The sequence below is a fragment of the Zingiber officinale genome, chromosome 9A, assembly GCF_018446385.1.
Source record: "Zingiber officinale cultivar Zhangliang chromosome 9A, Zo_v1.1, whole genome shotgun sequence".
NCBI classification, from domain to species: Eukaryota; Viridiplantae; Streptophyta; class Magnoliopsida; order Zingiberales; family Zingiberaceae; genus Zingiber; species Zingiber officinale.
In genome coordinates this window covers 60,229,820-60,301,908 of record NC_056002.1, presented here as the reverse complement: position 1 = coordinate 60,301,908, position 72,089 = coordinate 60,229,820, and the positions used below count along the sequence as shown (strand labels likewise).

General features: G+C 35.8%; 2 protein-coding genes across 4 annotated transcripts; one reads left to right on the top strand and one right to left on the bottom strand.

Annotated features, from left to right (window-relative positions):
* Window positions 1–37,223: 37,223 nt before the first annotated feature.
* Window positions 37,224–53,036, top strand: LOC122020270. Of its 2 annotated transcripts, none has more exons than XM_042578134.1 (10): window positions 37,224–37,368; window positions 38,004–39,535; window positions 39,661–39,798; window positions 49,442–49,513; window positions 51,249–51,290; window positions 51,423–51,512; window positions 51,579–51,680; window positions 51,767–51,859; window positions 51,968–52,044; window positions 52,118–53,036. In XM_042578134.1, the coding sequence occupies exons 2-10, from the start codon at window positions 38,183–38,185 to the stop codon at window positions 52,767–52,769; spliced, it is 2,619 nt and encodes an 872-aa protein (XP_042434068.1). In that variant the 5' UTR covers window positions 37,224–37,368; window positions 38,004–38,182; the 3' UTR covers window positions 52,770–53,036. The 2 variants fall into 2 exon arrangements, with proteins under 2 accessions (XP_042434068.1, XP_042434067.1); XM_042578133.1 differs by having other exon boundaries at window positions 37,225–37,368; window positions 51,579–51,686.
* A 613-nt stretch (window positions 53,037–53,649) lies between these two features.
* LOC122018756 (protein NPGR2-like) lies at window positions 53,650–68,404 on the bottom strand. 2 transcript variants are annotated; one of them, XM_042576168.1, is made up of 8 exons: window positions 68,135–68,404; window positions 67,981–68,038; window positions 67,128–67,422; window positions 65,351–65,600; window positions 62,451–63,667; window positions 60,213–60,363; window positions 57,955–58,295; window positions 53,650–54,184 (listed from the first exon to the last, which is right to left on the bottom strand). In XM_042576168.1, the coding sequence occupies exons 3-7, from the start codon at window positions 67,359–67,361 to the stop codon at window positions 57,979–57,981; spliced, it is 2,169 nt and encodes a 722-aa protein (XP_042432102.1). In that variant the 5' UTR covers window positions 67,362–67,422; window positions 67,981–68,038; window positions 68,135–68,404; the 3' UTR covers window positions 53,650–54,184; window positions 57,955–57,978. The 2 variants fall into 2 exon arrangements, with proteins under 2 accessions (XP_042432102.1, XP_042432101.1); XM_042576167.1 differs by lacking the exon at window positions 67,981–68,038.
* Between the last annotated feature and the right edge of the window lie 3,685 nt (window positions 68,405–72,089).

Genomic DNA, 72,089 nt, shown 5'->3' with positions numbered 1-72,089 from the left:
TTGTAAGATAGCATATAATCTCCAGTGCCTCTAAGGTACTTCGATATATGCTTTACTGCAGTCCACTGTCCTTGTCCAGAGTTATTTTGATATCTGCCAACTATGCCCTTAGCAAAACAGATTTCTTATCTCGTGCATAGCATTCATTAGGCTTCCGACAGCCGAAGCATAAAGAACTGCCTTTATTTCCTTTATCTCCTTTGATGTCTACAGAGACATATCTTTAGATAAAGTTACTCCATCCTGAAAAGGTAAGAAACCTTTCTTGGAGTTTTGCATGCTTTAAAACGAGCAAGGATTTTTCCGATGTATGAAGCTTGGGATAAGTAAAATATTCTTTTCTTGCGATCCCTTATTACTTTGATCTCAAGAATATATTCATTCTCCAAAGTCCTTTATATCGAATTATTTGGACAACCATACCCTTACTTCTGACAACATTTTGATATTGTTTCCAACTACCAAAAATGTTATCTATGTATAGTACAAGAAATACCACCACGCTTCCATCACACCTTTTGTATACACAAGACTTACCCGGTTACTAAATAAATCCATAGGTCTGAATTACTTTGATAAACCGGATGTTCCAAGACCTTGAAGCTTTGCCTCAGTCCATAGACTGATTGAGCTTTACACAAGATGCTCTTAGCCCTTTGCAATGAACCCTTCTGGTTGCTTTATATGGATGCTTTCTTCAAGACTTCCATTAAGGAATACTGTCTTGACATCCACTTGCCAAATAGATAAAAGAATCCGGATAGACTTAAGCATGGCTACCAGTAAAAAAAGTTTCCTTTTCATCAAGCCTTGCTTTGAAGGTTTCTACCTCCCTGTCTATCCCTCTTTTTTCCTATTATAGACCTTTTACACCCAAAGGCTTTTACACCACTTGGTGGTTCTACAAGCTTCCAGATTTTATTAGAATACATATATTCTAATTCTATTATTCATTACTCTTTGCCAAGATGCTGCATATTTATCTTGGAGTGCTTCGTCATATGTCCGGAGATCAGGTTCATGTCCTTCAGGGATCGAGTTCAAAAACTCTCCCAAAACATGAATCTTTTAAGGTTGCCTAACAACCCTCCCACTACGACAAGGCATTTTCTGCAATTGTGTATCATTTGTGATACGTGTTGCAGTTTTCTTGTGGTATCTCATCTTGTACAGTTGGTACTAGATTAGACATGTCTTTTATTATTTCCTTAAGAACAAATTTTCTTATGGGCACTTGATTTATTACATAGTCCTTTTCTAAAAATCGATCATTGATGCTAATAATGACCTTCTAATTTTTAAGACTATAAACCTACTTTTGTTTATCTAGGATAACTTACAAACAAGTGAACTCCTATCCAACTTATTATTATCTCTCTTTAACATATGTGCTAGATTACCCGAATTCGAATATGCTTCAAAATAGGCTTACGCCTATTCAGCAATTCTATATGAGTAGAGAGTTCTAGCTTGGAAGGTACTATGTTCACTTTCGTTTTCAGAGTTTTATCCTTAAAACAAATTTGGTAATTTTCTGAATAACTCATCATCTATCTAATTATTCCATAAGAGTCCTTTACCTTCTTTCTACTACACCATTCTGTTGGGGTGTACCAGATGCAGTTAGTTGGGATTGAAATCCAACTACTGATAAGTGACTCCTAAAATCTCTCAAGAGGTACTTGTCACTACGATCTTCCATAGTGACTTTTTACTTTAACATTTCTCCGCATCAACCTTGTACTCTTTGAACTAATCAAAGTACTTAGTCTTGCGGTACATTAAGTAAATTTATTTGTATCTTGAATAGTTGTCTATAAAATAGACAAAATATTCAATACTACCTCTTGTCTGGATAGTCATAGGATCACACAAATCAGAATGAACCGATTTCAACATATCTTTGACTCCATACCCCTTGGACTTAAAAGCTTCTTGGTTATTTTCCTTCCAAGTAAGACTCGCAGGTTGGAAATATTTCCACTACCAATGAACCCAAAAGTTCATTAGCTACCAATGAATCCTACTCAAGTTAATATAACCTAGCCTTAGATGCCAAAGATATAATTGGTTCATTTCTGAAGGTTGCTTTCTCTTAAAGTTAGAAGATGTGTTACTAATTTCCATTTGTTGCATCGTGGGAGTTATTGGATTTATAAATTGCCAACCAACGTACAGATAACTTCCCTCTTTTTCTTAATAACAACTTTGTTATTAAAAGAGGCAGAATATCAAGTTCTTTGAATAGTTTAGAAACTGAAATCTAGTTCTTTCTAAACTTGGTACGTAAAGACAATTACTCAAAATCCATGTTTTATTCTTATCAAAGGATAAACATCTCCCACTGCAACAGTTGCCACTTTTACAGCAGTGCCCATGTGGACGGTGTTTTTATTTTCATTTAGTTGTCGGGTTTCCTGGAACCCTGCAATGAATTGCGGACATGATTAATGGCATCTGCATCTACACTCCAGGTTCTGGTAGATAACACCACTAAACATGTTTCAACTAATGAATTAAATACACCTATATTGTTCTTAGTTCTAAGAAGACAGTCTACCTTAATGTCCAAGTCCTATTTCCAATCATTACAATTGGGACTACTAAGTCTTTTTCTATAGTATGACTACTAGGGATTGACAAACATCCTAAGAATCACAAAAAAAAAAAATTTGGTCAAGATCAACTCCTTAAAATCTCCATAAATTTTGTGTATACAAAATCGAAGAGGAGATTTTATTCATTAATTTTATTATCTCGTCAACTTTACTTTATGACGAATAAAATTAATAGTTGATCTATCTTTGATCAAATATTTGGTCAAAACTCTTTGAATTTAAAATAACATTAATTCCTCAAACAATATTATTTAAATTCACCAACACCTCAAACACCGTGAATTTTGCATGCCACGTTAGTGTGGACGTATACAAATTCATCATTTGTAAGATGAGGGTTTTACCCATTGACTATCTTGTCAATATAACCTTTTGACAAATAAAATTACCTCAAAAACCATGAATCTTGTATGTCACGTTAGTGTGGACGTATACAAATTCAAACATTTGTAAGAGGGGTTTATTAATTTTATTATATTGCCAATCTAGTTTTATGACAAATCAATAGTTGGTTTCCCTTTGGTTACACAAGTGATAGTAGTGACTCCGTTGGGGAGGATACTATTAAATGTGTCTAAGTGTATACCATTACTTGACACTAAGTCCATTAATAAGATTATGCCCCTTCCGTTGGGGAAGATCACACGCTCTTAATTAACTTCCTATAGTCATCCAAAATTGAAAGTCTGTTCTAGTGATCCACAAACAAGCTCATCCGTTATGGAGGAAGGCACTCAGAGCCAACGCGCAAGCTTGTTTGCATCACTTACAAACCAGTAATGGAGACCATGGGATTTACTTAAAAATCCCTCTCCCACTTAGTTATTTATAAATGAGGAATTTTAACTATGCTAGCCTACTAAATATGTAAACCAACATGCACACACAGCACAATATAAAAGCAATAAATAGAAAATCTAATTTTCAACTATTATAGCTTTTATCTCTAGTTGTCCTCCGTGTGTTGTCATCCCAAGCTGCTGCCATATTTGGCCACCGCCACCAGGACTAGCTGTCGCATCCATCTTGCTCCTAGTTCCGCTGCGCCTCTGGTCCTTAGAAGGTTCCACGCTTTGCAAGATTCGATCCGCGACATAAATAGAATTTTACATTTTTGATCCTATATTCCATAAAAGGAATGTACATGTATCTAGATCAAAAATAAAATCCTAATCAAACTAAATACAGCTCCTGCTGTATTTTATAATACAATCATGCACACACATATAAATGCCCTTGACATGTCCAAGGGTCCAATCACACACATAATAACTAAAAGCCATAATAGTTGGATCCTGCATCCACAAAGTTAGCACATCCTACTATTAACCTGCCTAAATTATGTATGACATGTGCATAATTAAACTAATACCAAATACACAGAGGCAAAACCCTAGCTCTGATACCAATTGTTGGTTGCTACTCGGAAAGCCTAGAGGTTCCACTGTACAAAAATTTTGTACAAAGGTCTGAACCTTTTCCTAGCTACCACGTGTTCTTTTAAATTAAATTTTGGATCGCCTGCGGAACTTAACACGTTTGATTCAAAACTTAATCTATTTGTTCTTTTAGGTTTTGACTTGGATCTCCTGTGGAACTTAACACGTTCGACCCAAGTCACCTTAAGTTATTAATTCCATTAAATATTAATTTCCATAATCGGTTCCCAGTACTGACGTGGCGAGGCACATGACCTTCTTGGATATGGGAGCAACCACCACCGACTAGACAAAACCTTTTATAGAAAGCTAATATTTAATTTCCTAAAATAACTTTAGGTTAACCGAAAAGAACAATCAAATCACAAGGAAAAGAAAAAACAAAAGAACACAACATCGAAAAATATATTCGAAATTCTAGAATTGTAAGCCTCTTGTATTTGGTATTATTTCCATAAATAACTAGTATGATGCGGAAAGAAAAATTACTAGTTATACCTTGTAGAAAAACCTCTTGATCTTCTACCGTATTCCTCTTCTAACATCGGACGTTGTGTGGGCAACGATCTTCCGAGATGAGAAACCACCAAGCACCTTCTTCTTCTCCTAGCTAGGTTCGGCCAACACAAAGAAGCTTCACCAAGGACGAAGAACAAAACACCAACCAAGCTCCAAGGGATACAAGCTTTCTCTCCTTCTTCTTCTTCTTCTCCAAGTAGTATCCGGCCACCACAAGAACTCCAACCAAGAGATAAGTTTCAGCCACCACAAAAGAGGAAGAAAGGAAGAGGATGGCCGGCCACAATAATTTTCTTCAAGGATGAATAATTTCGGCCACCACCAATGCTCCAAGGGATGCTGGAGATGAGACTTGCTTTCTCTCCTTCTTCTCCTTCCTTGATCCGGCCACAAACAAAAGCTCCACCAAGAAAATAGGTTTCGGCCAACAAGAGGAGAAGAGAGAAAGGGAAGGGCCGGCCACCACACCAAAGAAAAGAGGGAGAAAAATAATAGAGGTTGTTCACCATGAAGGCACCCCTACCCCTTCTTTTATATTCCTTGGCTTTGGCAAATAAGGAAATTTATTTATAATAAAATTTCCTTAACTTTCCTTGACAACAATTAATTAATAAAAAATTAAATAAATTTTCCTAATTAATTGTATGTGGTCGGCCACCTCATGTAGAGCAAATAGGATAATTTTAATCAACAATTAAAACTTCCTTTTTTGTCTTTGGAAATTTAAAAAAATAAAATTTCCTTTTAAAATCCTTTCATGGTTGATAAAAAGAAATTTCTATAATTTTAATTTTCAATATGTGAATAATTTTTCAGAGAGAAAAAATAAAATATCTTTCCAATCTACAAATAAGGAAAGAGATCTAATCTCTTTCTTTTAATCTTTTGTAGATCTTTTAAAGAGAGATATTTTAATTTTAATTCTCTGTAATAAATTATATCTTCCACATAATAAAAATTAAAATTAAAATTCTTTTTAATTTAATGGGGCCGGCCACCTAAGTTGGGTTCAAGCTAGGGCCGACCATCCAGGCTTGGCCGGCCCTAGCTTGAACCACAAGCTAGCTTGGCCGGCCCTTTCTCATGGGTATGAAGGTGGGTATAGGTGGGTATAGTACTCTATAAATAAGAGGCTACGATAGGGACCGAGAGGAGGAATTGGTTTTGGTCTCCCGATAAAATTAAGCATCCCGTATTCGCCCCGAACACACAACTTAATTTTATCAATAATAATTCATTCCACTAGAGAACTATTATTGAACTACCGCACCAATCCCAAATTACATTTTTGGGCTCCTTCTTATTATGAGTGTGTTAGTCTCCCTGTGTTTAAGATATCGAATGTCCACTAATTAAGTGAGTTACTGACAACTCATTTAATTAATATCTTAGTCCAAGAGTAGTACCACTCAACCTTATTATCATGTCGGACTAAGTCCACCTGCAGGGTTTAACATGACAATCCTTATGAGCTCCTCTTGAGGACATTATCAACCTAGTATCTCTAGGACACAGTTTCCTTTTATAATCAACAACACACACTATAAGTGATACCATTTCCCAACTTATCGGGCTTATTGATTTATCGAACTAAATCTCACCCATTGATAAATTAAAGAAATAAATATCAAATATATGTGCTTGTTATTATATTAGGATTAAGAGCACACACTTCCATAATAACCGAGGTCTTTGTTTCTTTATAAAGTCAGTATAAAAGAAACGACCTCAAATGGTCCTACTCAATACACTCTGAGTGTACTAGTGTAATTATACAGTCAAGATAAACTGATACCTAATTACACTACGACCTTCCAATGGTTTGTTCCTTTCCATTATGGTCGTGAGCTACTGTTTATAATTTATAAGATACTGATAACATGATCCTCTGTGTGTGACACCACACACCATGTTATCTACAATATAAATTAATTGAACAACTACATTTATCATAAATGTAGACATTTGACCAATGTGATTCTTATTTCTAGATAAATGTTTATACCAAAAGCTAGGCTTTTAGTATACACTCTAACAGCTGTGGAGTTGGAAGGATCAGTGAAGATGGAAGATCTAGGGCTCCCCCAAGGGGGAGAACCCTTCCCCAAGTATTGAGGGTAGAGCCCTAAGCCAAAGATGATTGAAAAGGAGAGAAACCCCCCTTTTATAGCAAGGGACACATGACTTCTTGTGTTCTCTGCCCCGGCCATGCCTTTTGGCATGACCTGGGTATGAATAGCCTTGGCTTGGGATGCATAGCCATGCTAATTGGCATGGTCGTGGCTTGAATGACCACGGGTGAGGAGGCATGATCATGCCAATTGGCACGGCCAAGGCTTGAAGCTGCACTGCTCAAATGACATGGTTGTGCCAATTGGCATGACCAAGGTGTGAACCCTCTCTATTATATTGGCACAGCCATGACCTGGGTAGGATCTAGAGATTTGGCATAGTTGTGTGATTTCATATGGCCTCCCTTTAAATAAGTTCTGGATGGGAGGATCGACCGTGTGATTTCACACGGCCATGTCTCATGGCCCTGAGAAAAAACTTAGCCCAGGCATAACCCTAACATGGCTTTGGCATGACTCTAACATGTCTCTGGCATGGCTCTACCATTGCCCTAGCATGGTCGTGTCTCATGAAAACATCTTTTAGACCATCTAGATATGGTTTTCTCAGGTTGAGGTCTTCATCAAAGTTGTAGATCTTGAAGTTATCTACATTTTGGTATCTAGATTAGCCCATAACTCCTACTAAATAAAAAGTTATAACCATTTTAATTTTAGTCTGTAGTGTAGAAAATTTCACACGGTCATGTCATTTTTCAAACATGGCCGTGTCTAAGAGGCACGACCAAAGCTTGGAAAAAAACATGATTATTATATGGCTATGCCTCATGGCATGACCTCGACCTTTTGGAGGCTCTAGACTTCGTTTAAGCTCCGTTTTCCATCAAATTTTTTCTATAGGATCATGCATGTATCAAGGAACATGGCTAGAGAGCGTATTCCTTAATTAAATCTCTAATTTAAAAGTCTTTTGAAATCCTTTTCTTTCATGTATTTTTCAAGTGAGCATGCTCCTGTTAGCTAGAGCCCTAGAGCCAATCATTTGATGATTGTATTTTGGACTTGTTGTATCATATTCTATATAAATAAAGGCATTTGGTTTTTGGTTATTATACTTACTTGTATTGGTGCCAAATAAACTAAGTATAATAACGTCCTTGAGTAGAAGATTCTCACCTATATCAATCGGTTAGTTGAACCGATAGTGAGATGATATAGGGACCACTACTCTTAATCATTCCTAGTCGAGTATTAACATTCAGGGACAATGTTAATGCAATAAGACTAGCATGTAGGTCAACTCGATGACTTGATCTCACAAGTCATGGATATAGAGATATCAAGTTGGCACATGGGTATGCATTGGAGAATGTGTACTGAATGACCCGTCATGAGAAAGTATCATGAATCGTTATATGAGTGTCATATACTTTCTCATGTGGCTATTAGTATGACTAGTAGTCCTTAGACCTGAAGTCACCATGGTTCCCTACATAAGGAGTTATGTACTTTGGTTTCGTCAAACGTCACCCGTAACTGGGTGGACTATAAAGGCGATTACTGGGTATGTAACAAATTATGCGGAGGGATGTGAGTGATGTAGATGGGATCTATCCCTCCTATATGACGGGAGAGACATCGGTATTCTTGATAGAGTGAGACCACGAAGTGCATGGCCATGCCCAAATGAGTCAACATGAGATGTTGAGCTCATTTGATCGAGTGAGTCTACTTGGAGTTCAAGATTTAGATTGATTAGAGGATGACACGGTCTATGCCTCACATTGATCAATCTAGATATCTAGGATAGAATGACACTTGTCATATATTGTGAGGAGTCACAATTAGTAGTCACAAGGTGATGTTGGATCTCAACATTCTTGTAACTTGGGTAGTAATGATGTATTACTAGATACCGCTCATTACTTATGTTTCTAAATGAGTTTAGGGGCATTGCCAACGTTACAAGAACCTATTGGGTCACACACAAAGAACAAGTGGATGGAGATTAGGTTCATATGATGAACCAAGAGGATTAGATTGATTTGATGAATAAAATTAGATTAAGAGTAATCCTAATTGGGCTAATTGAGTTGGACTCAAGTTGATTCATGTGTTCAATGAGTCTAATTTAGATTATGACTCATTGAATCAATTTAATTAAATGAATTAGATTCATTATATTAAATTGGCTTGAATTAAATGGTTGGATTAGATCAACCATGAGAGAGATTAAGTCAAGTTTGACTTGACTTGAGAGGAAGATGAAGAGTCAAGTTTGACTTGACTTTATGCCACCTCATTGGTGAGTTGGTATTAAGTTGACCAATGATGATGCTCCACATCATCATGGTTACTTAAGTGAAGTGCCACGTCATGGGAGTTACCAAGAGTTGTGACTCTTGGTATCCCATGGAGGTTACAAACCACTTAATTAGATGAAAAGAGTTTCATTTTGCAAGTGTAACTCTCATTCAAGTGATCTTCCTCCTCCTAAGCTCTCTTCTTGCTCCTTCTCTTCTCTTGGTCGTGGGTTTCAAGCAAGGGAGAAGAAAGGAGAGTGAATCTAATCCAAGAAGAAAGGTTAGTGAAAGTCACATAGAGATTTTAGAGGAGTGTGTTCTCTTCTTTTTCTTTCTTCTTCTTCCAATCCTACCTGAGAGCCCTAGAGAGTGCTAGCACACTTGTGGTGCTCTCTTCTCCATCCTTGAGTGTTAGAGAACACTTCTTGTTCGTGTGGATATCACTAGAGAGTTGTCTACGTTGACAACTTAGAGATCCGGCGTACCGTTGGACGAGCGGGATTTGCGAGGGCACGCTTCAAAGGTATAAAATGTTTTTCCTTTGTAGATCTACTGTAGATCATAGTTTGAAACTCGTACTCATATTTTTGAAAGTTTTCTTCGCACGGATCCAATGGCTAGGGGGTTTCGGGGGTTTCGGGGTTTTCGCGACGCGAAAAAGTGGTTTTTGCGGCCCGAAAAACCCAACAGCTCCTTCCTCTGACTTCACGTTTCAAGGCTTTTTTACTCTATTTTTGCTCCAAAATGTGTCCTATCAATGAAAATAAGTAAAAAGTAGATCTCCGAAAAAAAGAAGTAGAAATATGATATAATAGTAAAATAGAGTGCAATAAACATAGATTATGCTCATGATATACAAGTAAATGTGCGTTAAAGTATGCCAAATGACCTATATAATCTATGCACATCACACACCTAGACTTAAACCTTTGCTTGTCCTTAAGCAAAAACTATAATCTAGACTCTAGTGGCTAAATAGTGCATCACAATCTCAAACAAGTCGATCTAAGCCTATCAAATAATTTCATTGGTGAGCAAGATAGAAAAGTTGTTTGAGTTTGACTTATGAAATAGTTCTCCATGCTTAGTGCAATAGTGACATAAGTTTCTCAAGTTTCGATCCCTAAGCCTAGTCAAGTCGTCATAAAGCTATGTTCTTTATGCTTCTGGCAATAGACATGTACTTCCCACACGATTGGTTCATATCTCTAAGACTATACAAGATCTCAAAGGACTACTCAAAATCAAGAAAAACATAATATTTATTTCCCTAGTAACCTAACTCAGTCTCAAAGTAATAAATTATTAGTTTCCACTCACAACAACTAATTTCTATCCCTTATTCATATTGATTTTTTTGTGCTTTAAAAGTGTAGCACTAACACATACACAAATATACAAATGCAAATACAGGAATTTTAATTTTTCCAAGTGAGTTGTCATGATCCGAGATCATCCAGTAACCAAAATATAATTAAGAGATCACCTTAGAAACACAAGTACTAGTCTAATTCTATGAATCATAACTAATTTTATAGTTATCTACCATCAAAACTAAGTAAAGTGTAAAGAGATCCTAAAACAAGGCCAACACTCAAACTTATATACTAAAACCACTACTCACTTCATGGTAACATAGATGGGAAAAGATATATCAGTAAACATACTAGCACCATAAGTAACCAATAAGCCACATGAAATCTAGAACAAGCATGCTAGTATTTTGTATTAAGGAACAAATAGTTATAATGTGATGAATGATGCAACTAGAAAAATTTTATAGTCAAAAGGAGATGTACAAAAGATAAACTACAACCCAACACATCCCCCAGACTTAATCTTTTTATTGTCCCAATAAAAACTAGAAATGTAATATGGAGGAGGTTTTTGAAGTTAGAGAAGTTATCAAGTGATGAACTCTAAATGGTTGAGACATTCATATGCTTTAAAATACTCCTCTATCTGATATTCACATTCCTCCACAACTTTGAAACCTACAATAAAAGATAGACAAGAAAAATTAAGTAGAAGATATGAGTTATTATGAATAAAGAAAAGGAACTAGAAAGAAACTGAAAACTTAAATGAAAATAAGAAAGAAAAACATGGGTTGCCTCCTAAGAAACGCTTATTTAAGGTCATTAGCTCAACCCCCTATTTGGTTCACTTAAATCGTGATCTTGTTGGAGTGAGATACCTCCAGACTTTCCAGCTTATGGCCCAAAATGCGGAGGGAGCTTTCATCGTAGGAATTACATCTTGAGGAATTCTTCTCTCCTTCTTCTTCTTAAAGATTCTTTCTAACGGTTGGAAAAGGTTCACTTGAAGTACCCAAGCCAAGACCACGGTGATCACAGTTAATGTTGAGGCCTTGTTATGATGAAAGTGCAGTATAGGTAGAGGTGGGAGTGTCCAACCTTGGAGTCTCTGATTTCCACCACTTCTCACCCAGAGGACTACATACAAGTGTCAACATCTGCCTCATCTATGATCCCATCATCCATCAAGTATGTATTATCAAAAGTTGCAAAAGGAACAACAACAAGACTTGTTAAAGATGCATCAATGGTCCTATTAGTGTCCAGAGTATCATCAAATAGATCATCACTATGCAAAGCAGTAGAGGAGTCCTGTAAAGCTGCAGAATCATGAACACAGTTGTCTTCAGCTTTACATTCCATCCCATTTAATCATCATTTAACTGAGGCTCCAAATTTGGACTTGACACATTAACTTACTGTAGGGATTGGAGAAACAAGATCCCCTCTTGAACCAAGTGCTCTTTTAATTTTTGAAATTTGGTCTTCATCTGACTGGGAGTAGGAATATCTAAGTCTTGGGAGCCCTCCCAATCATTCAACTCATCAAGTTGTAACTGATGTGGTCTATCTGATAGTGAATCATCTTAAAATTTTGATGGACTTTTATTTTCTTGAGAAGACTGCTCAACACTTTGAATAAAGTTATAATCAAAATTTTAATGATCCACCTATCTTGATTGTAGTGTTGAGGTAGGTAAGGGATATGCTGCTATGATTGTAATAGCTTATTCTCCTCATAGATGTGTTGGAGTTGAAAATTTTGAGTTTGACGATCTCCCTAGTCATATCTAGAAATACTAGAAACTGAATAATATATGTCTTGTTGTACAGGTTAGAATAGATTCTGAATTTTCTTACATGTAAGAGGTAGCAGCCATTTTGACGAAGTGACAAATAGCTGCTGGATGAGACTTGCTTTCACATATACTACAAAGGTACTCAAATTGATCCTCATCTGAATAATATGTTGCATTGAACCCTCCAGGTTACTAAGAATACAAATCCATGTCTAAAACAAAGTTCTAGTCTCACTTGAAATAATAGCACTAAACTCACAAGACACAGGGAGCAATCATTACATAACACATGAATATAAGAGATCTAGAATAATCAAGCCACTCAACAAATTTTTGTATTGATTTTAAAAAAAATAAATAAATACAAAATTAAAGTCAATAATTAAAATGCATAAAGAAAATAGGAAAGAAAATACAAAAGGTAAAACAAAAGAAAAATGTTTAGAGTAACTTATATGCTAATCAACTAATGTTAATCGGAAATAGTCCCTAGCAACAGTGCTAAAAACATGATGTGTACAATCCACAAGTACATGATTGTCATCAAATAATAAAATATCAATCCCATGAGGACTGTCAATTAGGCACTAATTGACTTCACATGGTGAGTTTTCTAGAAAATCGAAGGTGGTTTATGGTCATATATGCAAGAGAGAGGTTGAGAAGAGAGAGAGAGAGGGAGAGAATGAGTCTAAGTGAATAAAGGTGAAGTTGGTTGGGGAAATGATTCTATGAGTTCAGTTTTATTATGATGGTAGTTAATGTCCCTCTACATTGTTCATCTCCTTGCTCCATCCTTATACTCATGTAGAAATTCTAACTAAACACCGACACTACCCCGTGTCATCATGTCAGAGTGCTACCGCTATTGGTATCCGATGTGACTAGGTAGAATAGGTAACCTAACAAGTCCAGTTAAAGGGATACCCTTATCATTAGGGTCCTCCGGTCATACAATCACTAGATTACACAAGACACTTATTAACATAGGATTGGAGATAACTCATTAAGCCTAATTAGATGCTTCCTTATGGAGAATCGTCCTCCCTTTCAAGGTGATACTCTAGATGTCTAGTTAAAGGAATTCCCTTGTCACTAAGGGCCCCGGTCATACAATATAGAGTATCCCCTCTATGGGGTGAATAATCAAGACACATCTACATGTTTATATCATTCACACATTTCATCAAACACATAGAAGACACAACAAATATAGAACATGACATAAATACTTTATTGAAATAGAAAATATCTAAATACATAGTTCATACATCACATCATATTATAGTTACTTCCTACATCATAGATATGGAGATCTACTCCATTGCAAAGGACTTACAAATAACAGACAAGAAATTAAGCATCCTCTAATCTAAAACATAAGATAGAGAAGATAGAAATGCTTATCTATGCATTGCCAAATTTCTTGTTTGCAATCCTTGCTCTAGAGGTGGATGGATCAGTGAAGATGGAAGATCTAGGGCTCTCCCATAGGGTAGACATTCCTCAACAATTGGGGTCAAAGGCCTAAGCTAAAGATGATTGAAAAGGGGAGGAAACCCCCTTTTATAGCAAGGGGCATACGACCCCTCGTGTTCTTCACCACGGCCATGCCTTTTGGCATTGCCTCGGTGTGAGTGGCCTCGGCTAGGGAGGCACAGTTGTGCCAATTGACACGACTATGGCTTGAATAGCCACGAGTAAGGAGGCACAACATGCCAATTGGCATGGCTAGGGCTTGAAGCTACTCTACTCAAATGACATAGTCGTGCATATTGGCATGGCCAAGGTGTGAAGTCGCTCTGCTAGATTGGCACGATTGTGTCTGTTGGCACAACCATACCCTGGGTAGGCTCTGGAGATTTTGGCACGGTTGTATGATTTCACATGACCTTCCTTTGAATAGGCTATAGATGGGAGGCACGACCGTGTGATTTCACATGGCCATGTCTCATGGCCCTATGAAAAAACTTGGCCATAGCATGGATCTGGCATGGCTCTAGGATGGCTCTGGGATGGCTCTACCATGGCCCTAGCATGGCTCTGGTATGGCTCTAGCATGACCCTAGCATGACTCTGGCATGACTATAGCATGGCTCTAGCATGGCTCTGGCATGGCTCTAGCATGACCCTAACATGACCCTAGCATGACCATGTCTCATGAAAATATCTTTTAGATCATCTAGATGTTAGATTTTTAGGGATATCCTAAGGTAATCTCCTTATTATTTTTACTATTTATTTGATACATATAGATTCACTATTTGAGTGTATATTGTTGGCGCGGGAAGCATCCGACGATCGACCATTGTTTTGATAATGGCAAAGGAATTCAAAGTTAAGTTGTCTTGTGATCTAATGCACTTGATTGAGTGTTTCAGGAAAGTCCTAGCTGCGGTTAGGCAAGTGGAAAACCCTAGGGGGTGGTAACCCTAGGTCATAGGGGGTGGTAACCCTATGCGGAAAGTCTTGGCGGGTCGAGAGCTTCAGGCAAAAGTCCTAGGGGGGTAACCCTAGGTGGAAAGTCCTAGTGTCGCGAACCAGGTGAAAGACTGGACCAGCCGGGAAGCGGAAGTCCAACAGAAAGTCCGGAAGCTTCGAACGCTGAGCAAAAGTTCAATCGATCTGGAGGATCACACTGGCAACAGGTAAATCTCCTAAGTGGAGTAGGTGAGGATGTGTTCCCCGTAGAGGGAACAGTAGGCGTCGGGTCGACTTAGGGTTTTCGGTTGGAAATCCGAAGTCAGACCCGGATAGTCCGATGACTGTCAAGTTTATCTATAACATTATTTCTGTGCTAACTTTGTTTTACAGGGTTTGTGTTTGGGACTAACACAATTTGCAGGAACAAAGGAGTAATTCAAACCTTGGATGAACAGTGTCCGAGGCGCCTCCATGGGGCTTGGAGGCGCCTCGGGTGCTAGCCGAAGCCAACTGTCCAGACGAGCTGGAGGCGCCTCGGAGGAAGCTGGAGGCACCTTGGACCAGGCATTGGAGGTGCCTTGGAGAAGCTTGGAGGCGCCTTCAGAGGGATGAGGTGCGACTAGGTTTGCACTGATCCACCCGTGCGACTCAGCGGCCTGGAGGCGCCTCGGACAGGCTTGGAGGCGCCTCCAGCATTGTTTATAAGGGGACTTCGAACAGCAGCTCAAGACAACTATTTCCAAGCCTTCTTTCTTCAACGTACTGCTTCAAAAGACGCCCGGAAGTGCTGCTACAAGATCCCGACGACCCGAAGCTCCGAAATACTGTTCTTGTCGTCGGTATAATTAGTCTTATTGTTGCTTTCACTTCAATTGTACTTCAAAGCTGTAATTCTTCTTGTGATACTATAGTTGCTGTCCACCAAAAGCAACTAGGTCATTGGGCTTAGAGCCTACACTGATTGGCACTAGTGCTAGTGGGAGATTGTTAGTTAGAGCCCTAGAGCCAATCATATGATAATTATTGTATGGACTCGTTGTATCATATTCCTATATATTAATAAAGGCATTTCTTTATGGTTATTATACTTACTTGTATTTGTGTCAAATAATTAAGTATAATAGCGCCCTTGAGTAGAAGGTTCTTATCTATATCAATCAATTGGTTGAATTGATAGTGAGATGATATAGAGAACACTACTCTTAATCATTCCTAGTCAAGTATTAACATTCAGGGACAATGTTAATGCGTTGAGACTAGCATGTAGGTCGACTCGATGACTTGATCTCACAAGTCATGGATATAGAGATATAAAGTTGACACATGGGTATGCATTGGAGAATGTATACTGAATAACCCGCCATGAGAAAGTATCATGGATCGTTATATGAGTGTCATATGCTTTCTCATGTGACTATTAGTATGACTATCAGTCCTTGAACCTGAAGTCACCATGGTTCCCTACATAAGGAGTTGCATACTTTGGCTTCGTCAAACGTCACCCGTAATTGGGTGGACTATAAAGGCGATTACTGGGTATGTAACAAATTATACGGAGGGATGTGAGTGATGTAGATGGGATCTATCCCTCCTATATGACGGGAGTGATATCATGATTCTTGATAGAGTGAGCCCACTAAGTGCATAGCCATGCCCAAATGAGTCAATATGAGATATTGAGCTTATTTGATTAGAGTGAGTCTACTTAGAGTTTAAGACATAGATTGATTAAAGGATGACACGGTATATGCCTCAATTGATCAATCTAGATATCAAGGATAGAAGAGCATTGTCACATATTGTGAGAGTCACAATTAGTAGTCACAATGGTGATGTTGGATCTCAACATTCTTGTAACTTGGGTAGTAATGATGTGTTGCTAGATACCGCTCATTACTTATGTTTCTAAATGGGTTTAGGAGCATTGCCAATGTTACAAGAACCTGTAAGGTCACACACAAAGGGCAATTTGATGGAGATTAGGTTCATATGATGAACCAAGAGGATTAGGTTCATATGATGAACCAAATTGGATTAAGTGTAATCCAAATTAGACTAATTGAGTAAGACTCGATTAAGTTAGACTTGAGTTAGACTCAAGTGAGGCTAGACTTGAGTTAGACTCAAGTGAGACTTAATGATGATATTCATTGAATTTTGAATTCAATGATAAATGGTGACATTCATTGAATTATGAATTCAATTTGAATATTAGATTCAAATTTCGATTAAAATTATGAAGAGAAGAGGAGTTTCTAAATGGCCATTTAATGAAGAATGAATATTCATTAAATACTCATTAAGACTCATTAATGAGGCTCATTAATGGAGTTAATGAGCATTAAGTATTTTCATTAGATGAAAATACTTAAGTCATTTTACTCTTATTTTTCATTATGAACGGATCATCATTATTCTTCCTCTCTTCTATCTCTCTCTCCCTCTCCTCCATTGTCGAGCCACCCAAGAGTGGTAGCACACTTTAAGTGGTTTTTTCTCCACCTTTTGTCTATGTGGATACATATAGAGGGGTGTACACTTGACACCCTATGAGATCCGGCAACTTTTGGACGAGCGGGATAAGTGAAGGCCTTCGCTACAAATGTATACTCTCTTTTCATGTAGATCTAAGGTAAATCTAGTGTAGAAACATATACATGATTTAATTTTAAATATATTTTCGCACGGATCCGTGGCTAGAATTTGGGGTTTCCACAACGCAAAAAATGGTTTTTGCGGCTCGAATTGCTAACAAAAATGGCTAGTATTTTCTTAGTTCATGAGTTGTCCAAATAGTGTTAGTATGTTTGGTGGATCTCCTTTCTCTATCTTTAGTAGCATGAGATAAGCTAAGTATTGTACGGAGTTTGGTATAAATTTTGGCCTAACCTTAAGGATCTTTGTTTCACTACACTTAAGTACTCAAGTTTGAATAGTAGATATACTTTTGAAATAGTTATGATTCATCCAAATTGTTTAGTACTTTTGTTCCCATGGCGATTCCTTGTTTGTATTTTGGTTACTGGATGGCCTCAGATCATGGAAGCCTATTGGGAAAAATCTAAATCCCAACATATGCAGCTCGTATGTGTGTTTGTTAAAAAAAAATTGATGATGAATAAGGGATAAAAAAATAGTTTTCGTAAGTGGAAACTAACAATTCACCCCTTTGAGACTGAGTTAGGTTACTGGGGAAATGAATGTTATGTTTATCTTGATTCCAAGTAGTATCCTTTGAGACCTTGTGTGATTTAAGGAAAACAAATCAAGTGTGTGGCAGGTAAGTGTCTATCACCGAAAACATTAGGAACTCAATTGTATGACGACTTAACTAGGACAGAGAATTGAAACTTGAAGTGTTTGAGCTACTTACTGCACCGAGCACAAAGGACTTATGCTTAGGTCATACTTAGATTACTCCACAGTCATGCTTATCAATGAAACTAGTTGATAAGGTTAGGTGAATGCACTAGGGATTATGAAGCACTACAGGAACTTATGAACGTAGTTTGTAGCGTTTTGCTTGAGGACAAGCAAAGGTTCAAGTCTGGGGGGGTGATGTGCGCAAATATTATGATCATTTACTTACTTTATGCATACATATTTATTGCATGATAGCCTCTTTCATCTTGTACTCATTATATATACTCTTTTGTTTGGATATCTGCTCTTTGTTTGGTTTTATGTTGACAGGGACAACTTTCGGAGCGAAATGACGATTATCGACGCACCGGAACAAACCAAAGAACATGGTCATGCGATCTCGCACGGTCGTGTGACCAGACCGATGAGGAGAAGTGCATGGTCGTGCAACCCTGCACGATCGTGGGGTCGAGACTGAGGTAGATCAGCACACGGTCATGTAACCCTGCATGGTCGTGCCACCCCTTGACCGAGACCAGGAAGTGCTTGACCGTGTATCCTTGCACCGCCGTGCCCCAGGAGCTGAGCCCAGACACCACACGGCCGTGCAGCACGATCAGAAAAGGGAAAGGGCACGGTCATTCCAAATTGGCAAGACCGTGTCGCTGCAGTCGTGCCCTAGCCTATATAAGGGTTTTAACCCTTTGTCTCCAGGGAGGCCGCGAGGGGAAATGAATCGCCAGTTGGAGAAACATCTTGGTGTCATCCCATGCCTTCTTAGACCTCCTTCCAGCAATCTTCCATCATCACATCGACTCCAAGAGTAGAGAATCGGATCCGAAGGCCACTTGTCATCATTGGATAAGCACATCTTTTCTTTCTTTCTTCGTGTTTGAAGATTGTATGTCTATCTACATTATGTCTTTGGGGATTTTTCTGGCACTCATGAAGTAGATTCCTTGTTCTATGACTAGGGGTAGTTGTGGCTCGGTTTGATGTAAAACTCGTATTTATGTTTATACTCATTGGATGATCTCTCATGCTTTGTCTTAATTGTATGTCGATTAATTGTGTGGAAATTTGTTAGCCTCGTAAAGGGATTATCTCTATATCGTACTCCCTAGGGGCCCTAGTGACAGGGGTAACTCGTTCACGGACATCTAGGATACTTCCTTGAAAGGAGAGGCAAATTCCCCTCAAGGAAGTGAGAGACCAAGCTTAGCTCTGATTCTTTATTTTAACATTACCAATTAAAGTTGTGTCCTCAAGATTTACTGAGGCGCCCTAGTGACATGGGTAAACCGTAACAGGACTTCTTAGGGCTCCTCTTTATTCTGGTACATAAGACTAGTCGCTTTAGTTTCCGGCAAATGTGTGTTGAAGGACAGTGAGTGTAGGATAGAACGTAACACATCAACACCGCAGTAACGAAACCGACCTCCTAGGACTCCTCATAACCAAGTTTGACACTTCGACTTACCAATTCTCGATTCTTTTTCCTGGCCTTTCTTCTTTAGATTGTTCCTAACCATTGGTAGCCTAGCTAAACCTAAGTGAATAATTTCTATTACTTATAACTAGTCCCTGTGGGATCGATATTTTTATTAATAACAATGAATCCGTGCACTTGCGGTTCGTAACACCCAACAAAAGCACTCAACGAGTGTGAACCTTGGAGTAGGAGTCGTCGAAGGCTCCAAACCAAGTAAAAAATTACTTGTGTTAGCGTGTTTTTGTTTTCTTTATTCTGCTGCATAACTTATTCACCCCCCCCCCCCTCTAGCATCTTTATGATCCAACAAGTGGTATCAAAACCTGGTTGGCTCTGAATTGGTGCAACCACCAATCAGGCAAGGGGTGATCTTTTAACTTACTTTTAATATTTTATTTTCAGTTTTGAGCTTTTTGATATAATCTAAATTGGTATAATTACCTCTTTGGATAATTTTTTCCCGTTGCAAAATACTCTGAATTGATACAACACCAATCGAGTTTTAATACTTTGATTATCTTCCACACAGCTAATCCAAGACCTAATCTTAGGATTTTTTTTTCTCCTTTTCTTTGTGTGCAAGGTTCTATCTTAATGCCCCAAAATGATGGATACAGCACCGTTTATCCCCCCCCCCCCTTCAACGGGGACGACTTCCCATATTGGAAGAAGCAGATGAAGGTGTACCTAAGACAGATCTGTAGGAGCAATTGACCTAGGTTTGATCAGGTATGATTATGGTTTTGATATGTGTGTCAAAAAGTTAAAGTTAGGCTTTCATATTGGTTTGATATGTGTGTTTTAGTCATGCAGGACTTGGTGAAACACACATAAGGAGCTTGGCGTGGCTAAGCTTGGGAAGCTCATCTTAGGGCTCGGGTCCTTGAGACAGTGAAGGATGGTGTGGAAGGCACCCGAGGGACCGTCATACGAGGAGTAATAAAGTGGAACCGAGGGAAGGGGACTTCAAGGCAACTTGAAGGTTGCATGAAAAGGAGCCATGGGCTCGGGTGCATCTAAGGGACGAAGGCCCAAAAGAGGGCTACAACTTACTAATAGAAGTGGCAATCGACCGGTCTAGTCAATTGAGCAGTCGACTGGGAGTGAATATAAGCATTCTATTTGCTTAGCCAGCAACGACCAGTCGCCCGGTACTTTTACCAGTCGACTGGTAAGTGACCGTTGGTGACCATTGGCATTCTGTAAAGTAGTCGTTGGCTACATCCAACGGTAGCATCAGTCGACTGATGGAAATGTCAATCGACTGATCCGTAGGAAATGAGTTGTTTAGTAATCAACTCTTTCCACTCTATTTATAGGAAGCTTGGGGCATAGAAGGAGGTTACTACTTTTATTAACAAACTCCTAGTCTTTGCATCCAAGCTTCCAAGTCTTCTCTTCCTCTCCAAACCTAAGTTTCATCTAGTAAAGAAGAAGAGAGCATTGTGAGAGGTTTGCTCCACCGAGAAGGAGAAAGCTCTAGCCGGAGATTGTCGGGGACTAATCCACTGAAGGATTGAGGGTTCATCCACCTCAAGGGCAAGCCATAGAGTAAGAGCAAGCAATCTCTGAACCATGTTACATCAATTGTGTTAGCATTTGTATTCTTATTTGCTTTCATTATTTTAGTTCTATTCCGCTACGCAACTAACATTGTAGGAAGACAAACGATTTCAGGGTGACACCTGTTCAACCCCCTTCTAGTCGACCACCAAACTCCAATAAGTGGTATCAGGGCAAGGACGCCCTTCAAACGGACTAATCACCAAGAAGAGTAACATCATCAAATGGCCAGCTCGCACATTCAACCACCTAAATTCGAATGAGACTTTTCTTGGTGGAAGAAAAGAATAGAGGTATTCTTCAAAATTGATTTTGATATAATACCAATCATAGAAAATGATTTTGAGAGGCCTAGGGATCAAAACAATGAACTAATGGAGAAAATAATATGGAGCAAGAAGCAAAGGGAAGAGCACATAGCAAACTCAAGAGTAATACATAATCTCCTAAGTGTTCTTCCCCAAAAATAAATAACAAGGATTGGAAACTACACGAGTGCCAAATATTTATGGAAAAAGCTAGTAGAGCTTCATGAAGGCACATCGGAAGCAAAGTTAGCAAGCAGGGACCTCCTTCGAACACAACTCAACAATACCAAACTTGAAAAAGGAGAAAAGGTATCTTTACTTCATGCTAGAATTAAAGAAATTTTAAATGGACTAATAAGTGTATGTGAGAATCTTTCCGATCAAGATGACATGATGAAAGCCATCAACTCTTTCCCAAGAACCACAACATGGATGTACATTGTAAATTCATTCTACATTTCAAAGGATCTAGAAAAGAGCTCTCTAGATGAATTCTTTTCAACTATAAAACTTCATAAGACTCGAATTGAAGGATTAGATGGAGAAGCTCATAGATCGAGGAGTAGCCCTAGTGGTAAACAAGGAAAAGGGTAAGAAGAAGAAGTCTTCATCCCCACCATCCTCCAACTCTGAAGAATCAATTGATAGTGATCAAGAGGCATAAATGGTAAGAAAGATGAGAAAAACATTTAAAATTTTTAATTCTAATAAATCACATGCTAGGAGAAGTTCAATGGGCAAAAGTAGAAGAAAAAAGGTAAAATGCTACAATTGCCAAAGAGAATGACACATGAGGGATGAATGTCCTCTCTTGAAGAAAAAGGAAGACAAGAAGAATGAAGAAAAGAAAAAGACAACAAAAAAAGGAAGAAGGCTCACAACCTAAAAGCAACATGGGATAATCCATCATCATCGGAGGAAGAAGAGCACTATGTATCCCATTTTGCTCTAATGTGAATTGATGACATTGCCTCCACCTCATCAGAAAATAAAGAAGGAAAGAGCTCAAGTGAAGGGGGAGGTCAAACTTTGGATTCAAACTTTTCGATAAATGAGGTATACAATCTACCCACTCATACTTTAGTCAAAATTATTTCAAGCACAAATAAAGATTTATTTAAGGCTAAATAGAAAAGCAAATCCTTGAAAAATGAGATTAATGTTTTAGAGGCAAAATTAGAATCCATGTCTATTAAGGATAAACATAACTCTAGTATGTGTTACATTCCGCAAGTGTATGGAAATGTCGCAAATAATACAAAAGATTATTGTATCCACAGGGACTGGAATAAGCACTAGAAATATCTCAAAGCGAATTGGCTAAACAATTAATCAATTGGTTTCAAATGCTAAGGATGAAAAACAAATCTAAAATGAAAGACTAACAAACAAGAATTTGGGGGTTTGAGTTATGATAAAGGGAGGTTCTAGGAGTTTTGGTTTCTTTGTAAGATCTTTTGAATGTATATGGTTTACCAATTCTTATTTCTCAATTGTCTAATAATTGTAGAAGGTTGTCGGTTCTCTCTTGCAATAGATCACCGGCTTAGGACTGAAAAATGTACCTAAATGTAATCAATTAGATATGAACCTACGTTGTCCTTACACAGGATTGCACCTATTACTATGCTTCCCTCGGATATCAACATAGAAGTTCATAGCTTCTTAACCCATAAAGATACAAGGATTGAATCATAAAATCTATCCTACTCTCTTGAATATTCTCATTTCCCCTTCAAGATTATTCCCCAAACGTCCTTACACGGGCTTGCACCTGTCACGTGGATCCCTCGGAAAATCGAGTGAGGGTTTATCCCTACAAAGTCTATAAGATATCCAAACGATCAATCAAGAATGAGAATTAAGCCCTAATCACAATTAATCATTCAAGATCCAATCGATACAAACTAGGCAACATCATAGAAAACAAGAAATGGCAAATCCACAAGAGTTTACATCAATTTATCTCACAAATACTCCCTCCATCCTAGAACAACAAGATCTACTCCATAAAACGAAGGAAGAAGACCAAAGATAAGAAGATTACAAGCATGCTTCAATCCCAATCCAAGAAGAGGAAAGAAAGAAAACTTATCTACAATATAGCTCCATCTTCGGATCCAATCCTCTCTTCCGGAGTTGAATTCGCCAAGATCTCCCTTTAGATTGCCCAAAAATCCTCCCAAGAATGGGAGAAATCCACCAAATCTTGCTTTCTCCCAAAGGGGAGAAGATCCCCTTTCAAATCTCCAAGGAGGCCTTAAATAGAGGAAAGCTTTTGGGCGCCACACGGCCCCGAGGCATGGTCATGTGAGGTTCACACGGCCAGAGCCTTTCCACTCTCTGCCATCTATACACGGTCGTGTGTGGTACACGGCCGTGGACAACTCTCTTCAAGACCTCCAAGCACGGCCGTGTAGATCCACACGGCCTAGACTGCCCCAGCTTCTGTGCCCAAACGTCCCCTCCAAGCAGGGCCTTCTTAGTCTCTAGAAACCTTACACGGCCATGTAGATCCACACGGCCATGTAAGGATTGAACTCTGATTTACTTCAAAACTTGACACGGCCGTGTGAGGTTCACACGGCCTGGACTTCTTCCTTTGCTATTGATGTCACATAACCTCTGAACTCCACATAGCCAGAGCTCCCTACCAATGCAAGGTCGTGTCTGGTACACGGCCAGGTGCTTTCTCGCTTGCTTAGCTCATAAGTTTTATCCAAGAATGCAGAATCTTCACCGAATTCGACTCCTGTGTACAGAAAATGCACAAAAGCATATCTCCGAATAAAAAGAGTAAATATGCTAAAAGGAAGACTGGAAGTACAAAAATGTATAGATCAAGCATGCTCAAAGTATGTAAATGTGCGTCAAAACATGCATAAAAGTATATAAAATCTACGCACATCAGTATGTATGCTTCTTCTATTTTAAATGTATCATGCTTAGAAGAAGAAAATAAGGATCTAAGAGAAATGGTATAATACCTTACCAATGCCCTTAAGAAATTTGAAATTGACTCAAATACCCTAAGCATGATTATTAGAAGCCAAAGGGAAAGTTTCAACAAAAAGAGTTTAGGGTATAAGGAATCTAATAATGAAGAGTATTATGATTATCTAATTGCTAGGGGTAACTCAAGGCAAAGACAATAGATAGAAAATGGATTCTTAAGGAGTACTTTGTTAACCCAATTAGGAAGAACTTCTATTGGGTACTAAATCAATCCTTAAGGGCTAGAGGATTTTTAGGTTAGTCAGCCATTGAAGTCATATTTAAATTTTTTTGAAAAATGGTTAACTTAAGACCTTAAGGGAGAACACTTAGCCATGATATAAATTTATGATAAGAAATGCTAAGTAGAGGTTACCTTCATTTCATCTCACGATGACTTGCATTATATTTCTAAACATAGATGTGAGATGATAGGATTGTAAAGAACTAGGGCGTTAAACATGCAAAAGCGTAGCGAAAAACATCTAGTTCCTCCCAGAAGATTCATGCAAAGGAAATGTAAAATACCAGAAATAGGCGAATATTAATAAGGGATTTTTCCGGAATTTTTGGAAATTTTTCGAGAATTTTTCGGAGCTCGTACGTATGAGTTGACGGGGATAAAAATGGGGCCCGGAAAAGCCTGTTTAGGCTACCCCATTTAAGTGAGGAAAAGTTGAATTTATTTATATTCTTTTCTTTTTATTTTTCTTTTGTTTTCGTCGAATTCTTCACTGTTCCCTTTTCTCTCCCGCGCGACTCCTTCCCCCTGCCCTAACCGCGCGAGCATCTTCGATTTATTTCCTCCGGCGCCGCTACTCCTCTTCTCATTCTTCCTCCCCGAGTCAATTTTTCTCCTCATCTTCTTTGAACCGATCTCCTTCCCCTGTGCCCTAGCCGCCGGCGACGCACCGAGCCACCCCGATCATCTTCTTCTCTACCGAGCCGAACCCCACTTCCCCTCCGCCCAGTCATGCCCTAGAGCGAACGCCGACCACTGTGCGGTGGATCTGAGCCACACCGCCGACGCCTCTTCCTTTGCAGAGTGTCGTCGCCGCACCGGACAGAGCCGGCGCCACTGCCGGCCATCCCGTGCCCTAGCTCCGGCCAATCTTTCCTCTACCCTAGCTGCGATCTTGGAGAGCATTTCGTTGCTATGTGGTGACCTTGAAGGTGAGTGTTGATCTCAGTTATGATTTGGGCTTAGATATTCCTCTATGCTCACTGTGCTGCACTTGTGCCCTAGATTCTACCTTCGACTCTGATCAAATTCCAGCAGCCAAGCAACCTCTCACCCGCAGTCACTGGGATTGGAAATTTAGGTAAGGTTTAGGGTTTTTATTTTCGTTATAGTTGTTGGTTAGAATGGTTGCAGGAGTTGGTGATACAGATTGAACCAGGAGATCAGTTAAGGTTGATCAATAATTAGGGTTTTCCTAATTGAGTGAGTAGTTTGATTTAGTTATTTAATATATATTGAGTAACTAAATTATATGTGTTAAATTAGGTAGGTTGATGATTATGACTCAGGGTTTTGCCCTAAATTGTGTTGAGAATTTTATTTAGCAATTCATTTGAATTTTAGCTAAATAAAATATCTGTGTATTGGTATTTCAGGACTTTGACGCGAAACGAGTATCTCGACCTCCGATTTGGATCCAACTGGACTTTTCTATTGGAGGCGGGTACTTTTGACTTTTTGTCTTTGATATGCTTAGTAATGAAATTAACATATTGCATCAATTGTGTTTCTTATCTGTTTCGGTTAATCACTACCCAAATCTTGGTACGTGCTTGATTGATTGATTGATTTGCATCTCATGTATATTTTACCTGTTTATACATGCTTATAGGGGGTAGTGATATACCATGCTTCACCATGTTCAGGACCTAGGTTTTTATACCTTCTGTGTACCTTTGATTCGATATGATTCGTTGACCTAGGGTGCACTTTTCTATATATATGGATTAGGTCAGGATGTTTATATGGTTATTGCCATGCATCATTTGCATGATTGCATGCTGTGCGATAGTCCGCTCCATTATTGTTGAGCATATCGCCAGTTACATGGATCTGCACACACCACCACTCATGGGTTAGTGGTCGATTCAGGCAGAGTGTGTTGCAACAGGGACTCTGTTAGGCACCGTTGGTCCGCTCATGGGTAGTGTGACACAACGTGTTATCCGGCAGGAATTCCTCCCCGTCATTGTGTACCGGGAGTTGAGAGCATTGCGCTCCCCCATCTATGATTTGGGGTAGGAGGATAGGTGTACTCCGACAGCATCCCGTCCACTCGGTCACTCATCAGGAGTAGTGATGACAGAGTGCACGGTTGTCACAGCCCTACCCACTCGGCCTCACTATTGTGTGTGAGATGATCGACTGGCGTCAGGGTTGACCAGGACGCATCATTGGCATCATATGCATGATGCATTTATTGCTTGTGTTTGTGTTTGCTGCATTTATATGCTACATATTGTTTGGATACCTATGTTTGACATGCATACAGGATTTCCTTATCCCTCGGACTGTTTGACCTTATACTCAGGACCTGGTTAGTACAGTATTCTCCTGTTTACTTCAGATGCATTTTTATCTTTCTTATCAGGAGACTGTACGCATGATTAGTGCTAGGTGTTGTTTCTTTACTTTGCATATCAATTGTACCTGCTGAGTGTTGGACTCACCCCGCCTCCATTGTTGATATTTTCAGGTTGATGCTGTCCGGAGGGAGTTCCAGTCGCTAGTCCCCACTGCACGTAGTGCTAGATCCCCTGCAGACCTCGAGGATTGATTGACTTTTGAGTTTTCTTCTCGTTTGTCTATGTTTAGACTTGATTTGTTTGATACTTGGACGTTGTATTTATTATTGTGATGTCGATGGATTTTATTTGGTCTTATTCTAGTACATGCCTGCCGGGTCGGCATAAGAGGTGAGTTTCGTCGGATTTGAGTTTTACGAGTGTAGTTGAGTAGGGTGGTTTTCGAGTCAGAGTATTACTGCTTTGTTTGATTATATATAACTGCGTGGATGTTTGTGTGGTTGTGTTATATTTATTGTTATTATTCCAGCTGCATGTGGCTGAGGTATGGAGATATGTAGAAAGTTTCAGATTGTCCGCCGTACAGGGGAGATGCTGCCGAAATTTCTTCGGACGGGGACTCCTCTGGGGCGTGACAGGAAAACCACATACTATGTTTCTACATGAAAAAGGAGTTATACCTTTGTTGCGCGCCTTCACAATACCAACAGTAACATTTCTTTAGATGCGGATCTTAGCGCGATCAAGTGGCTGCACCTCTATGGTATCCACACGAATAAGCCTCGTTTGTCTCACAAACTCACAAAATGGAGAATGAAACAACCAAAGGTTGTGCTAGCAACCCTTCTTGGAAGTTTCGGCCAAGTGAAGAGAGGAGGAGGAAGAAGAAGAGAAAGAACATCAAAAATTCATCATGAAAATGAATCCAAAACCCCCCTTTTATAGATTTATGAATTTGCCTTATGCCTTAATGTCAATTGCCTTAATTGACATTAATATTTGTCTTCATCCAATGAATCCAATGCATCCAATGCATGAGCAATTCAAATTGTTCACTCTTCATCCAATGCATCCAATGCATAAATAATTCAAGTTGTACACTCCTCTTTCTTCATGAATTCAAATTCATGAAATCACTTAATGAGTCCAACTCATTAATCATCAATCCAATTGACTCAATGAGTCTAATTCAAATTCGACTCAATCCAATAGTTGGATCAAATTAAGTCTAACTCAATGAGTCTAATTTGAATTAGATTTAATCCAATGATCTATCATATATGAATCTATCTCCATTGACTTGTTCTTTATGTGTGACCCAATAGATTCTCATAACTTTGGCATTGTATCCAAATCAAACATTTAGATACATAAGCAATGAGTAGAATCTAGCAAGGCATCATTGCTACCTAAGTGATGAGAATATCGAGATCCGACTTAACCTTTCCGTGGCTATTATCTTATATGATCCAATCCTTCTATCCTTGATATCTAGATTGATCAATGAGATATAGATCGTGGTATCCTCTTATCAATCTTTGTGTTTCTTGATCTCTAAGTAGACACACTCAATCAAATAAGCTCAATATCACATATTAACTCATTTAAGCATGGTCATGCATTCTTATGTCCTACTAATCAAGGGGCCCACAGATATCACTTCTATTATATGGAAGAGATAGATCTCATCTACATCACTCATATCCCTCCACATAACTTATTGCATACCTAGTGATAGACTTTATGGTCCACACTGTTATGGGTGGCGTTTGTCGATACCAAAGTATATAACTCCTTATGTAGGAAACCGTAGTGACTTCAGGTCTAAGGACTATTCATACTAATAGTTACATGAGAATGTTTATAACACTCATATAATGATCCATGAAATATTCTTATGGTGGGTCATTCAGTATATATTCTCTAATATATACTCATATGTCAACCTGATATCTCATATCCATAATTTGTGAGATTATGTCATCCGTTGACCTACATACTAGTCTCAACGCATTAATATTGTCCTTACATATTAATGCTTGAGTAGAAATAGTTAAGAGTAGTGTTCTATGTATATCTATAATATCTCACTATCAATTCAACCAATTGATATGTTGTAGATTAGAACCTCCTACTCTAGGACATTATTATACTTATTCATTCAACACTGAATTAAAGTAAATATAATAACCAACTTTGCCTTTATTAATAACAAAATATGATACAAAAGGAACCCTTTACAATCATCTCATAATTGATATTAGGGTTAATACTAACAAGGATGATACTCATAATTCACTTATGTTTTTGGCATATTGTTGAATCATGAAATGTGTCAAAATAAGTAATCATAGACTAACTATGGGGAAAACAAATGTTTAATTAATGGATATCTTGCCCATAGATCATAGTTGGACATTTTAAATATTTTGAAAATAATTCTATGTTTTATTTATAGTGGTACACTTATTTTGAAACGTATGAATACAAAATAAAGTTTCAAAGTGATACAAACTTGAGTGATTTTTGAGGTTTTTGAAATTTTGTCAAAACTTCAAACATATTTTAAATTTTCATGAAAAATATTTTTCCTAGTTAGAGGACATTAAAAGAAATATGTTTTCAAAATTTCATGATTTTTCAAATTTTTTATTTATTATTTTTTTTTTATTTCTGAAGTTAGCTTCAGAAGTTGAAAAATGGGCTAAAAATGTGCCAGTCGATTGCAACAGTTACCAGTCGACTGGTAGCTATTTTCCAGCATTTAGTGCAATCTTTTTTATGGTGTCAAAGGGGGAGAATTGGGGAGGCTTAAGTTAGAAACTTGTATTTCTCCCAATTTGTGTAAAAACTTGATAGAGCAAATGTTAAGGGGGAGGTTGGATGTATGCCTCAATGTTTACATTTTGCTTTCAATTTTCAAGTATTATTTATGCCTAACTTAAATATATTGTCACACATCAAAAAAGGGAGATTGTGGGAGCAATAAACTTAGGTTTGATGAGGTACGATCATGATTTTGATGTATGTGCCAAAGAGTTTAAGTTAGGCTTTCATATTGGTTTGATATGTATGTTTTAGTCATACAGGACTTGGTGAAACACACATAAGGAGCTTGGTGTGACCAAGCTTAGGAAGCTCATCTTAGGGCTCGGGTCCTTGAGACGGTGAAGGATGGTGTGGAAGGTATCCGAGGGACTGCTAGATAAGGAGCAATAGAGTGGATCCGATGGAAGCAGATTTCAAGGCAACGTGAAGGATACATGAAGAGGAGTCACAAACTCGAGTGTATCTAAGGGGCGAAGGTCGAGGAAGAGGACTACAAAGAGCAACTCTGGAAAGGATGAGTGTGAGTGTATAACCGGAACCAGTCAACTTATGGAAGTGGCAGTCGATTGGCCTAGTCGACTGAGAGTGAACAGAAGCATTCTGTTCGCTCAACTAGCACCAACCAGTCGACTGATACTTTTACCAATCAACTGCTAAATGACTGTTGGTGATCGTTGGCATTCTGTGAAGTAGTTGTTAGCTACATCCAATGGTAATATTAGTCGACTGATGAAAATGTCAATCGACTGGTGCACGGGAAATGAGTTATTTAGTTATCAACTCTTTCTACTCTATATATAGGAAGCTTGGGGCATAGAAGGAGGTTACTGCTTTGATTAACATACTCCTAGTCTTTGCCTCCAAGCTTCCAAGTCTTCTCTTCCTCTCCGAACCTAAGTTTCATCTTGTAAAGAGGAAGAGAGCATTGTGAGAGGTTTGCTCCATCGAGAAGGAGAAAGTTCTAGCCGGAGATTGCCAAGGACTAATCCACCGAAGGATTGAGGGTTCGTCCATCTCAAGGACAAGTCGTGAAGTAGGAGCAAGCAATCTCTGAACCACGTTACATCTATTATGTTAGCATTTGTATTCTTATTTGGTTTCATTGTTTTAGTTCTATTCCGCTGCGCAACTAACATTGTAGGAAGACAAACAATTTAGGGGTGACGTCTATTCAACCCCCTTCTACCCGGCCATTGATCTCCAACAAGATCTCGACAAATAGTTCAGCATCTACAAGGGATATAAGCCTCCAATCGACAATAACACTAGAATTCTTATGGACCTTGAAAATTGGACTCCAGAGATGAAAAAGAAGGCACAAACCAATTTCAAGGCATTGAACACGATCTAATGTTGACTCACGAAGAAGGAACTAAACTGAGTCGAATACACGAAAATACAAAGGACCTTTGGGATAAACTCATCGAGTTACATGAAGAAACAAACGACAAAAAGGTAACCGAAATAGATTCACCTCTGAATAAATTACTTAACATCAAGATGCAAGAAGAAGATAAGGTGACTTGGGATGAAGAATCGGATGTCGAAGATCAGAAGCATCATAACTAACTTGTGCTGATGGCAACCATACCATAATCAGAAAGCGAGATGGAATAAGACGACAAGTCCGAATATGAATCAAACCACGAGTCTATACTCATTTCCAAAGGTTCAAATGAGGTATCATCTATCTTAACTGCTAAGGTTTTTTAGAATAATCGCATGTCTCAATAAAAAATTAATAAAATTTAAAAAACAAAATAACTCACTCCTTAAGGAAAACCAACACCTTAAGGCACAATTAAACTTCCAAACAGAAAAAACTAACTCAACTCAAGTCGAAAGACTTGAAGAAGAAAACTCTAAACTAAAAACTGAAGTAACCAATTTAAAAGATTTGCTAGAAAAATTCATAACCAAATCCAAGTACCTAGATATGATACTTAGATCATAAAAAACTGTGTATAATAAGTTCAGACTTGGATACAAGTTTAGCTCGACTAACAAAACCTTCATATCTCTAGTCACTCAAACTAAGAATCAAACCAAAGTTTGGGTTCCAAAAGCATGTCTAACCATGCAAGTATGAGTCAAGCAATTTTATGTACCTAAAAATAAAATGCATTACCTAAAACTAAATCCAACCAAACATATTAATTCTAACCCAAACCTAAAATGCAAAATGAATCAAATAAATCAAACTCAAATTGAAAAACTAAATATAAATCAAATTACTACAAAGTTAATTTAAATTTAAGTTACAATCAATTTTACTATAACTATAAAACATATCGACATAAACCTAAAACCTAAACCCAAAATTCAATAATTTAGGGGAGGCTCAAAATTAGTTGCCACCTCCAAATAATAGTTTACCCGACTCGGTAATTAGGACTAGGTTAAAAAAAGGGCAAAAGTTTAACTTGAAAAATAGCATCAGAGAAGTTTTAGATGATTATAGTTTAGGGAAACTCTGTCTATGTATGTCTAGGAAGATATGATTTCAACCTAGTACATTTGACTTAGTGGAACTAATTGAAGTTACCCCTTACTGATCTTAGCTGGTTAGACCAAAGTTTTGTATTAAGTTGGATAGGACTATTTAAAAAATTTTAAAGGCGTGATTACTCTAATGATGTCCAAGTGACTCACCACAGCTTAGAAGTTTATCCAAAAAATATCTGTTTGTTGAACCCAAAGCTAAACTTGAATCTAACACAAATTAAACCAAATCTTGAAATTTAACTTAACTCATCTTGCAAAATCATAGGATTTTCTAATTGAAAACATAGATTAGGTGAGATGAATAAAGATTATAAATAAATAAAATTTAATTTAATTTAATTAAAATAAATTAAATTAAAATCAAATATAATTAAATGTAAAGTTAATTTATGTATCACATTAATTTTTTTTTAAAAAAATATATTTTAAAAATAATTATTTTAAAAAATTATTTTAAAAATTATTTTATAAATCTTTTAAAAATTATTTTATAAATCTTTTTTAAAATCATTTAAAAAAAGTATTTTGAAAATTATTTTAACACTTAACTAAAACTTAAAAATTTTAATTGAAACTTTTACTAAAACATAATTTTAATTAACTTCAATTAATAATTTATCTTAAGATAAATCTAATCAAAACATAAAATTAACTCAATAAGTTAACTTAAGTAAATTAAAATAAAATTAAAACTAATACTTTCATTAGTTAATCAGTTAACTTAAGTAAATTGAAATAAAATTAAAACTAATACTTTCATTAGTCAACTCAATTAATTAATATGAAATTTAAGTTGTTTTAATCAAATAAGTATTAAATTACTGAATTGAGTTAAGTAAAAATTAATTAATAAACTATTGATAATAATTAACTATTATTGAGTTAGTAATAAATTATCTCATTTAAACCAGAAACTTAATTTTAACTTAATTCAAGGTTAATTTTGTGTTAATAATTGATTAATTTAAATAATTTTATTTTAATCAAACTTAAATGAACAATTATAATAATGTATTTTCTAAACATAAGTGTTAGCCATACTCATTCCCCTAAATACTCAGGTAGAACTTCTTATAACTAACAAAGATAATTAGAATGTGCTAGACTAAGGCCTTAAAATTTAACATACCCAAAGTCTAATACAAATTAAGGGGGGGTGTTAAATTAAGAGAGAGTGTTAAATTAAGGGGGGTATTAAATTAAGGAATGTTAACTTAAGGGGGAGAAAGAATTCAAATATTTGAAAAATATTTTCACTTTGTTCTGAAAATTATTTTACTTTGAACAACATACCTTTAAAACCTGAAAATTTATTTTGAATTTGTACTCTTAATAGTATTTTAAAAATATTTCTTACCTAAAAACTTTTTTTATGAATGTCAAAGGGGGAGGGTAAGGGTTAATGTAGAAAAAGAACAAACAAACTTGATTAACTAATTCAAATTTAAAATTAACTTAGATCTTTGCTTTTTTCATATCATCCTTCAATATTATTTTTTTCTAACTTTAATTCAGGTTGTCATTGCATCAAAAAATGAGAGATTGTTAGTGCAATTTGTACTAATAATCTAACTCAGGTTTTGATAAATGACAAGTGGTTTAAAGTTAGAGTGTTTGTAATCTAATTACTTCACCATGTGTGCAAGAGTTGACCAGTTTGAAGAATCTGACACTAGAATGAAATCTAACTAGGTCCGCGGGATCCGATAGTTGGTACGAAGTCCAGATAGGTCCACAGGACCCAATATCTGGCAAGAAGTTCGATTGGATCCATGGAACCTAATAATCGACCGAAGTCCAGTAAGGTCTGCGGGATATGATAACTAGTGGGAAGACCTAGTGGGTCAAAGATAAGTCAAGCGACTACAGTTGGTAAGTGGAGGTAAACAACTAGAGAGAGAGATCTAGTGAGGACACATTCTCGGTTAAGGAAACTATAGGCGTTGGTCCAACTTAGGTCCATTTGGAAAATCTAAGTCGAGACTTTGACTAGATCCTGGTCTCAAGGAGATGGGATCTAATTACTACTCCTATATGTTGTATTGTACTAACTCTGTTTTATAGGGTGATTGGACTAATTTTTTATTGTAGGGAAGAAAAGAGACAAAAAGTGGTCCGGGTGCCCGAAGTTGGTCAGAGTGCCCGGAGCTTGTCCGGGTGCCCAGACCAACGTTGCCAAGTGCCCTGGCTAGGCACCTGGGTTGTCCGGGTGCCTGGAGCTGGTCCAAGCGCCCGGACCAAAAATTTCATTCCAAAGTTGAGTTGGAGTGTGATATCTAGCTGAACCCACATCAACGGTCTATGAGCTTGGAGGGGGTGCGTGTGCTCGGAGGTTGATAAACTTGATGCATCAAGTTGTGACGAGAGATTACCACGTCAACGGTCTATGAGCCAGGAGGGGTTCCAGCGCTCGGAATGGCCCTATATAAAGGCCTTCAACCAACAGCTTAAGAATAACAACTACTACAACTTTCGTTCCTGCGTGCTACTCCAAAAAAGCTCCTACGGTACTGTAACGCTCCACCTACAACCGGACATCAAGCTTTACTTAGTTTTCTATGTTGTCGGTAACATTTCATTATAGTTCTTGTACTATATTATTGTAACTTTTTAAACTATTAGTGATTGCCCAATGAAAGCACTTGATGAGTGAGGACCTTGGAGTAGGAGTTGTCGAAGGTTCTGAACCAAGTAAAAAATTACTTGAGTTAGCATGTATTTTTATTTTCTTTATTCCGCTGCATAACTTATTTTAAATCGCTATTTTCGACGAACGCTATTCACCCCCCTCTAACATCTCTACAATTCAACAAATATATACTAAATGGATCCGCTATGAGAATATTTCATGAATCATTATAGGAGTGTCATAAATATTCTTATAGTGACTATTAATATAAATAGTCCTTGTACCTGAAGTCACTACAGTTTCTTACATAATGAGTTGTGTATTTTGGTATCGACAAATGTTACTTGTAACAAGGTGAACTATAAAGTTTATCACTAGATATGTAATAAGTTATGCGGAGGGATGTGAGTGATGTAGATGAGATCTATCCCTTTCATATGACGGAAGTGATATCTATAGGCCCCTTGAGTAAGTAGGAGTACTAAAATACATAATCATACTCAAATAAGTCAATATGAAATATTGAGTTCATTGGTTAAGTGAGTCTACTTAGAGATTAAGAAACACCAAGATTGATAAGAGGTTAACACGATCTATGTATCATGGATCAATCTAAATATCGAGGATAAAAAGATTGAGTTATACAAGATAATAAACACAGATAGGTTAGGTCGGATCTCGACATTCTCGTCATTTGGATAGCAATCAAGTATTGCTAGATGTCGCTCATTTGCTTGTGTATCTAAATAATTTTAAAAATACTGCCAACGTTATGAGAACCTATTTAGTCACACATAAAGGATATGTTAAATTTTTGTTTGACTAAAATTGTATGGGTTTGAGCTTTAATTCTGAAAGTGGTTTCTGACTTTATTTTGGCTCAACCTAACTATATAGCCTAGTCATCGGAGAAAATGAAGAGTCATCGGAGAAATGAAGAGTTTATCGGAGAAGATGAAGAGTTCATCTGATAAGATAAAAAGTTAGTGTTTACTCTTCTTTTAATGTCACCACTTCTGAAATTCTTGGAGAAGAACTGAGGGACTTGCTCATGTGGATAGCATAGAGGCACGGACATCGCTCTGAGATCTATCGAAGCATTGGTGTTGTTGTGTTGTCAGGATTATTCCGTTCACATATCAAAGGTAATAATCCGATCAAAACGTATATTCTACATTCACTTAGAGGTTTGGAGGAATCCTTTTCCATTGCATATGTATATTATTTATCACTAAAGATCCTTACATCATATTCTCATATACACATAAATATTTGCATATCTGAACACATATATCAAGTTATTACATTAAGGACATACATGAAAATATTCATTATTTTTATTTTACAATTATTCTTCTATTAGATATTGTATAGATTTGTCATTATATTCTATTCCTTAATTTAATTAAAGCTTCTCAAGATATTATTATGTTAATCAAAAAATAGTTCTTTACTAAATAATATCTATTTCTTTTCATTCTAATATATATGAAAAAATTTCACTAAAAAATAAATAAAATCATTGCATATAATTTAATAACATTTCTAGTGTTTTTATTTCATCATTAATCATATTTCGAAAATACTGACTTGTATTATATTATATCAAAAGAATCAAAATATTAGATAGAAGTAACAGAAAGGCAATAAATGTCTTTATTTTATAAAATTATATTTTGAGTAAACATATTTCAACACTTCTAAAAGTATAAACGTTCTATTAAAATAATATTGCTTAGTATTGAGATGTTATTTAAAACTATACTTTTGAGGAAAGCATGATCAGTAGTTTTTATGTTTTTAAAGTTACATTGATACAGTGAAAAGCCGTCCATGTGAATTGACCGTTGAATTATCTAATCTCACTAAATAATTTAATGAGTTAGGTTAAAATTTTATTAATTCATCATTATTTGAGATTAACTAGTGTGGGTTGCGGGTCCTAACAGACTGACTCATGACAGACTTCTTTCATTGGCCTACATATTTATAAGATTTTTTTTAAAAAAAAACTTAAAATGAAAATAAAAAAATAAAATAGATTTTAACCCGTCTAATTAGAAACTCATATTTAAAAATTTTAATATTTTATATATATTTTTTTTAATTTGTTTTTTACGGATTTATGAGCTTCACCCTTCTGGATCGAATAGGATTGCAAATTTCCAAGTATGCCAAACTGACGGCCAGCCAGATGAATTTTGACGGGCGGCCCGTTAAAGTGTGTATTCATTTTTCATCATTTCATTTCGTTTCATTTCTAATTCGTGTTTATTCTCATTCCATTCCATGGAATTCAGCTGGGCCGATTTGGACCGTCCGAAATTCACTGATAAACTGGGCTGGGCCATATCATCGTCAAACCCTAAGCAACACGTTCACCAATCCAGCTGTTTTCCATCGAGTACAAAACGGCACTCAAGTAGACAGTCATACGATCACATAGTGTCACCGACTTGAACATCCAATTATACCTCGTCTTATTTTGTCGCCTGTTTTAGTTTCCATATCTGATCTTCCTTAAAGTGATCTGCATCCAAATGCGGGCGACGCAGGCTTTAAACGACAGTCGCCTCGCCCCTCCGCGCAGAAGCATCGGAAGAATCGGTCCTAGCGATCTTTGTCCTCCGACTACAGCTAGCCAGGTAACGCTCCCTCCTGCTGTCTGTTCGAGATTTTTGTCCTCGCAAGAACAAATACCTAGGTGCAGTTTCGTTGTCCGAGGCCTAAATTTATGTTCTGAATCCTTTCCTGGTTCGTGAATTTGGTTTTTTCTAGGGTTTTCGGTCGTTTACCCTTCCTGAATGCGTCTTGGTTCCGGCGTCCTTATATGAGTTTCCAATTTGTATCTTTTTGGGTTGTAAGCCAACTAGAAATGAGGATGTAGTCAATGCAGGAAGAAAAATATTTGTTTGTTAGGATGAACAATTATCTCGTTCCTAGTTTTTTATTTTATGTTGGCTGCAAGTTATCAAGTCCAGCGAGCTTATTCCTGAATAGTAGTCCTGTGAAGTTCGTCTTGGTTTTCAGTTCTGATTTCCATTGGTTGTTCTTGAGATGTAGTGTATATTGGATGCCATTTCAAAGTTAGTTACTCCAAACTCCAAAGGGTAATAGAAAGAGTAGTTAATGTCGTGCTCAATTAGTTGGCTTATGGTTGGTGCAATTTTTTTCCCCTAATGTCCACCATTATTGTGGTTTTATATTAATCTTTTACTTGTCATGCTTACATTCCAATCATCCTGCTATTTACCATTCTTCTATTTTTTTTTTAATGCAGATTTTGACATAGCTGTCCATCAGAGGACTCATTGCAATTGTGTGAGGTCATAGTCAAACTAGGTGGAGGGAACTAGAAAAGAAATAGGAAATGAGAAAAGAATTTATTGTTATTTTCTGATTGGCGAATAGTTCAAGCAAATTTTTACGGATTCTGATAATTCCTTGTCATAAAGTAAGATGAGTAGGACAAATGGGAGAAAGGAGGTGACTGGTAGCTATAATGGAGGAACCTCTGCTCGAACTCGACCTCTCAGCTTTGAAGAGATAATGTTGAAGCGAAAACTCGCAGCTGATGGTAAAGAAAGAACAAGTATCTTGAAGGAACATTTGGTACAAAATGATGTAAAACTGACTTCAGCCCACATGGATAGTGCAAGGGACAATAGGAGCACGAAATATTTTAAGGAGGAGAAGAAAGAAAGATCTCTCAAGACAAAGGAAAAAATAATGAAGGCAAAGGATGGTAATTTGGGGAGCACCTACAAGCACAAGCCTGGCTCAAATGAGATGTCAAAGTCAAACTACACAAGTAGCAACAAGGATAAAGAAAGAACAAACGAAAATCAGAATAATCATAGAAGCAAAGATGACAAAATGCAGACAAGTTTTAGAAATGATCTAAAGAGGAAGCAAATGAAACAAAGCATGGAAAAGGATAAACATGATAATAGAGATAGAAAATCAAGGGAGGAGATACAAAGAAAGGAATATCGTTATGCTGATGAAAAAAATAAATCTGAAACTGAGTACTTTAGTTTGAGAAAGTTTGATAAGTATGATTCAGAGAGACTTCAATATTCAGAATATGCAGAAAGAAATGATAGAAGGAAGGAAGGTTCAAAGCCTTATTTTGAAGAACCCAAGTCAAAAAGGAAGAGATCTAGAAGCCCGGGACAGGAACCAGAACGCTATAGGTCCGTCTCATCCTCTCCTCGGGCACATAAGCGTTCCTATCGTGGATGGGAGCATGAGCATTCATCATTATCATCATTCAAAGAAAAATCAAGGAGAAAGCATTCTGATGGGGACAAGCTGAGAACATCAGGAAATGGTGGATATAACAGTTCCAATTATCATAAACATGGGAGTAGGCTTGGTGGCTACTCTCCTAGGAAGAGGAGACCTGAGGCACCTCATAAGAGTCCATCACCAATTCTCCCATCACAAGAACGAAAAGCTGCCAAATGGGATCAGCTTCCTTCAGAGGCAAGGAATTCTGGTTTCATGCTGATGCCTTCTAATGATCAGACAACTGTCACTAAAATACAAGAGCCAGCCTCAACCGCTCCAGTTACAACAGCTACCACCATTCCACAGCGTGCCCCTCTTGTAGAGATTCTATCGTCAAAGATTAGTGCATCTGTTGATTCTGTGCAGCTAACTCAAGCAACCCGCCCTATGAGAAGGCTTTATGTAGACAATTTACCTGCATCAGCCTCTGAAAAGGCAGTAGTGGATTTTCTTAATGATCTGTTAGTATCATCAGGTGTTCATCACATCAAAGGAACTAGTCCTTGTATCAACTGCATAGTACGTGGAAACGTTACATCAATAGATGATTGATTTATAGTTTGTTATTGTTTACTTTGTTATTTTTTTTATTTTGTAGTTTAAGAATTTGATCTTACTATCATAATTTTGTTAATTTATTACAGTTAAATAAAGAGAGAAATCAGGCTCTTGTTGAATTTCTCACACCCCAGGATGCTACTTCTGCCCTCACATTTGATGGAAGATCATTCTCCGGAGCTCTTCTTAAGTTCAGAAGAACAAAAGACTTTGTTGAAGCATTAGTAAGGCCTTTAATTTTCTTTGCTCGTGTATTTGTAACTTTTCTCACATTAATTACTCAATAGTTTTGTTAATAAACTACATTAATAATTGAGCTTGGAGTTTAGAACTATGCCTTTTCTATTAATCAATTACCACAGCAAGTCTCTTTTTTTAAAAAATATATTTTAACTTTCAGGATTATTGAGTGAAGCTAAATGCATTGTGTCGGTAAAAAGTTGTGGTCTAATGGTGGTTTGTTCATAGCTTTAGTAGTTAGGGTCTTTTTTCTACATTTTTTTAATGTTGAACCAAAATATTGAAAAATTCATTTATTCTAGCAAGGTTTAAAATTTCAGTATTAGTCCGATAGGGTGCCTTTTAGGTGTTGAGGCATCATGGCACTCGTCTTGTTTCAGAATGTGCAAGCTAGCCTGGTTTACATGAATCTCAATCCCTTGATCTCCTTCCATGTGACATGTTCACCTCTTTAAAGAAACAAGAACATATTAGTCTTTCATTATTAATTTACTTTTCATAGAAATAATAAGAAAAGTTATCAAAAAAAAATATTTATTTATAAATCCTATAACTACCTTACTAGTAGGGGTCTTTCCACTAATATCTTATTATCAGAAGCCTCTACTAACAATAAAAATATTATATTGCATTTAATAAGAGCATCTGTTCTTGCATCTGATACTAGTATATATTGGAGTTCTAATGCAATTTATCATCATATGGCATAGTGAAACTAGAGTAATCAAAGACCTAGTTTGATGAACTTCATTCATACCCATTTTCATACTAGGTGGTTCTTCCTTGATCCCTATTGCAATGATCATATGTCATCCTTGTATCAACTTCGCAAATAGTGGCTCTAATTGGTTTAGAGTCATGATTGTTGTCTTGAGTAGCATGTGTCCTTGACATGTTGAGCTTCAGTGTTGGAATTGAAGTTACATATATTTCACTGAAAACTGGTCCATCTCACGTTGTTTCCCTATAGATGTGGACCCCATCAAATGTCCACATGTAGATTGAAGGCTCTTGTTGAATTTCTCACACCCCAGGAGCTAAACCAGGCAGTTAATAGTATCATGATGACGGCATTTCATTGCCACTTTGACTTTTTCTTTACTGATGCTAGAAGCACCTGGATATTCTTCCTAGTCACTAGTGACTCTCTTATCTCGTTAACTAGTTCTTTAAATTGGATGTTGAAGTTGTCACAAGTTTTGTCTTTCTCTTTCCTATATATTGTTAGAGCTGTGTTTCCCTTTTATTAGTTACCTTGGATGCCTTTGGGTTCAGAATATTATGATTGTAATTGTGGTTAGACTCACTATGAACTTCTAGGCTGATGTATCAACAAAAACATGGTTTGAAATCTCATTATATGTTAGGTGAATAGTCAAAACATATCGTTCCAATAAATTTTGCCAAAACTTGATTCTACTTGGCACGGACAATGTCTTCTATGCCGTTGTGCCAATCATGTCAATGGATATCATTTCTTGCCAACACTCAACACCCCTTGATATGCTAAAACACAAATCAAGATCAATTGAGACAATGTGGTTATTTTTTATAGGATGTCAAAATCATACCAATCTAGATGGAAAGCAAACTTTGATATAGTTGTCTTATCATCTTTTTCTTCATTCCATTCCTCGTGCCGCCTTCAATTCGCCACTCGCAACATACATCGAAATGCTAGCACAATATCGAAATATTATCGTTCCAGTCAAAGGTCAAAACACTGACACTGTTTGTGATTTTGAACCTTGGATAACAATTCTCACTCTAGGGTTGCACCACCTTTTTTGGTGAAATATCATTTATGTTTATTCCTCTTCGATCTGTTAAGCAATATATTGAGGTGGTAAGGGGATTTGACACGTCATTAAGCATTGTTTTATGAGCCTTGATAACACTCTAATTTATCACATCATCGTATTTGGAACAAATAATAAGAAAAAAGACAATTGTTCGTATTTGAAACAAGGCTAAAAGAAAATGACTAAATTCTCTGGCTATTGTTCTTCCTTTTTATCATTGCTTGTAGTTGAAGACATTAGAGTGTATATAACCCATCTTCTCTATATGGGTGGTTCTTATTTAGAAAAATTGACAACATAAGTCTATAGTTCTCCCTTCTCTTATAAAATTACTTTCAATTGTAGACATGTGTCATGCTAAAAATAGATCATATTTTCTAAGCAACATACCACTCTTTTGTATAGAATAATGAGAAAATGGATCAATTTCTTTCTTAGCCATTTGAAGACTTCGTGTAATATGGATTCATACTACAATTTTCCTTAAGTTTGGGTCAGATTCTTCATTTTATTACTACCACTAAGTTATAACATACAATAATAGGCAAAATTAGTAAAATCATGTGAACAGGATCAATTTTTCTCTTTTTTATTTTACCTGCCTTCAATCTACATGTGGACACTGCAAAAGAATAAAAAATAAGTCAAAAGCCATTTGGAATTATCTTAAGATATTGTATATTTGAGGATCATCACTACAAGAGAACCGTTTCTATCTCAGTTATGAGTATTGTAATGTCAAATTAAGATAACAACACAAATTTAAGAAGGTATATCAGTACCATTTTGGATCAATAAATTACAATGTCTTTGATCTCTAACCTGGTTTCGCTAACTATATGTGGCTCTATGTTTGGTTAACCTTGTACGCTATAATTCATAACGGTTCTATTGCCATATCAATTTTATTTATGTACATCAGAATCTTTGTCCTTAGAATATTTTTTTCTTTTTCATTTGAGGTGATAACATAACTACATTTTAAGATCATGATTATCATAACTATTTATGGTCAGCTATATGAATTTTATTCCTCCACTAAGCTGTGCAATGTTATATCACTAGTACATTCAATTAAATAAATTAATTTGTATTACTTTAGCTACTTTTTCCTTTGATCTCCCTCTACCTGTTATATCCTTTATTCTAATAGATTCAACTCTTCTAGTTACATAATCTATTGGTTGTATTTGAACAATGCCCATATCTACTTCAATTTGTTTAGATTTTTTTTACTAGTGCAACTCTCTAATACATAAAGAATGGCATATTGTACCACAAGCTTATAAAAGGTTCCTTTTTAGCTTAAGGAATTACAATGATCACAAAAGACTTCAAAAGCTTGTATCATTAATTGACCATTCATATTTTATCTTATTAATGACTTAATATTCTTGCTAATTTTTTCCCAAAACTACATTTTATATATTCAATTTTTGTTCTACTTATCTTAATTTTTTAGTCTTTGAAGTTTTTCTCTTCAATTCAAACTTGAATTTAATCTAATTATGCACTTATCTATTTAATCTAATTCACCCATGAGGAAAGATAAAACTAGTGTCAACCCTGTTCCAATGTCACCCTTGTCGGTTGAAATAGAATGACATTTTTAGACCATACACTCTATAACTGCCCAGATTATTTGCAAATTTTGAGCAGGCTCCAGCAATCATATGATCAATATCACACCTGATATAGAATTTGCTCTTGTACACTGTCTGATGCTTTGATTAAGCAACATAATTTATGACTTTTTCATATAGCCAAGTCTATTTCAGTGAACCAATAAAGGTCCATATTTGAGACTGTTCTAGTCAGAGAGGCACCTGAGTTATGGTTGTTTGAGGGAGGGCACACTGACCTGGTGGAGAGTGGTGAAGGGAGTGTTCATGAACCCTTTACCCATGCCCTTCAAGGGATTAAAATGTTTAAGGTTGTCATGTTTTCCTAGGTGCATCAAACGCTAAGATTTTGAATTTTCCTATTGTGAGTTAAATCCTGGTGTCCTTTGAACATTATGTATTGCACTGGGCGGAGAGATAGGGCCCTTTTGCCATTCTAGAATTGATGTCTGTTCTCATCCTTGAGCTTCTTTGACTTTTTTTTTAACAAAAAATTACTTGCTGATATAACCATGAATGTTAAACTAATGTCCATCATAACAGTGAGCTGGTCATCTGCATTCCTATGACTTACTTGCATGTGTTTGGTTCTTTGTCATTCTGATAGTTTTTCATATCCACTGTATGATGCATCTAATGCTAATTAGTAGTTACTTCCTGTTAGTGGTTCACTAAGTAACTTTGTGCCACCTAATGTTTGTTGAATTCATTTTGTTCATTAAAAAAAGTTTGTGTGTTCCTTTTGATTGCACCTGAATATAGCTTCTCAATCTGACTTTCTTGGTGTCTTTATTTTTAACTTATTTCTTTTTTAATCTGGATGTTGAAGGGTGCTTTCTTTCTGTAACATTATTTAATAAATAAAAATAAGTTAATAGGGATTGGGGACTTGTTCAATACTATATTTTTGTTTGGTAACCATCCATATACCATAAGATTGTTAATCTTTTATCACCAGCGAAAGAAAAAAAACATTTTGTTTGAACTCTTTTCGACCGCTATGGTTATTCACTCCTCCTCATACTCCCGTCACCATTATATTGAAAATCATGTAAAAATTCATTCAACTCCAATTTCATTATTGCCATTCTTTCCATGATTCCAAATGTGTTGAAATACAGGAATGCTCTCTCTGCTATCAAATGAGGCCTCACTTTTATGTGATTAATTTCCATTACTGATTATTGCCATTACTGATTAATTTCCATTAGATTTGCAATTGTACTTCATTATTTTTCTTTTGGTACTTGAATGGGTGGTATTAGTTAGTCCATTGTTTGAGTTTTAATTGTATCTGATTTTAACTGAGAAATGGTTGATGGTGTTCACAAGTTAAATTCAATTTAACATTCCTAAAGTTCTAGGGGATTAGGATTAAATCGACCAGACTCTATATTCCTTGAATCTTTGGAATCAGGATTATTTGTTTTTTACAAAGTTCTTTCGTCTTGAGACATTCCTGTAGATTGCTTTTGAGGTTCCTATTAGCAATTTTTACCCTATTTTTTGCTTTTTGGGTTTGCAATAGGAGTGGTAATTGTTTTCTCCAATCGAGCATTGTCTGACTATCACATTGAAATCTCTTTTAAATAGGGTAATTTTATTGGGTGTATCATAATTCACATTCATGATCGTGACAAAGCGAGGACTTTATAAAGCTGATTCCAGGTGTTGTGCAAGATGTACAGCTTATACTCAACTGATTTCTGGTGATTAACTTTTAATAGAGTCCCTTCTTGGTGAATCATTCTGCGGTATATGCCTTAAATTTATGGGAAGTTATACAAAATGATATTTAGTCAACTATCAACGAACATGTCACCCTTCTGCAGAATTGAGGTTACACAATCCAAGGCATCATGACTTGGTTCAGGAGAACTAAACTTGCCCACTACTTGCAATGATATTTTATAGTATCAAAAGTGATACAGCTTCTTTGATTTTTCTCCATTCTTATTTTTCATTGTCGCTTCCCGCAAAGATATATTTATAATGCAAGTTATTATAATGCAAAGATTATACTCTCGTTTTCATATATGTATGTCTTTTTCTAACAGAGCCTTTTGGTATCTCAGCATAAGTTTTCTATTTATCTTCTCCTTTTTGTTATATATATATAAATATATTTTTGGCATATAATTTTGGTGTTTTTATGCAGAAATATATTCTAATTGAGTATTCATGAAATTTCTTTTCAAACTTGTGTTATGTTTTTTTAGCTCAACTTCTATATGAATTTATTCATATGCTCTTTTAGGCTGTTAATTACAGAAGATGAGTGCATTTTCTTGAACTATGTTGGCAAAATATACTTGGTATCGTCCTCTTCTTTATCATTTAATGAAAAATTTGAGAAAATTGTTCTTGATACTTGTTGTATAGCATTAAAGATGAATGCAATAGAATACTATTAAATGATGAGAAAATAAAAGAGGGATGAAATTCTTATTTTCATCAATTTTTAATAAAGATTTAGGTGATTAACTTAATTTAGGTAATTTAAATAGGTCAAAGAAGTAAAGAAATTTAAATTTTTATTATATAATCCAAACTTCAGAAGTAGAACATTTAAATGTGATGCAAAATGAAAAAATAGTTGGATCAGATGATATTGCGATAGAGGTATTGAAGTGCCTAGGAAAATAAGGTATTGAATAACTTACAAAGTTATTCAACCTAATATTGAAAATGAAAAAAATGTCTGATCAGTGGAGGGTAAGTATTCTAGTTCCCTTATATAAGAATAAAGGAGATGTGCAAAATTATGCGAACTATAAAGGTATTAAACTAACGAGTCATATCATGAAATTTTAGGAAAGAATAATAGAAAAAAAAAAGATTAAGGAAGAAAGGAGACCACGTTGATCAAAAATTAATTTGGATTCATGCCTGGAAGGTCAATAATTGAAAAGTATCGAGAGCAGAAACAAGACTTATACAAGATATTCGTCGACTTATAAAAACCTTATGATATAGTTCCAAGGAAAATTATATAGAGAATTCTAGAAAAGAGGTGTTAGTGTAGCATATATTAAAATAATTAAGAATATGTATGAGGATGTAATGACAAAAGTGAAGACTTCATGATTAACCGAAACGTTTCCTATAAAGATAGGATTATACCAAGGATTAGCTCTAAGTCTTTATCTTTTTACACTAATCGTGAACGAACTCACTCGATACATCCAAGACATGGTATCGTGTTGCATATTATATTGTTTTGATAAATGAAACACGTGAAGGAATAAATATTAGACTGGAATTTTGGCAAGAAATGCTAAAAGTGTAAAGTTTTAGGCTTTGTAAGTAAAGACAAAATATATAAAATTTAAGTTTAGTCAGATTAGACATAATGAAACAATTGTTAATATAGAAAATGAAGAATTGTTTGTAACTTAGAACTTTAAATATTTAGGATTATTTTTACAAAAGATGGAGGAATTGAGAGATGTCTTACATTTATTTTTTCTTGTAACCGGTATCTAAGAGATGTTTTATATAGAATATAAGCAGGATAGTTGAAATGGAAGAGAGTGTTCTTTGTGATCGTAAAGTACCTCTAAAATTTAAAAGGAAATTCTACTAAATGATGATTAGACCTACTATGTTATATGAAGTTAAATATTGGGCTATAACTCGAGTACATGAGCAGAAGATGAGAATTGCATAGATGGAGATATTAAGGTGGTGTGAGGATATATGAGGATGAACTATTGAGGGAAAACTTAGAAAGACACGTGTAAGATGGTTTAAATATGTACTTAGACGACTAATAAATGTTCCAGTTAGGCAATATGAAACTATGATAGATATGTACATCAAATGAGGAAAAGAAAGATCATAAAAGACAACTAAACGATAAAATTTATTTAAATATGGATGATGGTATAATAGGGGTGAGAGTCCAATAGCATAGAAGGATTTATATAGGTAACCCACCTAATGGGATAAAACTTGGATGTTGTATACTTGTTGTATAGCACTTTATACCAAGTGCAGCTTGCCATGCAATATTACCTTAGGTCTGTCATGTATACATTATACTTGTGCTCATACATTAGTCATCCTTTTATGGAAGACCCTGGCACAAGGTGTGTGTTTAGGACTCATTGTGCTTGGAAGGTACGACAATGCATCTACTAAGGGGCTTTTCTGTCAGTCACAATTCTTTTACTTGATCATGTCATCATGCCAGTTAGAGAAAATAAAATATATGTATGTCTTCTGTGTTAAATACGTTGTCATTCCTATCCAAAGGAATGTCATCTCACTTCCTCTCTTTCCCTGCCTAGTTCTTAAGTTGTCTTTGGGATATTAATGCGGCTGAACCAAGTGTGAAAAATCATATTCATCCAAAATCTTTAAAAGGACTAAAGATCAGGCAAGGGTCTGACACAAGAATGAACCCGTGAAGTTCATTTATGATGCTCACATAATTTTTTTTTATTTCCTTTTTCCTTTTGTGGAAATCCCTGATCAAGTTTCCAGTTTATTAAGGTACGCATAGTTCATCCAGTGGACACAGACTGCTCTGAGAAATGCTGAAATGCTAAACTCATTTTATTAATTTCTGTCAAATGGTGGAAATCTAATTTCTCTGTCATCCCATCTGGAACATAATGATAATCCTAGTGTCTAATTATCTTTTGGTATCCATTATCAAATATTTAGTACCTTGTTATGAGTAGGTTTATAAAGATTCCCTTATGTGAATGTGATCAAAACAATAAGAGGTAATACAAATGCAAGTTATCACAAGTCTAATATGAGGGGAAGGTGAAGCAAGTTTTGTAAGCCTAAGACACGAGAAATACTGGTGAGTCTTCTATCTTAGGGTAGAGAAGGATGCTGCTGGAAGGTAATTGTTTCTAGCAATATCACTATGCCAATTCATATATTACGTTAAACATTTGAGAATTTTTGGTCTTGTTGTCTGACTAGTAGCGGAAGATGAGCAGGATATTAGTTAGTTAATCTGCTATTTTCCAAAGGAAGTTCTGTTATTCTATGATTAATTATACTTCTCTAGATCTACTTCAGTTAACCATTTATGTTTAGCTAGATGTATTTGTAAAATTCCTTCTTTTGTAGCTATTTCGATAACTTCATGCACTAATGCTTGTAAAATGAAAAATCAGCTTTGATTGTTTGATTAACCATGTATACATAGCCATTACTTGTTGTCTGTAGATACTCTCAGCTCTCAGTCAGAACTTCACACATTAGAAAGTAAAGAAGTATCATTTGACCTAACAAAAGAAAAAACAAAGTGAAGTATCAGATTTAATATATATTTTTATACAAGCTTTTTCTGTGCTTTCCATCCATTTATTCAACTTAAACTAATTTCAGCTTGTCATTTACCATACTTTCATCTTTACCAGTACTGACATTAACCTGATGTATCTGTGGGATGTGTAGTGCCTTTGATGTTTAAATTTCTAGGATAGTAGAACTCTTGTTAAGGTTCATGTGTGGAAGTTTCTAGAGATATAAGGGATTTTCTTTTATTTTATGGGGCATCTTAAAGTAGGATTGTCAACTTGATATGAGCAACCAAAATCTCAGTTTTCCATTTCTGTGCTTGCGTCTACGTGAACAGTTGTGTCCATTCTCTTTCTATCAGATGGATCATATTATCCATTCATACACGAGTTTAGGAGCGGGCATTACTACCCATGTCGCAATCATATGGACTAGTATTACCATATAATATTGATCAACCTTGTGTTTTATGCCTCACTACAATAAAAAATTTAAGAATGTAAAAGATGTGTTAGTATGTGTCTCCATCTACACTGTAGCATACTGATGTATTTACCACCCAGTAGACTCTGGTAGATATTTCATTCTTTAACAGGGATGTTGATTTATTGCGTTTATATGCCATACAAAATCTTTTCATTTGTGAAAATGTGCCTGTTACTGCTTTTCATCAGTTGTAAAAATACCTAATCATTGTGATGGCGTGTCACTGATTGTACTTAAGACTAGTAGCTATATCATCAGGCAATCCTTTTCAATGGATTGATATGTACAATGCACGTGCAGGCTCGCATGTGACTAAACTCTTTTTTTTTAATGGTTCTTGTGAATTGTTAATTCTTCTTGTTTAGAGTCTTTATGGGTTCAACGTGCATTTTGATTTATATTAAGGTTGATATTCTGTAGCAGGTTTTCAGACAGTTCCTATTTTCATGCAGACTGGTGCTCCAGAGAAACGACAGGAAGAGATAAGGGCCGTGGCTGACATTGTGAGGGATTCACCCCACAAGGTACATGCCCATTAGGTTTTCTCTTTAATCACAGACTATTTATGACTTTGCTTTTGGCTAGTTGTTGTAGCTGGCTTGATTAACAATATTGCGTATTACTAAAGGAAACATATTAGATCTGATCTAATTGGTCCTTCATTATACAGCAAAACTTCTAGTATGTCTCGTATCTGTACATGGAGTTCACGGTCACATGCGCTGTTTGCATACCTCTAGCTCATTAACTTCCCTGATACACATGATTATTTTTATTCTGTTATAGTCATTTCATCATGATCATTACCATTTATTACCTGTGTTTAACTTGCATGTTAAATTATTATAATTCTTGATTTCATGTAAAGTTGGATATATCAATGTGAATAAAGGTGTACACCTAAACTATCAAGTTACTAACAAAATTTTGTTAGGGTACGGAAAATAAAATATCATACACAAGTTGGGAGTAGGCTCATATCCATCAAGTGTTTCTATGAAATCACCAATGGGTTGCTAGTGGTACAAGTGGGAGAGCTAATTAGAGTTTTTTCTCATTCTTCTTACAAGGCTCGTCTTCACTCTGGTAGTTAAATAGTTCATGAAAGACTCTCTAAGGATCATGCTCCATCCCATATATGTATGCCTGATTTGTTGACCAATAAGGAATATATACTTCATATGTTATGCCAATTTGAACATTGACAGCTTTTAGATATGATTTTGAAATTCACTTTTAGGCCATCTTATCTTTTCCTACCCATTGGCCAGAACTGTTAGCAAAGTGGGTTTAAAATAGGTTACAATGCAATTCAATTATCTTGAGTTCCCTATTCTTTAACATTCCATTATAAGGAGGTTTGTTAGTTGTTCAATCATCACCTTTAGATAAAGAAAATAAAAAATGATTGACATTAAAGGATAGATGATTCTTCTAGGAAGAACATATTCTCGTATCATACATATAAATACCTAGTTTGTATGTGTTATTCCAGTGTATATGTATAAAGTTTGAATTAAAATATATTCTTTCCAAAGATGATTTCCTAATTTTATATGTGAATGATCTGGTTAATGGTAGTCATTTTATTTTCAATTTTTAGAATGTAAAAGTTATTTAATATATGTAAATTGCCATGAAAACGCCAATTTGTTGTTACTAAGTTCCTTAAGATTGACCAAGTGAAATCATCAATTTGAACTGAAACACCTAAACATATTCATTATCTTACATGAATCAACTTTTGAAGATATCAATGGTTAAAGAGTGGGCGGTTGAAACGGAGAGGTATACTGATGTTTTCATCAAGCGGACTGTTGGTCAAAAAGAAATTTTTCATAAGATTGTGATTTGATCCATCCTATTTTGTGGATTAAAGTGTTGAACTATTAGGGAACAACGTATACAAAACAATAATCTAGCAACAAAGAGAATGTTAACGGGAGTGTGGGATAAAAATGATAAGAGAAGAAAATATTATTATTGAGGAATAATTAGGTTTGCTTCAATAGTGAAGAAAATGAGAAAAAATAAATTGAGATAGATATGTTCAAAGGTGATGGTCCAATAGATTTTGTTAGTACATGAGTTGAATTTATAAGTGTGGTAGGGGTAAGGTGTCAAGGGAGATTAAAGAAAGACTAGCTAAGATAATTTTAAAAAACATATATATGTTTGGTTATACAGCCTACATATGTCATTTATCATAGTTGATGTTCTCAACATCTAATGCTGGTTATATTCTATTTTGTATTCCAGATCTTCATAGGAGGAATTTCTGAGGATATCTCTTCTAGTCTTGTAAGTTTATCTAAATTATTTTTTAAAATAGAAAAAAAAAATTCTACAGATTAGTTTTATGAACTAGATTGTTATCTTCCATGGTTGTGCAACTTCAGTTCAGTCACATTGATTGTTGAGTTATTCTTTTAGCTTGAAGAGATTGTCAGTGCATATGGGGATCTTAAATCATATCGCTTTGGGTTTGAGAAGAAACATAATGGACCATGTGCTTTTCTCGAGGTACAAATTTGTGATTCATGCTTTTGACATGACTGAAGTTGCTGATACTGAAATTTGGTACGACAGTATGAAGACCATGCAGTTACTTTAAAGGCATGCTCTGGGCTAAATGGGATGAAGCTTGGTGGGCATATTCTAACTGTAGTGCAAGCTCTTCCTGATTTCCAGGTCGAGGTACTTTTATTTTCAAAGTCATCTATTTCGCATAAGTTAGGTTAATGAGATATCTGACCTGCCACTATAATGGTTTTCAGGAAAAAACAGAGTGCGCTCCATGTTACGATATTCCTGTGCATGCCAAGCCACTACTTGCCCCATCGACTAAAGTCCTTCGTTTAAAAAATGTGGTATGTGAAACCAAACAATGTTTGTTTTCGACTGTGTAAAGATAGAAATATTGTTAGTGACATGTTAATTTCTTGAGTTACCTCTTACTAAGACCTTTTTTTGAGAAGTTCAATGAGGAGTTTATGCTGCTTTCTGAATCCGAACTGGAGGAAGTGTTGGATGATGTACGTTTGGAGTGCACGAGGTCTGTATACTTGCATGTCTGTCATTATTCTCAATGTCGAAAGCATCATGATGGATTAGTTTTTGAATTGCAGGTTTGGAACTGTAAAAGAAGTCAATCTCGTAAGATACAACGACAACCAAGTAGCTGTTGCTGGAGCTTCTGAAACGTGTAATAATGAAGATTCCATCGAGATAGAATGCAGAACAGAGGATCCAAGCGATCAGCATCAACACAGTCAAGATCTAATGCCTGAAGGAGACATTGGAAGTGCAGGAGATACCAGCAACGGTAGTGGTGAAGATGTGCGGCGAATCGATGACTCTTCTGCAATAGAGATACAACATATTGCTGATGTGGAAATTGGCCAACAACTGGAATCTAACAAGGACACAAGTATGAATGAAGAAGAGATTGGCCCAAGTCCAGGTTCATCGTCACCGAAACTAGATATGGTAGATGCCGAAATTGGAAATAGCGCTTGCCGGAATGTTACTGCTGCTGAACCTGCAGAATCCACAATTGATCGAATGGACTCCAGAACAGTAGTAGACAAAGGAACTGGGGATAGCGACGAGTTTGCGTTCGAACCAGGCAGTATATTTGTGGAGTTCTTAAGGAAAGAAGCAGCTTGCACGGCTGCACACTCATTGCACGGCCGAACTTATGGCGAACAGATTGTCACAGCTGGCTTCTTCCCGTACGATAAGTATACAGCACGATTCCATGGATCAAAGCAGTCATGACAGTGATTCTTCACTTTAAAATTGATCTTCATAGTAAATGAAGGTTTTACGGAAGTAGAACTTGACAAAGACATCGGAGGTTGTTAGTTATTATTACCCATATGTAAGTACAAATATCGATATTCCAATTTCCTCTGCTAGATTGCCTCCAGATTTTGCTGCTGACTTTCTACTCAAATATGAGCAACATGGAAAATGAGTCTGTTATGTGACTGGAACATTTACCTGCTTACTCTGTCTTAAGAATTTCATTCACATTGTCGAAAATGGAATTGGTTGATGGGGGATGAAATAGTTATTCTTACAAATGAAATGTCAATATATTTTTTAAAATTGGGTTCATAAAATGAAAAAATATATATTCATACACATGTATTAGTAGTTTGGTGGATCTCATTTTTTATATATGTATTCAGTTGGCAAAGATTATTAACTAATAGATAGGGAAGCCTTTAAATTATGAAAATATTCATAAAAAATATCTTGTGTTATGTATTGAATTTTTTTTTTCTTTTCTCTTCTCCCAAAGTTGTCTCCCATGTGTGTTAAACGTTTGCTCGCCGTCGTTCTCTTGTCGTGTAAATACCTCTATGCATCATCGACCGTCGACTCTCTAGTCCCTTCGTCTTTCTATTTATATTTATTCCCTTCTCTTCAAAACAGCAACAGTATGGACAACAGCAGCATGCTCAATGTTATTACCTCTTGCGGGCATGACATCATACTTTTGCTCATAATCTAATTCATCTAATTTGATTTGTCTAGGTTAATTGATTTGGTAGATTTGCTGGACTCTCTTCGTTAATATATTTGGTATTACGATTCGATAAGATTTATTTATTTAATAATAAAAGAATATATAAAATATACAAACTCGATGTATCTCTCTTCTCAAGCATTATTTTCTTGACGAGTGAGAATTGTTTAAAATAAAATATAAACCTCCAATAAGATAATTGATCAAGACTACTAAAACAGATCATGTCTCCTCTACTAGCAAGGCATAGAAAAGGCTGATAAACACATCTTATTGGCCTATTCTCATTCTCCATGAGTTTTTTGCTTCGTGTTTTCCGACAAGCATAGAGAGGTAGGTATAAACTATATGCATCAATAAACACGAGAAGCTCATTGGGTAAATGGAACTGATCGTCAAACTCCTTAGAAAAAGATCATCGGAAAACAATTCACAATGTCGTACTTCGCCTAAATTCAATTCACCCAGGGAGACGGTCCAGTTTCACCACTGCCATCAATGTAAGTTTCTGGCATTGGCCACATCTTTAAACCACTCGAATCTTCCCAGAATCCTTGAGTAAACCAGCTGCTTACGACTAAGGATGCTTTCCATCCATCAGATAGAAGGCTGCCAATGAAAATAGCCCAACTAGAGCAGATAGCAGCAGCTTGGTTTCCTGTCAAAAAAAAAAAAACAATCAGCAAGTTAGAGAGTGGAGTGAATAACGATCAGCCGCTTATGACTAGGTATTCCATTACCACAGTTCGGTCCTGTGCCAAATAGCCGGTTGGCGTGTTGTGTGACCGATAAAAAATTCCGTGCCTTAATAAGGCGTGCTTCAGGATAAGATTTTTTGAGGAAAAAAAATGGTATTTCAATTCAGTATTTTTTTTTTTTTTGAGGAAAAAAAATGGTATTCCAATGTAAAAGAAATTGAGATGGGGAACTGAACAACAATGTCAAACAGGACATAACAAACAAAATTAATGCTATGTAAAATATAAATTGAACAATAACAGTGCATTAGTTGCACATGAAGTAAAATACTTGGTCGATAGAAAATCTAAAATGCTATGTATGCTCAGAAGCCTTTGCCTAGGTCAGATATACTGTCTCAGGATATTGACTATCATACAAACACATAATTTACGAAAAACTACCGAAACAAAGACTAGCACCCAGAATATAGTAGATCATTTCCCTATTGTCCTACCTCTGAAATTTCTACCTGGTCTTACATTGGAAAATCATGTGTTATCCCATCTAGGCATAAAAGGAGAATTACACTAACATGAAGAAGTCAATATTGTCCCGGGGCTATGGTGCCGCGGTAGGACATTCAGGTTGTCACCTAGGCATCCACAGTTCGATCCCCATCTATGGCGTATTTGCAAGAATTTTTCTTCCAAATATGACGCGCAATCAAAGGATGTTGGTCTCTTGGGCTACCCACTGCGCGCGCTTCTCGATTTACCTTGGTGTTCGATGGAAAAATTTTGTGAGGCCAGATCGATCACCCTAGGGCTAGTCAATGAGACTAACTGGGTTTATCATTTTTACGTGCACTTCACGATTTATCATAGTGGCCAGTGGAAAACTTCCATGGGATTGGTCCGGTCACCCACGGCTAGTCAATAAGGCTAACTGGATTTATCATTTTTTTTTTTTCTATTAGAATGCTTCCAAAGTTTCAATATGATCAAATTGCCACCTTGGCATACATTAACCACACCAAATACTTTACATCTATCCTTACCTCCAAAACTTATCATAGTCTTGAATTGACAGTTCCTATAAATAAATCTGCTACATAAGTAGTTTGGATGAGAATTTGGATTTGTTAGTAGATTTTTAATTTATAAAAAATGTACGCACACATATTTTATCTTCTTGGGGCTGCAATATTGTCAAATTTCCCTTGTGCTCGGAATTTCATTGGACATTTTACCAAAGGGCGCACCTCAAGTTATTTTAATTTTACGAAAGAGCCCACTTAGTAGAGATTCCAAAATGACACCACTCATCTAAAGCAGCCAAAAACAATCAAAATCACTTTCCAGTGGTCAAAATAGTAGTCTCAATTGAGAGCATATAGTAATACTAGTCTCAATTGACCACTGAAAGTGTTCTTGGAAAAAAACTTTGATGTTCAAGTAGTCAAAATTAAGAAGGATTCCTCAAAGCACAATGGTGATGTTTTTCCAAAACCACCTACATAGAACAAAGAAACACCTTGATGGTCTCAAAATAAAGAAATAAAAGCACAAGTATATTCCTAGGAGCACAATCTGTCACTTTGACCGATATAAGGCTAGTTGTTTTTGAAATAAATAAATAAATTTGACGATCTTCTATAGAAGAACAATACATAGCACGATGACTTCTAGAAGTCAAAATTAAAATATAAAAGAACCATATCATCCAATAAGCTCGTAGAAATCTATTCATGCTTCATGCCCTTCTTAATTTTGACCACAACTACGTGTTTTTTTAAAAAAAAAAAATAATGGCTTTCTTATGGTGAAGATGACAATATAAGATCACCATTACATTCATAGTGATCCTAGAAATCCATTCACGCCCTTAATTTTAAGGAACACATTTTAAGGAACGCCCTTCTTGATTTGACTACTAAGGTCATTAAGGTGTTTTCTGAGGAAACGATCTTCAAAAAAAAAAAGTATTGATGGTCTCTCAATAGTCAAAAATGACAATATGAGACTAACATTGTATTGATAGTGCTCGCAGGAATGTATTCATTCCCTTCTTGGCTTTGACCACTAGAAGTTAATAAAAATATTTTTACAAGTTTAAACATGTTTCAGCAAGTGCAAGAATATTTTTAGAATGTCAGATGGAAGGCATCGGTTGATAAATTACAAAGTGTGGTGTGCATGTTGGTAAATGCTAAATTTTATGTGTGCCTTTTGGTAAGTATTGAATTTCACTAATTAAATATAGCCTTTCTCTGTCAAATTGTCATTTGCCCGGTCAAGACTCACTTTTGATCAAAGCGAGGAGAAATTTCATAACAAAATATAGCTAAAATTAATGCCAGCATTCTAGATGTACCATGATAGCCTTCAACGGGTGAGGAATGCAGAAAGTATCAAACAAAGACACTTTTAAGGATGTGTTGACTTCTTACTTACTGTTTGATAGGTGGCTTGTTAAATCACAGAATCAAGCTACCTCTGACCTTCATAAATTCCTATGATTTAGCATAATAATAGATGCGGAGCAGGGATACTTGTGACAAAAAAGTGCTCCAAATAAAGGGTTTCAGTGGCATACCACACAAAATGGAAAAAAAAAATCACTTCACATTTGCTTGCAGACAGTTGTGAAGAAGAAAACTGATGTTAGAAATCATACACGCAAGAAACGAGACTGAATTCTACAAAAGGTGAAAGCTGAATATAAGACAATTGAGAAGAAGAAAACTGATGTTAGAAATCATACACGCAAGAAACGAGACTGAATTCTACGAAAGGTGAAAGATGAATATATAAGTCAAGGGTTTGAGTATTCAATCAGTGTCTAAATAAAATTACTTAAATCTCAGAAGAGTAGATTTTCAAGAAACAAGTTTGAATATTCATTTCATTGTTTAACAAGATAACTTAAATCTTAGAAAGTGAATTCTTGTGACTAATGAGACAGTAATGGCATATGGTTTTGATTAACATAACAAATGAAACAATAAAAGACTGATCGAAAGCCTTACTAGCAAACACATGGGATTCAGCTGTTCACTTTCAGCCGAAATCTGTGGAGCAAAGAACCAAGTTATTGCTGTGGCACATATGTCATTGGATATTCATTTGTTTACAAAGGAATGATTAGCAAATCAGAATCAGACAGTTGGGGTGCAAGTGTTAGCTCTGCAACGATTGTCAAACTTCAAGTGCCTGATGTTTTAACTCAGACTTTTCAGTTTTATTTGACATCCCAGAAAAATTCTGTACATACCAAGGAAGAACAATGGCCCTTTTCATAAACCATGGTGCCATTTATGGTAAATTTGAAAAAAAAAAAAAAACCTACTCTTATTTATTCACAACAAATGGTGATCGGAGTTGTCAGATCACCGCCCCATGTACTGCTAGGAAGAGGAGGCTGTGCCTAGAGAACCTAATGGCCTATAGTGAAAGATCAGCATCAATAGGAAGATAACATATGGCGATGCACATTAGAGGCACCTTCTCCTAAGGCCTATATATAAGACCTGCTATAACAATGCGAGGGTCCTTTTAGCAGGTCACATCGCATCTGTTGAAAGTTAGGTCATAACAGGTGACTTCTATGATCCAAGAAATATATGCATGAGAAATTTTATCATTTCTAATTCTATGCACTTAAATGATTGAAGCAACCTAAATACACAAAGCAGTAGGACCTGATACCGCAAAACACTAAAATAGTTGCAGATTCACAATAACTTACAGAGTTTGATTGTTGTGGAAGACGTCATCTGAAAGGTTCAACTGGTGCAGTCTCTTCAAGGAGAGTGGCAGCCTGAAAACACTCAGAAGCTTCAAGTGCCAACCTTGGATTTTCAGCTTTATAAATTAGACCAAGATTGAACCAAGCAATATGGTTAGCGTGGTCAAGTCGAAGTGCATCAGTGAGGAAGCCTTTGATGACGGCCAATGAAGTGTCATTTAGATCTCTAAGGACAATCGCAGTGGAGACCAAGCTAGGGACATGGCCTGGTTCTATGTCCAAGGCTTTAGCATATGCTCCTTGAGCTTCTTTAAGGAGGCCCTTTGCTTCATATAACTGTCCTGAAATCAATAGAGTTTAATGTGTAAGATTAAAATTGAGTGGAAATTTACACAAACAAAAAGCATTCGAAATAAAAGAGAGAATAGAAAAAGAATCTTTACATGTACTGATATTGTACTTGGCATGGTTTAAAGTGCCGTGCCGAAACGGACGAAACGTCTCGTTCCGCTCGGCGACCGACATCGGCACAACCCCGACACCAGACCCACGACAGGTGCAATGTGTTGCGCAACCCCGTGGTCACAGCAAAGGGGTCGCTCGACCCTGCAACAGTAGCGAAGAGGTCGCATAACCCTTTCGCTGCCGCCGTGGAGACATCGTGCGATCCTGCGCTCACTGCAGAGGGGTCGCACAACCAACGTGGTCGCATCGAACGAGTCATGCAATCCTCGTAGCTATGGCTGGTCGCGCAACCCTGCGACGGCACCGAAGTCGTGCGGGCTCGCGAGTGGTGTTGGATTTCAGATTTTTTTTAATTAAACTTAGTTTAATTTTTTTAATCAACTCCTAGTTATGGTGGAGATAATCTAAAGAGACTTTATTAAATCCTAATAAAATTATCTAATTAATTTTATATTTCATTTATTTTAATTTAAAAATTATAATAAATTATTTATTTATTTATTTATCTATTTTCATGTCTTTTTCTTTTTTAAAAGATTATTTTTTATCTTGTTTATTTTTTAAATATTTATGTTAAATATTTTAATTTTTAATTAATATATTTTATATTTAAAAATACCGAAACTATATCAGCACGGCACGATACGGTACCGAAACCATATCGTTCCGGTCCAGGACCGAAACTTCGGCACGGGTCGAAATTTTAAACCTTGGGTGGATCACGTATGCATCCGACGGTTACAATAATCAAGCAAACCATCAACCGGAAAGTACACAAAAAAATTTCCACAAGATCTTCTCTAAAAAAAATAAAAATCCAACGATGATATGAGGTTAGCATACCTAACTACCAGAATCCCAGTATATCAATTGATGTCCTCAAAGGTGGAACAGGACAGGGAGGACTAAGCAGGGAAGGTTAATAATGAGAAAATTCAAAAATTAATGGTGTTGGAGTCTTTGCAAGAATGTAAGACATTCATCTTTCATATGCGCCCAAAAGAAATGCAAAACCAATCAGTTTATACAATTACAATCTGATCATTAACAATAATGCTACTCCAAATACTTATTATAATATATCCCGTTACACCAGCTAGATCAAACAAGAAACTGTCTCAATGCAATGAGACTATAGAGCAAGTAGGTCCTAATGGAATCTATGAGATTTTGCAACAAAATAATATAGGAAGGATGAGATACGAGAGGCACAAAACCAAAAATGTAAGATGTGCTTCATGAACGTGCTACTCATCACGACAAATTATAAATGATCAATGGCAACAAGTCAAGTTCATTGTAAACTATAGAACCATAGTAAATGAGTCACTACATGAATTCCTCAAAGGGAATTTGAGAACAGAACTAGTTTATCCAAAGTTCTAGTTAGATATCCGCATCTTCTTATTTAGTAAATTGGTACTGCTAAATTCTTCTCTTTAGATGAATCACAGAATAGCCTGTGTATTGAAAGATATCTAGGAACAAACCACTCCAATCTTGAGGCAATCATGGCAGTTACAATAATCAGCTTTCGCAGATTATGTTGAAAACAAACCAGTTTAAGCTGAAGAAAACAACAAATTCAGGATAATTAAACAGCCGAAAGGTCCACTGACACTAAGTAAAAAGAGTCTTTTAGAAACAATCATCTAATTAAATTCTCGTGAACAAAAGAAAATCAAGAGAAAAAAAAAATAAAAACTAAAACTAGAAAGCAGGTGATTATTGCAGACCGGCAGTATATAAAATGTAGCTTGGATAAAGAAAAAATAGTTGACAAACATGGATACCTGTTGCATGCCATGCTAAAGCAGAATAAGGATTAATAGCTTTGAAATTTTTTAAGCAAACTTCAGCATCCCTCCATTGTGACATGCTTATGTAGACATTAGTAAGATCATACCAAGTCTGAAGTTCCAAACTTCTATCAATTTTTCCACCCTGCAAATAGTAATCTGTGAAGTAATATTTCCAGATATATCTGAATTGAGAGGGATAAAATATTACATTATTGATGCATGGAATTGCAACGTATGTATTTATAGCCCTTAGAAATATACTAAATTTTTCTCAAACTTAGGCATACCTTAAACTAGGTTACATCTAATATTTTTAACACTCCCACTGAAGCTACAGTGTAGATACTATCTAAGTTGAACTTCTTCAGATGAATTATAAGAAGTCTCTTAAGGAAAAGATAAACCTGAGTAAAACACTTATCAAAAAGCAAAAAAACAAGGCTGGTGCAGTGGCATGAAGATTCAAGGCTCTGAACTGATCTTCAAAGAGATGGCAACAAGATTATGGTTGTCAAGAAAGAGATATTAGAAATTCGTGAAGATCTTTAAATGTCTCGACTTAGTTCCTTGACTACTCAAATTCAAGACATCATGAGATTTTGAAGTTTGAGGTTAGATAAAAATTGAGAGATTGCAGAGTGAAATAAATATATCAAGGTTCAGCATCTACTCTTGAAATTTTATCAAGGTTTAAAATTTCCAACAATGTCAAAGTTTCAATCATGGACCAGAACTATATATAACTATCTATCTTTGGTATCATATCATGTCATGCCGATGCAATTTCGCATATTTTTAAAATATAAGTGTATATTAATTAAAAAAACACTTTTATTAATATTTAATTATTATAATCGTTAACTATTTTATATTTCAAGTGTCGAGTTCATATTTTAATATTATCTCGTGAGATGTTTAATGCCTATTAAAATTTTGTAGCAACTATTAAACATAACAACCAAGTTTTTATTCTACTAAGTGGAATCAGTTATATGGATCCTCCTGCGTCATTAGGGTCGATCACAAAGAGCATATGTTGTTCTCCTCCATTTCAACAATCCTATTTGTATCTTATGTAAAACATTTATCAACCTCTATCATTTTGCAAAAATAAACCTAGGCTCTTAAATCTCTATAACTCATTATCTCCCATCTTAACAATTATCTTATTTATAAACTTAAATTTTATATTTTATTTTATATAAATTATTTTTAAAAAATATATTATTTTCTTTATCTTACATATATATATATATATATATATATATATATATATATATATATATATATATATAACACAATTATGATGTATATTAATTATTTATAACACGGTTATAAGTTATAACACTTTTACAAATTTATAATGATGATATATAGATAGATATATAATAATTTTTTTTAATATAACAGTTTTAATTTAAACCATTATGTAATTCTTTTTGCCGCCAGGGTCACAATTTAGTCGGTGATCACGATTACTTCATTTGAGGTTTCAACCAATGCTCTCTCCTCCAACCACATCTCCCACCCAGATAAAAAAACCTTATTTATGTGCACCACCCAAAGTCAAAGAGTCGTCGCCACTCAATGTTGCTTGTCACTGCTATTACCACTTGCTAATCGACGTTTCTTGTTGCTTCCTATTAAGTTTTCAAGCATTTTATAGCCCTAAACCTAGTTTTTTTAAAATATCTATAACTTTACCGCCGCTTTCATTTTATAGTATTAGATTGGCATTTTAAGGGCTACATTTCAACACCACAAAGCATAAAGAAAAATAATCCTATGGTAAATATATGAAAAATAAAAGTATACACTACAATTCTTAGTGCTTTGTCATTGCACATCAAGCAACTTCTACAAGATGAATGATAATTATAAGATGGAAGATAATGACAACAATGAAGCAAGATAAATCTACTAAGCAATTAGAAAATATATTACATAATCAAAAACTTTCTCATATGATATGACATGCCCATAAAACATATTTGTTATTGTAAATGCCAATCTTAAAAGATTTCTAACATATTCTATTTAGTAAAGGTTGTTTAGACTGAGATCCTACATAGGACAATGAGTAAGCATAGGATTGGCCTTAGACCAATTAAGATCATATATAACAAACAAAAAGGAATAATACATATTAATATATATAACAAAAGAAAAAGAATAATAATCCATTGTGACAGATAATAAAAGCATTTTAGAAGAAGAAGATTATTTTACCTTCAAAGTTGCTAGTCCAAAGCCAAAACTTTTAGTCTTCAACTGAATTACTGCAAGAAGATGAGTATATGTCTCAATTGCATTCTTCAATTGCCCTTGTGCGATTTGAATTTTAGCTTTAGTCCTCAACAATACCCCGTGATTCCATTTTCCTGTTTGTTCCAAAGCAGCATTAATAATAGTTTCAGCATCAACAAACCGCTTCTGTGCAGACAATATTCGAGCTAAAAGAATCCATCCTTCAATATTTGATCCAGCTTCAAGTTGCATGAGCTGTTTGGCATAACGAAGAGCTGAATCCAACTTTCTTTGTTCAGCATTTTCCAAGCTTAGATTATATAAGATCCTATAATCTTTCCCAGGGACCACTTTTTCAGCTTTTTCAAGCGAGTAAATTGCCTCAGACTGCCTTAAAACCCTCTCTGAGTCAGAACTAGAAGACCTAGCCTGAGTTGAAAGAGAAATTCCAAGTAAACAATTAGCTAGACTTTCAATTTGGCCACAGCAACCATGCAAGTTGGTGAGAGCCCTGCGTGCAAACATAACACCATCTTCTGCACACGAAATATTCTCACCACAAACTTTAGAAGCAAGTAACAATGCTTTCACACAATTTGGATCCTCTGAAGCACTCAGTAGCTTTCTCAGTAGATTCAAAGCAGTAAGATCATCATTTTCCCCCAAATAACACAAAGCAAGAGTATAGTATTGGGTTTTCCTATCTAGGGCACCAGGTAGTAATTCTTCTACCTGATTGGCCAGTGAACCTAACTGCCCTGATATGGCTAGCGCAAAAGTCAGATGATGAAGAATAGATGGGTCCCATTCAATTCTCTTCAGAGAAAACTTTCTCAGTAGAATAGTTAACAGAAGAACAGCCTCTTCTATATTGTTCCTAGGAATAAAAGCGCCATCCATTTGAAAACGAAGGTTAGGGGGGCTTGCATCAAAGCCTCCATAAAGAAGAAAAATAGCAAATTCCTTTTGTATCTTTGCTGTGGTGACAGCATCAAGATTCCAGTGTCCAAGAAGGGCTCTCCGGTAAGATAAGATGACCTCATGGGAAAACCCAGCCAGTTTCCATAGCTCTGGAAGTAACTCAACCGCCCTGCGTACTATCTCCTGTAACTTACTATCAGTAAGAAAGTTCCCCACAGAGCCATCAGTTAAAGCAGACTCTAAAGTGTCCAGGACAATGTTGCATGATTGAGCAGCTTCTGCAACAAATTTAGAAATATCTTGGACATTCGTTAAATTCACATTCAATTCATAATGAGCAAAAAGATTAAAAAAAAAAAACCAGAAACAAAAAAGATACTGCCTAACTAATACATCTGAGAAACAAGAAACTAAAGTTACATGATGAATGGCGATACATATTTACCATAAAGAAGTTACATAGGTAAAATTTGTTTCAGCAGGTTTAACACATCGACAACAAAATTTCTTACATCATAAGGAGAGGATGCAAGAGAGGTTAAAATATCAAATGTTTAGTCACGAAGGCCAAGCTTGTCAGCTGCTCATTTTGGAGATTCAACACCCCAATTAGAGCATCCACATCAGTTTCCCTATCACTATATCTAAAATTTAGGGTAAATAACTTACTTTATTAAATTTAAACAATCACTTTTCACTTCACACTACATCAACTACCCTAAAATTTCCATTATCTATTATTTTCTTCTCTTTCTTCTATTTTTTTATTATTATATTTATAGAATGAGTGGAAGGAGAGATATTGAAAAGAATGAGTGGAAGGAGAGAGATTGAAAAAAAATATATTATTTTACTTTTAGGATAGAGGTTTCATTTCCTAAATTTAGAAATCACTATTCATCAAATCTAAATTTAGGGAATAGATAGGATAGCTGATGCAAAGGCTTTTTAGCTACCCTATCTAAAATTTAGGATAAAATCTTTGAATAGAGTAGCTGATGTGGATGCTCTTACACTTTTCAAACAAAGTTACATTCATTAAAATTTGTCTATCAAAACCAAAATTATAACTAACAAAAAATTATATATACTAGATCACACACTCTTAGTGCTTATCTCCAATTTCCTTAATATATTAACATTCCTTAGAGAAAGGATCCTCTGATCTCATTTCAAAATTTTGCAACAAAAGAAGAGTTCTCTAAAAGATATTGCACAAATGCAACACTAGTGATGAAACACACTTCAGATGCTGCTGAAGCAATAATATAGAGATATGCACTAGTGAAAAGCTATGTTATAATAAGTTGCAATATGCACACAGCAACAAACATCTAGGACCATAGTTTTGATTACGCCATACTTGCTATGAGTCTCTGTCATAGAGCACACTCCTAAAATCACACATGCATAATGATCAAAACATAAAGACATGATGGGTCATGCAACAGTCTTTTTAGTCAAGTGAATTGGACTTTATGCCCATACCTAATCAGTTGAATTAAATGAACTAACATGATAAAAGTTATCTTAGAACAAAACTTAGCAGTTTGTATAGCCCAAAAAAGAACTCAAAATGTCTAGTACAAATTTCCTAGAACCCAAGAGATGCAAAGATGCATCTCTCTCAGCAATGAACATGTGATTGCCTACACTTAGATCTAGCAGATTTGGCAGTATGTGGTTCATGGGCATTCTGAAGGGAAACCTGACTCACACTAATAAACCTTAAAATGGCACAACTACCATTTTAGGTGGCAAAAATCAGTCATAAATATATAACCTCCGCATAGTACATTCACCACTTAGAGTGGAAGGATTATTCATCCTATACGATTGTAAATTTTCTAACTTGTTTATAGAAGTACCTTTACGATAATGTAAGAAATTGTATTTATGCTCGGCCACTTAGAGTGCAGTTCAAATCAGTTAGAAACTATGATTCAGAATAAAAGGCACACCTTTAAACCTTCCCAGATCTTGCAATGCTCTTGCTTTTAAATACACTGCTTCAAGAAGTAAGCCAACTGCATGTATGGACATTGGCCGAGCATCCCAGTTTGTATGATTCTTGTGGTGTTCCATTCTTTTATTTATCGTGGACCTTATCTTAGGAGCCACTGAAGCAAGATCTATGCCATCAAAAACACGAAGTGCAGCTTCTACATTTCCTCTTTGATACTCCAGCCTGCCAAGCAAGGCTCTTGCTTCCTACAAGATAAAAAAAAAAAAAAAAAACTCTTTTATGTAACTTCAATTGGTACCAAACAATAATTTTGTATTGTAGGTCTGTATAAAGTAATGACATACAAAACATAAATACACTCTAAATACACATTGAAAACCGTTTAGAAGATAGTACAGTGGCATTGTTATAGATCAGAAGATCCTGGAAAACACTTTCATCATCAAATATACAAATTTGTATAAATATGGAAATCCAAGATACCAAGCAAATAACAGTAACCATATGCACAATGACTAAAAAAAATTGAGCTTCAAACACTTCAAGTATACTATAAAAATTCAGGTTTGAAAGAATTATACAAGATAAGATGTGCCTATAAAATAAAGGCAGCCCAATGCACGAAGCTCCCACCAATGGAGCTCCGGAGAAGGGTCTATTGTACATAGCCTTACTCTGCTTTACAAAAGGTTGTTTCCAAGACTCAAACCGGTGACCTCTAGGTCACACGGCGCAACTTTACCGTTGTGCTAAGGATCCCCTTCAGGATAAAATGTGTCTATGCAAAATATTATTTAATTAACTGTTCATGATACTCAAACAGTTACCCTAGCGATTAACACATAACAGTTAATAAGCAAATAAAGTTTTAGTTTGTATTTTCACAGCTTTTAGTGCTTATGAGTTATGACAAAAAAGAAAATTTAATTTTAATGTGCAAAAAATTGATAATTTTCTACATATTCCTATTGTCTTCATATATACCAAGTTGTGATTCATTCTCTTCAGTATTGAGTACAGGTTAATATAGTGATCCCCTTTGGTTGAGACTTGAGATAGTCCACTACTTTTGAACCTTTGCAACTAAATTCTAAAGTAATCCAATTTGAGCAAGATCTATGTTTAACATACTCTTTTGCCAATAGATGTCTTTCCATTTCCTTTTATTGTTTCCTCAAGTTTGTATGAAATAAAGAAAAAAAAAATATTAAATTAGTCATGTTATCCAAATAATTTCTAAAAATATCTAGTTGATCTGTAGTAGATTACATTTGCTTGGGTGAGATAATTGAAAAATAAACCAATATCTCATTGCAAATGCACTAGGCATAGCTACTTGAAGCAATAAATATTCTTAGGTGGGCCTATATAATACCACAAGGACCTTTTCTAAAAGTGCAATACCAATTGTATAAAAATATCTTGGGAGCAACTTAATGTTACCTAAAGCTCAGGATGGGTTAAAATAAGGCTTCGCTAAGGCTGATTGATTATAAACAAGTTAAGCATCAGCATTTTGTTAGCCTTTAGATAATGACAAGCCAAATGTTTAAATGAATATGCTAAATTGAGCTTGACTATGTATACCCTCATGCACAGCAGCATGGCAAAATAAGCTCACAAAGTAACAGAGAATTGCATGTATTGTTTCTTAATATCATAAAGACAATCCTAATTCTAGAATTGAAAGTATATAGACATGCATGTGCATCAGAACTTTATGAAGGGCTCATCGCCACCATAAACTGGTGCCTAAAAAGACTGACACCAACCTCATAATTCAAGCAGAGACCTTCACGAAGAGATGACTCCGCTTCTTCAATGTTTCCAATGTCAACCCTTTGTTCAATCTCACTATTTTGTTGAGTATATTGGTCTACCGAGACATCCTTTGTGGACAAGAACTCAGTTGATTGGGTCATTTCGTTGACTTGCATTTGTTCACCAGAACACAAGCAGTTCATTGTGTTCCTCATAAGGACAGAGAAGGAACCTCTCCTCTTCATTCATTTCTAATCATTCACGCAGCTTGAAGAAGACTCTGTACCATCTACTTTTGAGAGATACCTAGCATATACAGAAAAGGAAGGAGTGTTAAAGAACCACTGATGAGTGGTATCCCAACTGACAGCAAGCAAATCAATTCGAACTCCATTGAACTGTTGTGAAATTCCTCATAAACAGACAAAATAAAAGATGGAATATCACACACAAACAGACACTCAAAACGCATGATGAATCCAGTGTTAGGGACCTATCCAAGAATTCAACTTTTGGCTTAATTTACCATAGAAAACTTTGCAACCTTGACAATCTGCGAAGGGTATGAGACAAGAAAACAAAAGACTAAAGCACTGATGAAACTTAGAAAAGCTGAGAGATCGAACAATACAAAACAAAAGTTTATAACGCAGACTTACTATCTATCTCAGGGAAAAAGGAAAATATGAAACCAAGAAAGAAGATTAACAATCAAACACCTCAAAAGCCCGGATCCCAACACAAAGAGCAATTCGAACAACCACAAAACTGCCCCGGATGAACCAAAACCACACCTTTCGCGCCCTCCGTCCTCTCGAAACCCTAATTACCGATTGCGAAAACACAACACAAAGAAGATCCTACCAGAGATTTCTTCAACCTCCCCGTCCAAAATAGGCAGACACTCGCCAACTCTCGAAACCTGGCCAAGTTAATGTAGCCAGTAATCCACAGAAGGGATACCGGACGAGTTTCGAAAGGGGCAATAAAAAAGTACTTCTAGGGCAATAAATCTTACCAATTCAACCAACCCTCGATCGGGGACCCAGCAATAAAATCTTAATCTCTCGACCTCTTTGATGAAATTCCGCCGAGGAAAAAAGCAAAATTCCTCAAAAAGAATCGCCCTGCCAAAGCATTCCGACGGTAATTCAAAGGAAATCGCTCCCTTTACCCTTCGAATTCCTCGAAATCTCCTATCAGGGAAGGGCGGCTTCTAAGAATTCTATTCAAATTAAGAAATCATCGCAATTTCTTAGGAATGTGGCAAAGATCGCTGAGAGACTTTAAAAAATAAAATAAAATTCAATTGTGCGTTTACTTGAATGGATAGAAAATGATGAGCGTGACTGCGTGAGTAGGAGGAGGAAATGAATGGATAGAAAAGAAGATGGGTACAAGAAAATTGAACCCAAAACAAAAATTAAAAGGACCTCCTTTATATCATATTGTTAAACGAGCATCTACTTTTAAAAAAATTATCGAAATAATATTTCACCCTAATTGTTATGAAAATATCTCTATTTTTTAATTGTTTGAAAAATCACTAAAAACAGCACATATAAATATTTATAATGTTGAAATCACTCGTGATATTGAACCATCCATAATTCATTTGTATTTTCTAAATATATCTAATAGTCGATGAAAGAATCACTTTCTTTCATATGAATGAGGAAGAGAAATACTTAGAAAATTTCTTTCATAAATAAAATTGTATCATCGTACTATAACTCCCCAACAGTTTCCCGATTCAATTTCACAATCTCATGTGACAAACATGTCACTATTTATCATCTTAGATGATCAGTGAGGTCATACTATAATTTTCATCATAATCATTTGAAAGTGGTGTAATTTTAATTAAAGTTACTCATAATTCTAGGTAGGATATGATAATTTTATTAAATTTTTTTAAAATAATATAATTTTGGTTAAAATTATTCTAACACAATGCAGTTTTTAAATAACTTATTTTTAAAGGTAAGCATATTTGTCGAATTTGTTTTATTCTACCGTAATCTTACTAGTTAATTAAGAATTTAAATTTTTTAATAATTAATTTTAATGAAACCTAAGTTTAAATTATATTAACGTCACTTTTAACATTAAAAATAATTATTAGTAATTTTCTTTTATTATTTTTTATATAATAATATATACTATTATGATTCTATTTAATCTCACAATAAAAGAATTTTACATTAGAAAATATATATTTCTTAACATTTTAATAAGATAAGTTTAATATTTAATATAAAAAATTTAATTATTTTTTATCAAGGAGAATTTATTACATAAGTTTGCTGAGATTTTTGAGTGTCGCATAGTACATAATATTATATATGTAATGCATATACATAATGATTAATTTTAATTAAAATTATTTATTTTTGAAGTAGTTCTATGTCAACGTAATGCAACTTTAATTAATACTATTTTAAAATGAAATACAGATATAGGTATTTTATATATTAAATTATAAGTAAAGTATTAATTTGTTAATTTTCAAAAGAGAAAGATTATTTTTGATGATATAAATAATTAGTAGTACCTTTTATTTTATTTCTGTCAAGAAAATTATCCATATGTTTACTTTGATGGATGGATAATAAGACGGATAGCATTGAGTGTTCCTTCCCTTCCACCAGCCCTTCAAGGAAAGAGACGTCGGTCTGACCGCGGCCCTCGGTTGTGAGGCCTAGATCTTGCCACGTCGGACAAGTTCCCATCCACCTATCCCGAGCGCGGGAGACGGGGCGCGTTTCCCCAACATTAACGTACATCCACCGCCGTCGGTTTTAATATATTTTTTTACTAAGTTTTCAAATACCTGAACGCGCACCGCCAGACGCAACTGTGCGTTCTCTCAGTTGACTTGGTCTCGCTGTCCAATCAACATGCTGGGTCGACCAATCTCGAAACGCCTACCGACAGTGACGTAAAACAAAGGGTCAGCGAATCTATCGCTGGCGTTTATTTTACCGCGGCGATAAAAAGTCAATCGAACACAGACGTTTACCCGGACACGCGGACCTAGGTCCCAGATTTCCCGTCCAATCACGTCATTGGATGTCGGGATGTCTAAAAAGGGTGGTGTTTTTGTATTTCGTGTTTTAAAATTAAAGGGCGTCAATTTTTTTCTTTTTCTTTTAATTTGTTTTTTACAGCTCACTTTCCTTTTCTTTTTTTGGTATTTTCTGCTCTTTTTCGTTTTTTTTTTTTTGCTTTGATCGAGAAAACACGGGACCACCGACCCTGTCAATTAAAATTGATTTTAAAAATGAGCGACGTGGTCTACCTCCAAATTAATTGGGTTGGATGGATTTAAAAATCTGAATTATCAAAAATAAAAATAAAAATAAAAATAATAAAAAAATATGAGAAATTAATTTAGGCTTGCCTAAATAGATGTTTTGCTAATATATATCTGTTATAACATTTCACGGCAGCGTATGCGAGAGGTTTCAATATTACTCACTTCATGTATTAACTTTGGTAATTTTAAAAATAAGTAAGGCATTTCCGTTATATTTAGGGATGTAAATGAACCAAACAGTTCGTAAGTTATTCGAGCCGAGTTCGAGGCCGAATATAACTTAAACGAGCTGAGCTCGAGCCTAATACTATTCGGCTCGATTCGGCTCGTTTACATCTCTAGTTATATTCCTTTTTCTTCTTTCTATGAAATAATCATGTGGGTTTTCATTCGTACATTTTAAAAAATTTATTACTCTTAATTTAAAAAATTTATTGAAACACATTGGTGGTGTTGATTAGTGACTGTTATATTGTCCTAATCTTATAATGAGCTTGTATCATTGTCCTAAAAACCCATTGATCTTTTTGAATTTGGTACAAATTCATTATAAGACCTAGGATAATAATTCTCACTAACCGACATCTTCAATAGGTTTCTAGGACTCTCCTAGTTCAAATAATATCAATATTTTAAAATTTTGAATTGTGCAAGTCTATCAATCAGTTTCAATCAAAATTGATTGATGGATCTAAAGAACTTTAAATTACTTCAAATTTAAATTAATATATTTCTGGAAGACTCCTTAAAATATTCATGCCCTTAAACCTGAATTCAATAGTGTAAATTGAGAGTAATGAATTTTTGAAAACTTAAAAAGCTTAAGAAAATTTAGCACAAACTCGTTATAAGGCGTACAACAATGATACTCACTAATCAATACCGCTAATAAATTCCCTTAATTCAGAAAATATCAAGTTTTTAAATTTCTAAATGGTGTTACATCTATCATCTAGTTTCATTCGAAATTGTCAGACCCAATTGGCTAATGGTGTTGGGACCGAAAATAGCTAGAGAGGGTGAATAGCTCGTCGCGTGCCGTTGCTTGTTTCTTCAAGAATGCGCAGGAAATACAAAGAAACAAAACATACAACGCTAACAAATGAATTTTACTTGGTATCCACCTCACAAGAGGTGACTAGTCCAAGGATTCACGCACACACACACCCTCCACTATGAATAACACTCCTTTATGATAACTACCAAAGGCGAAGAAGCCCTACAACACTCTCAATACAAGAAGAAGGAAAGGGAAACAAAAATACAAGCAAAAGTTTACACGTTATGCAGTGAAAAGCCCTAACCCTAACTTCTTGTTGTTGCTCGCCTCTTGATCTTGGATCACTAGCAAACCTTGCTCCTAGAACTCTTCAAGAACTGGCGGTAGAGTGGAGAAGAAGTGTGGAGAGCTGCTGGAGAGGATCGAGATGAATCGTAAAAGTCTCTACTAAAGGAATCGAACGCCTGCGGCTTAAATCGACGCTAACGGTCGGATCCCGATCGATTGGATTGCTCCCAATCGATCGGGGAGGCTTTGGATCGATCAGACGATCGATCCAGAGGGCCTCTGTGCTCTGCGGGAAATGCCTGGATCGCTCGGCTGATCGATCCAGCCTTTATCGCGTAAAAACGCGCCACCCCAATTGATCCACTG

Excerpts from the sequence above, each read along its gene's own strand:
- LOC122020270 (XM_042578133.1), top strand. The coding sequence starts at position 38,183 with ATGAGTAGGACAAATGGGAGAAAGGAGGTGACTGGTAGCTATAATGGA. Across the intron at positions 51,860-51,967 it reads TCCTTCGTTTAAAAAATGTG|TTCAATGAGGAGTTTATGCT; the intron begins GTATGTGAAACC and ends TTTTTTGAGAAG. Across the intron at positions 52,045-52,117 it reads GTACGTTTGGAGTGCACGAG|GTTTGGAACTGTAAAAGAAG; the intron begins GTCTGTATACTT and ends TTTGAATTGCAG.
- LOC122018756 (XM_042576168.1), bottom strand. The coding sequence starts at position 67,361 with ATGAAGAGGAGAGGTTCCTTCTCTGTCCTTATGAGGAACACAATGAAC. Across the intron at positions 63,668-65,350 it reads AGATCTGGGAAGGTTTAAAG|AAGCTGCTCAATCATGCAAC; the intron begins GTGTGCCTTTTA and ends AATTTGTTGCAG. Across the intron at positions 60,364-62,450 it reads TTGGACTAGCAACTTTGAAG|GGTGGAAAAATTGATAGAAG; the intron begins GTAAAATAATCT and ends TACTATTTGCAG.